The sequence below is a fragment of the Phalangium opilio genome, unplaced genomic scaffold (genome assembly GCF_054372755.1).
Source record: "Phalangium opilio isolate 3A_F unplaced genomic scaffold, DU_Popi_V2 ptg000209l_1, whole genome shotgun sequence".
Taxonomy (NCBI): Eukaryota; Metazoa; Arthropoda; class Arachnida; order Opiliones; family Phalangiidae; genus Phalangium; species Phalangium opilio.
In genome coordinates this window covers 7,892,697-7,953,644 of record NW_028324217.1, presented here as the reverse complement: position 1 = coordinate 7,953,644, position 60,948 = coordinate 7,892,697, and the positions used below count along the sequence as shown (strand labels likewise).

General features: G+C 36.2%; 4 protein-coding genes across 9 annotated transcripts; 3 read left to right on the top strand and 1 right to left on the bottom strand.

The window, feature by feature from the left end:
* The first annotated feature begins 11,907 nt into the window (after positions 1 to 11,907).
* On the top strand, positions 11,908 to 16,608 carry LOC149618825 (uncharacterized). Of its 2 annotated transcripts, none has more exons than XM_089855572.1 (2): positions 11,908 to 13,933; positions 13,995 to 14,185. In XM_089855572.1, exons 1-2 carry the CDS (start codon positions 12,238 to 12,240, stop codon positions 14,036 to 14,038), a joined length of 1,740 nt encoding a protein of 579 aa, XP_089711698.1. In that variant the 5' UTR covers positions 11,908 to 12,237; the 3' UTR covers positions 14,039 to 14,185. The 2 variants fall into 2 exon arrangements, with proteins under 2 accessions (XP_089711698.1, XP_089711699.1); XM_089855573.1 differs by having other exon boundaries at positions 12,384 to 12,523; positions 12,588 to 16,608.
* Positions 16,609 to 20,773: 4,165 nt separating this feature from the next.
* On the top strand, positions 20,774 to 32,862 carry LOC149618822 (uncharacterized). Of its 3 annotated transcripts, none has more exons than XM_089855589.1 (3): positions 21,060 to 21,236; positions 21,311 to 21,628; positions 29,212 to 32,862. In XM_089855589.1, exons 2-3 carry the CDS (start codon positions 21,555 to 21,557, stop codon positions 29,966 to 29,968), a joined length of 831 nt encoding a protein of 276 aa, XP_089711715.1. In that variant the 5' UTR covers positions 21,060 to 21,236; positions 21,311 to 21,554; the 3' UTR covers positions 29,969 to 32,862. The 3 variants fall into 3 exon arrangements, 2 of the variants coding, with proteins under 2 accessions (XP_089711715.1, XP_089711714.1); XM_089855588.1 differs by having other exon boundaries at positions 21,296 to 21,628; XR_016375502.1 differs by having other exon boundaries at positions 20,774 to 21,628; positions 29,216 to 32,862.
* Positions 22,433 to 25,516, top strand: LOC149618824 (uncharacterized). Of its 3 annotated transcripts, XM_089855574.1 has the most exons (6): positions 22,433 to 22,586; positions 22,653 to 22,768; positions 22,840 to 22,944; positions 23,016 to 23,094; positions 23,178 to 23,748; positions 24,251 to 25,516. In XM_089855574.1, exons 5-6 carry the CDS (start codon positions 23,258 to 23,260, stop codon positions 25,473 to 25,475), a joined length of 1,716 nt encoding a protein of 571 aa, XP_089711700.1. In that variant the 5' UTR covers positions 22,433 to 22,586; positions 22,653 to 22,768; positions 22,840 to 22,944; positions 23,016 to 23,094; positions 23,178 to 23,257; the 3' UTR covers positions 25,476 to 25,516. The 3 variants fall into 3 exon arrangements, with proteins under 3 accessions (XP_089711700.1, XP_089711702.1, XP_089711701.1); XM_089855576.1 differs by having other exon boundaries at positions 22,653 to 23,094; XM_089855575.1 differs by having other exon boundaries at positions 22,488 to 22,944.
* On the bottom strand, positions 25,518 to 27,337 carry LOC149618823 (uncharacterized). The gene has a single exon (XM_089855571.1). The coding sequence runs from the start codon at positions 27,335 to 27,337 to the stop codon at positions 25,529 to 25,531; it is 1,809 nt and encodes a 602-aa protein (XP_089711697.1). The 3' UTR covers positions 25,518 to 25,528.
* Positions 32,863 to 60,948: the final 28,086 nt, after the last annotated feature.

The window sequence follows — 60,948 nt, the reverse complement described above, 5'->3', positions numbered from 1 at the left end:
ATTCTCGAAATCATTTTAATCATAGCTATTGTTGACGTTTGAATTCAAGCGTATGCCTCTTTAACAATTTTTGGAAATTAAGGGTAAATAATGCGATTGATTCACAATTAATGATAAGAAAACTCACATTGCGTGAACCTTTGGGGGAAACCCTGCCATTGGGTGGCTAGACGTTTCTCGTAACCCTAGCCGATGCCGATCGCCGCGTACTTCTCCCAACGATGGGAGTAGTAGCCAAATATTGCTTTCTGAGAACATGTTTGCTCCGATTTGCCAACTGCGAACCCCGGCGCGTCCAGTGGGGTGGCGTAGCGGTTAGCGCTTCGCCTCGCAGCAAGAGGATCCCGGGTTCGATCCCGGACTGTGGCACCGGGTGAAAATATGGGAACAAATCCTTCTGCGTAGAGTTTGCAAGTTCTCTCCCCGCTTGTTAAAAGGAGTTTTCCTCCGCGGTCTAACCCGGTTTCTCCTTTCCATCAAAACTTGCTGAGGTTAACGGTAACAGTTAGTATACGGGGGCATACGGGATAGCCACAACCCTCTATACAATGTAACGGGACCCACCTGTAAACAAGCCACAGGCTTAGTGTGGACATCCCTTCTTAGACAAAGCCTAGATTATTATTATTATTAATACCTATCCGTGACGTCATCGTCACTCGGAGAGGTTAAAACAAGTCTTTTCTCTATCTTTAGATATTTTTATGAGTGCCATAGCATATTAAAGAGTAAAGAAAATATTTGTGAAGATCCATTCAGAAAATGTGTTTTCCGAGTTTTTGGTTATGACGTGTCCCTGCCCAACCTTATAGAAAACTAAGTTATTACCCCCCCCCCCTTTATACCTTTATATAATTATAACTTTTTTCCTTTTTATGGAGAAGGGTACGCAAGTTGGGATATTTGAAGATATCGTCAAGGTAATTTATGTTGCGATCAATTTCTACTGTCAATTTGGTCGACAGGTTAGCTTTGAAAACTTCCACCAAAAGGAAACAGCCGACTAAATAGGTGGATAATAAAACCTTCTTGACGATCTCGTATTTCTTCTCCATGATTTCAGATACAGTCCGAGAAACCCAGCGGAGTCGTGGCAGGAATCGTTTGGTAATCGTGAAAAAGAATTTCAAATTGAAAAAGATGAAGAAAAGATTGATAAAAACCCAAACCTAAAAATGTCAAAATATTGAATTAAAATTTAAAGAAGACAATGATTAACTTATGCGGTGAAGTGTGGAATTCTGGAACATAAAGTTCTAGCAGAAGGGGATAATAGATGAAGGATGACACTCTGTATCCTCTTAATACTTTAGTTATGTAACGTCATTCTTCCCAGGCTCATGCACCTTTTGGTTTGCTCTCCCGCTCTATAAACTTGAGACGGGCATCGCACCGTGCTAGGGTGAATTCTATAATTGTTTGGTACTAAATCCTCAGCAATCAACTCACAAACCTTGATTGTATTGACGTGGGACAAAAATTAATCCACAAGTGCACGCGTCTTGGAAAATAGTTAAACGTGAGACGCTCGTGGCGGTAGACGGCCGAACTAGATTCAAGCACCCGCGTCCGTGTTCCGCGGCTTTAGGTTGAGGGGAACGGGGGTAGGAAAGTTTTTGGAACTCGACCAGTGTAGGCCCGATGGAAGCGGCATAAAATCCTCAAATTTGTTCACTAGTGCCAGGATCTACTACCAATTCTAGAGATCTTACTTATTCTGATATTATTAGAAAAGAAATACCTGGGGATTAAAGATTTGAAGAATTGAGGACATTGATATTTGGTTTTCGGGTTCACGGAAATGAGAAAGCATGTTGTGCTCTAAGTACCATTTCGGGTACGTGCAAGTTTGGTTAGATTTTTCAATTATTTTGTAACAATGGGTGAAAAGTTTATAATCATGTATGTAAACATCTCCGTACTGAAAGGAAAGGCAAAATCGATTAAAAAAATTTCCACAAAGGTGTCATGTAGGAAAACAATACCTTCTTGGTGTTCTTTTTGGCGTAAGGAATGTATGTTATATTTACCCTGATATAGAAATAAATTAATTATTTTTCCTAAATTCAAATTATCTATGAAAATAGCGCCGGAAATATGAAAAATGTGTCCTGTGACCCTTCTTAGACTGAAATATTTACAGGACATTGTCCACTGGAGTGTGCAAAAATAGTGTCGCATGATCTTCGTATAGTCAAGCTATCACAACTTCGGAAAACGTTATTGGTGAAAATGTCCAGTGTCCCCATTAGTTTTATAGAAATTACCGGACATTTTAAAATTTTGTTGGACAATGTCCAGTGTCCTTTGCTTATTTCCGGCCCTGTAATGCAAACACCCGCAAAAATTTACCTTCCCTTCGGATTCAAAAGAAATTGAACCCAAAAATAGCGTCCTGGACTAAGAGTTTCGTAACTGAACCTTCTTCTTTTCTTGTTGTAGTGTTTCTAGAGATTGAGAAAAAACAATATTATTTTATACTTGCACTTCGCCGTTGCATCACTCTCCTTAATTAGCCTTATTCCTGATCAGCGCCACCTACCCATAGCGGCGACTTTGAGAACTTCTGTAATCGGCAAGCCAACCAGATGTCGCCAAAAATCTGGTGACGTCACTGAGGGCACTCTCGAGGTCTGACCAAAAATTAGCACGCTTTAAAGCTCTTTGAAGTTAATTTTAGCGTCATTATTTGAATTAAATTATGAAATAGGACTAAGTCGGGCTCCAAACTTCTTTGTCGACGATATCCAACCTTGGAAGAGAGAAGTACTGGAATGGAAAATACGATACCTCTAGCATAAGCCGTACGTACCCAGGCGCGGGACAGGAGGGGGGCGAATTTGGTTGAACGTCAGTCTGTAGCGGCACCTAGTGTTGAAATTTATTCTTATTTTGTGAAATTCGTCTGCTTTTTTCAGTTTCGAAAAAAATAAATTCAGTGACGGGCGGGAGGCACGGTTTAGGCTAACTTTTCTCTTCCAAAGTTTAGCAACGCGCAACGCGCAATTCGCAACGGTTTTTATTATTTTGACTCTGTTTAGTTATGGGGAAGTACTGCTGTTACATTAATTGTAAAAGTGACTTCCGATATCATAAAAATATAAATAAAGAGTACTTCCCTCTTCAAAGCCTGAACGTTCGCCATAAAAATAAAAGTACTTTTACTTCAAAATTACTCTTAAAGGTGGCAGCACTATATGACGTTCAACCAATTGCGCAATTCCGTGTCCCGAGCTTGGGTACCGCAAGATTTCCCTTCCAGTTACTTACCTCTTCCAAGGTAAAAGTACTTTTATTTTTATGGCGAACGTTCAGGCTTTGAAGAGGGAAGTACTCTTTATTTATATTTTTATGATATCGGAAGTCACTTTTACAATTAATGTAACAGCAGTACTTCCCCATAACTAAACAGAGTCAAAATAATAAAAACCGTTGCGAATTGCGCGTTGCGCTTTGCTAAACTTTGGAAGAGAAAAGTTAGCCTAAACCGTGCCTCCCGCCCGTCACTGAATTTATTTTTTTCGAAACTGAAAAAAGCAGACGAATTTCACAAAATAAGAATAAATTTCAACACTAGGTGCCGCTACAGACTGACGTTCAACCAAATTCGCCCCCCTCCTGTCCCGCGCCTGGGTACGTACGGCTTATGCTAGAGGTATCGTATTTTCCATTCCAGTACTTCTCTCTTCCAAGCTTTTACTTCAAAATTACTCTTAAAGGTGGCAGCACTATATGACGTTCAACCAATTGCGCAATTCCGTGTCCCGAGCTTGGGTACCGCAAGATTTCCCTTCCAGTTACTTACCTCTTCCAAGATCCAACACTTTATGGCGTTTTTGGAGCTTTTAAAGTAGCGCTACTTGCTAAGCCTTGGCGTGCTGCTTTAGATAAAATAAAGCGCGCTAATTTTTGGTCAGACTCCGAGAGTGCCCGTCAGTGACGTCACCAGAGTTTTAGCGACATCTGGTTGGCTTGCCAATTACAGTAGTTCTCAAAGTCGCCGCTATGGGTAGGTGGCGCTGATCAGGAATAAGGCTAATTCGATGCGTTTGGCACTTTCTCGAGGAATGCACTATCGCACATAAAAATCTTACGACCAATAGTATCTTTAATCTGTTTATCATCAAACTCAAATGTGAATTATTAAATCTCACGAGTTCGTTCCGATTAATTCAAGGGCGCGCGTTTTAAAGCCAAGCCAACAGTATAGATCGCAAGCTGATATAATAATTTCTATTATGGCTCATTCTCTTCAATAATACCAGAAGTAGGATGAGACTAGAAGTAAAGAGCTCTAGCATTGGTAATAGATCCTGGCACTAGTAAACAAATTTGGGGATTTTATGCCGCTTCCATCGCGCCTACACTAGAGAGAAAAAAATTGGTCGAGTTCCAAAAAATTTCCTATCCCCTTCCCCTCATCCTAAAGCCGCGGAACACGGACGAGTGTGCTTGAATCTAGTTCGGCCGTCTACCGCCGCGAGCGTCTCACGTTTTGGAGGGAAAATTCAGAAACCGCTACCAGAGGGCCAACCGTTGGTGTGTCATCAAGAATATTCACTTTCGCCAAGTCCCTTATCCTACTTCTGATAATACCCTAAACTTGAGGATAATTTGTTTCCTTTGGCTTTTAAGGTGTTTTTTATGTCTAAATATTAGAAGCCATTGAAGAAGTAATCTTTGAATTTGTTTAGTTAAAATACACGAAAAACCATTGTGGCAAGGATAGAGCTCGTCATTATCTATTCATTATCGGCATAATAGTGAAAAACCGTGGATTTATAAAACAAAGTTGTTTATACAATGCAACTACCATGGATATTTCTCGAATACGAATTAAGATAATATGTCGTGAATAGATAATGCCGAGCTCTAGGCAAGGAACTGGTTGAGAAACATTTTGGTAACAGCTTCTATTTTCAAAATTAGAGAGACCTTTGCTATCTTTTGTGACGTTCACTACCTATTTGTTGCTTTCCTCAATTCTAAGGTAATACTGTACCATTATAATCTGCCAGCTTGATTAGATGAAGATCGGTGACATTTATAATGTTCAAGAACACTCTACGCTATAATTGAAAACAAGACTATATTTTAGCAAGGTTTAATTTTATAGCTGCCATTTTTTTTCGCGAACTGAACCGAGCTCATGAACAGTCCTAAATCTGGTTCATAACTAGAAAATTATATCTTCTATCCAGAACTATCTGAACAATGATCACACAACTATTGACATGAAGCTGGATGCTCACTTTCCTGAAAAATCTAAAGGGTTGCATGGTCGCGGGTTTAATTTGGGTAAAAATTAACTAGGATTTAAACATGAAAAAACCCCACAAAACCATGAAAAAAAAAATAAAATAAATCGCTCCTATCGCTTCAATGTTCAGCAATATGCCAACGATTGGAAAATTTTCCCCCTTTTCTCTTTGGGCGCCAATCTTCTGCATTAAAAAAATTGTGATCGTGCACAGTTTGGAGGTTGCAAGAAAAAAGCGTTGTTCGGGCTCTTTGCTTTTTCAATGCGTCAGAGAAAATACCCATTCTACCAAAGTTAAAGTTCTAATCCTAAGAGCGACAATTAGAAAAATATAACACGAATCTATAAAAAATGAATTTAATATCGATTACAATTGGATTTACGACAATCATCTAGGCCTACAAGGTTGTGAAAAAAAAAATTGAGCCCAACTTTGAATATCTATACTGCAAGGGAAAAACTCGAAAAATTAAATAGCGGGTAGAATATTTACTTCTAGCAGTACGACTTTCATTACAGTACTTGTATCCATGATGAATGACAACTTCGTACCAAGAACAGGCGAACGCGCTAAATCTGCAAATGAAAGAGTGATTAAGAAACAAACACTATTTACATGATTTTGTAAACCATTGATTATTAAGTATTGCTGAAATCTTTGAGAAACAAAATGTTGTACCAAAGTTTTTCGCAATCTTAAAACCATAGGACAGGATATTTATAGGTATAGACCATTTCGGAAATTACATACAGGGAAACCAATACGAGCAGCAGAATAGTACCCGATGCTGGCCCTGGCCGACCCTGCATATTGGTTTCTCCTTATGTATTTCCAAAATGCTCTATTGGAAGTCTGTGGGGGCAATTCTCCAACTTTTTAAGCGAGTTAACGCAAGTGATAACTATCGTCTGAAGGTGCAATTCATAAACGTTGGACGCAACGCAATTTAGTACTGGCGAAGGCAGGACGTTGCGCACGACGCCCTGCCTTCGCCTGTACTAAATTGCGTTACATCCGACCATAAAGGGTTGGTGTCAACCTCTTGCGTTCTATGAGAGCGCAATATATAAATAGGTGATTAGTCATAGGTGTCATCAAACCTTGAACGAAAGTCGGCGAATACCCCTGGCCAATACAGGGTGTTTGTGAAAGGTCCATCAATAATGAAAGGGCGTATTTATTGGGCCATTTTGAGTCGAAAATGTTCTATGACATTTTTCCGTCCGGGCCACTGTTTTCAAGTTATGATTGGAGTAATTTACGGATGACCCCTTAAATTTAATTTAGAAATTGAAAGACAGCGCTAATTTAATGAAGGGGTCATCCCTAAAATATTCAAATCATAACTCGAAAACCGTGGCTCGGACGGCTAAATGTCATAGAACATTTTCGACTCAAAATGGCCCAATAAATACGCCCTTTCATTATTGATGGACTTTTCACAAACACCCTGTATAAAGGAACTTACTATATCACTTGACGAATGTTACTAGAAATGGCTTAAAACAATACGTAACTACAACAATAACGCTACTTTAGTTAAAGAAAAGGGAAAATAGGCTTAGTACTTAATAAAAGTTTTTGAATTAATCTCGCGCACTACTCACGATACTCAACCAGTTGGGAAACAAAAACTAACCTCTCCGGGTCTTAAAAAGTTAAATAAGCATAATTGGTATTAATTATTTTAATCGTGATTATAATTTACTTTAATTTTAGTTAAATAGTTTTAAGAAACTTTATTCCTAAAATCTTTTTAAACATAGCTATTGTTGACGTTTAAATTCAATTAACAATTTTTCGAAATTTAGGATATATAAGGAGATTGATTCACAATAAATGGCAAGAAAACCGGCAATTGCGCGAACCATTGGGAGGCTAGAAGTTTCTCGTAACCCTAGTTGATCGCCGCGTATTTCTTAATCCTAACGATGGGAGTAGAAGCCAAAAATTGCTTTATGCGAACACGTTTGCTTCGATTTGCCAACTGCGAACGCTGTGACAGACACACACACAGAAACGTCCTGTGTAATACCTCTCTGTGACGCCATCGTCACTCGGAGAGGTAAAAACTGCTTTCTGCAAAAACCTTTGCTCCGATTTTGATTTTCTAACTGACAACGCTATGACAGACAGACACGCACACAGAATCGTCTATTGTAATACCTCTCCGTGATGTCATCGTCACTTGGAGAGGTAAAAAGGCTTGTCCATATGCGAGAACGAGCTTGATGCGTGCTAACGCGAATACCCTAAGGGATAATGCAATGAATGCACAAAATATTTTTTTATTATTATATAATTTGTTAAAATAATGTCAAAATCATTAACATAACTTGGGAAACGTTAACCGACATAGGTTTATACATTAACAACGTCAAAACTTAAGCACCATAAGCGTTACTCTCTTTTCAACTTACAATTTCAAAATTTTGCATATGTTCATCATTACAGTATCACTTGACGAAAATATAGGTGTTTCACGAGATTTGAATTGATAACAGCAGTTAACCAACTTATCTTGTTAGCACGTAAAAGGCGAAGTCCCCTCCTCCATCAACAAGCACGAAAATTGGGCAAAATTGCTTTGAATGTGCTAGTATTTCAAACTGACTTAGTACCACACTCTAAGAAATGGAAGTGTTAAAAAGGTGTTAAAACGGTGTGAACACCGTAAAAACACCCAAAAGAGAGTTTTATTACCTTGAGTTTTTAGAGGCCAATTTAAAGTGTAAATTCGGTGTAAAATAACACTATTAAAACACCGTTCGAAATTAAACATGAACAAGTTGGGAAAGCCAAAATATTACCTCTCCGAGTGGAGATGACTATCACTACCCCTTAAACTACCTAAATATATGCATCTATCGCTTTTTTTAATTCTTTGCAAGTGCTGGAATTTAATTTTAAAATAGTCAATTATTCAAGCCTTTTCAATATCTCTCAATTGCTGTGGAAACTCTACTCTCTCGCTATACCTCAACCGTATTCTTAGTCTACCAGTATGATTTGTAACATTTGTCCATATCAAAGCTGAATCATACCTCACCACACAAAAAGCAAATGCCCCAAAACATGGAAGCCACAACCCAATCACACATAAGCTAGGCTCCCACTTAACCAAAATAATTATTAAACAGTTAAATACTCACAAAGATTGGCAAAATCAATCTCCTTCAGTAATACATAGCGCTTAAATATATTATTTTCCGAACAAAATTAATCGAGCAAATTTAACGCTTAACTTCTTCTCTTGAAATTCTATCAAAGAGTGATTCAACTTGTTTAAAAAAAGGTTTTTTTCGCAAATAGGGCGCTATCATATCAACCGCAATTCCGTCATATTTAAAAAATATACATTGCCAACACTTTTTTAGACACAATAGTGGAAGTTTTAGTCTCATTTAAAACATGTAAAACAATTATCTCATCTACAAATAGCTTACACATTTCTTTTTTAACAATATCTAGCCGTTTGGATTTTTCTAAAGCAATCTTACCACCAAAATATTTTTTATATAGAATAAATGTTCTATGTTCTTCATTTTTGAAAATATATTTTTTAGCGTTTGTAATGATTACTCTCTACACCTACACTAATCTAACAAGGAGTATAAATCCACTAGTGGAAGCAGTGTTTTTATTGAAAATATATTTTTTAAGCGTTAAATCTAACTGGGAGTAATATGAAAGGAGTAGAAGCTTATCTGTCTTAGGAAATATGAAATTTTATCTTAACAGTTCGTTAAATCATAAGTTTATAACGAAAAAACGCGGAAGGGGAAAACGAGCAGACAACAACGATTTTTGGGGGTAGAAGTTTAAGAGCGCCATCTGTCGTCCGTGCCAAAGTTGAACTTCCACTCGAAAGGCAATGGGAAAGTGGATAAAATAATGCCATCAGCTATTTAACTGCGTCGATATATTTAACGACTTGACCCATGACATGCCCTTAACACTGGCTTCTATGAATCCTATTTATTCTTGGATGCTAGGAAACTTGGTAGACGTAACAGTCTGTACCAAGTACCCAAGCATCCTTCAATAAACGCCTGGCAACATTGTGGTACGCATGGTACAAATAAAAAATAGGATGTGTATTTATCTTTCGACTCACTCCAAGCCTTTAAGCCCTCAATACAGACGATTTGAAACACTATCGTAATTCCTAGTGTCTCGAATCTCTACGTTCCTGTCCATTATGAACAGTGCTGAGAGAATGATACATCAGAAAGAGCCATTCAAATCGAATTGCCGAAAATATTATCCATATTTTCATTTCATATAACTGAGAAAACAAATTATTATGGTTCTGAGAGGAGCTTCCCATTTTGGTTGTTGTTCTCAAAAATATATCGCAATACACGGGCCTCGATAGATATTGGAGGCAATGAAGGAAATATATCACAATGCGTGGGCCTTGATAGATACAGGAGGCAATGTAGGAAATATAACGCAATGCACGGGCCTAAAAAGATATAAGAGACAATGTACGAAATATAACGCAATGCACGGGCCTTGATTGATATAGGAGGCAATGATTTAACGACTTCGGTACTTGGGTTTATCTTTAATATTTAAATAAATATAATTATTTTTAATTATTTTAATCGCCAGTAAATAACTTTAAAAATAGTTAAATCGTTTAAAATAAAGTTGTTCCTATTATCTTTCGAAACTTTGCTAATATTGATGTTTAAAGTGAAGGGTACCCCTCTTGCCCGCTTTTTTCAAATTTTGGGGTATACAGGGTGTTTGTGAAAAGTCCATCAATAATGAAAGGGCGTATTTATTGGGCCATTTTGAGTCGAAAATGTTCTATGACATTTTGCCGTCCGAGCCACCGTTTTCGAGTTATGATTTGAATATTTTAGGGATGACCCCTTCATTAAATTAGCGCTGTCTTTCAATTTCTTAATTAAATTTAAGGGGTCATCCGTAAATTACTCCAATCATAACTTGAAAACAGTGGCCCGAACGGAAAAATGTCATAGAACATTTTCGACTCAAAATGGCCCAATAAATACGCCCTTTCATTATTGATGGACCTTTCACAAACACCCTGTATACACGTTTCGTTTCCATTATAATAATAGATAAAAACGCATTCGCGTGAACCTTTGGTGGAAGCCCTGCCATTGGGAGGCTAGACGTTTCTCGTAACCCTAGCCGATCGCCGCGTATATCTTAAAACCAAATAATAGATAAAAACGCATTTGCGTGAACCGATGGTGGAAGCCCTGCCATTGGGAGGCTAGACGTTTCTCGTAACCCTAGCCGATCGCCGCGTATATCTTGGAACCAAACGATGACGGAGGAAAAGAAGCCAGAATGTACTGACTGGCGTCCATGTGGAATGGACAAAAGACCTGAAGATGGTGGTGCATTGAAGCTGGTGTCAATGTGGAATTGACGAAGAACAGAAGATGGTGGTGCATAGAACCTGGTGTCAATGTGGAATTGACGAAGAACAGAAGATGGTGGTGCATAGAAGCTGTAGTCAAAGTGAAATTGACGAAGAACAGAAGTTGGTGGTGCTTGGAAGCAAGCACGTACAGACTAGTGTCCATGTGGGATGGACAAAGACTAGCAGATTGTGGTCCTTAGAAGCCAGTTAGTAAAGACTGGTGTTGGTAGATGAATGACCAAATTTCCGTGAACCGCGAACGCGTTCCGGAAATCGGGTATTTGTTTGCTCCGATTTGTAAACTGCGAACGCGGTCACGTGGGGTCTGACAGACAGACAGACACACAGACACACAGACAGACAGACAGACACGGCCGGTGTAATACCTCTCCGTGACATACGTCACTCGGAGAGGTAAAAATTATATTACTGCTGGTTTCTTAAATAAGGTCTTTTATTTTTCATTAATGTTTTAATATTAAAGTCAATACAAACAGTAAAAAAATATTGAAAAAAGTACTTGTTAAACCATTTTTTAAAGATGATATTCATGAAAGAAAACAGTTTTATCCTTTAAATAAAATTAACAAAGAAATTGGTAATCTGGCGGTGTTGTACCTTCATAAAACTATGCTAAACGTGTTAGGCGACACCCTTACAGGTGTTAAGCGATACTCTTAAAAAACGAGAATAGGTTAGATACTGGCCTCACAGTAGGGCCAGCTTGAGAAGCCAAAGTGGGGCACTTGCTTTTGTGACATGTTTTATCATTATTTTGAGAAAAATTAGAGTACTAAATGGATTTTTTTTGTAAAATCTGTAGTGCAAATTAGATTAAACGCGTTTCTGGTGCTCGAAAAACTCTTAGTGAAAAGAGATTATTAAATTTAACAAGAACGTCTATATCTACTGCTTGAATATTATAGACTCCAAAACTAATTTAATACCCTATGCATTTGTACGAAGTGAAAACTTTCTGCCTTTTTCAGAAGTTTTTAAACCCGTAAAAATGACTTTATACGCAACAACCCTCGCTTAAAGAGGTATAGTTCTGCATGTGAGAACTTTCCTCCCTATAGGTGATGAAGTTCTCTCAAGGAAGAACCCTGCTATGAATATAGCATTGATTGCTAATAATACTGCGGAATGGCGGATAATCAAAGTATAATTAAACAGGAAAACCATACTCGATATTTGAGTTATGCCTCATGAGTGGTCAAAATGTAGCTACTATAGGATATCTATGATAATTTTGAGCAAATTTTAGCATGACATTTTGATTATTTCCATATATAATAGGAAATGATTAAGTGATATTTGCATTAAACAATGGCTTTCTAAGATCAGAGGAATTTTCTTCCTACGTTTTGGTGTTGTTAAGTGACGAAATAATTAAAGACCTCGAAGATTGCAACTCCCTCTAAAACTTCATCTTTCTTGAGTTTTTGTTGCAAATGTTTCTAGTCTATGAAAGCTCAATTTTAGCACCATCGCTTTTAATGTTTTCCAGCAAAACGCTAAAACACATTTAATTACAGCAATTAACGAGAAATCTTCATTGAAATAACGATGGCATCCAACGAGGAAACTCCGCAATCGGAAGAAGAACACGCAACTGAAGAAAGCTCGAATGTATATCTCGAGAATATTTCCCACGTAGTGATTAACTACCTTAATTCGTTATCAAGCTCATTTTCCGGCGCAACGTTCATCAACGTGGGCTCTGACGACAGCAAATTAATTTCTCATAGGAGTGTATATAACAACAACAACAATTATTCATTAACTTTCAAAAAATGCAATAAGACCAAAGTGGATATTCCTACTTTCTTTAATCTGCATTCATTGTTGCGAAGTAATGAACTTCAAGAATCTATTAATTTACACCAAACTAACAGCTATCGCATTAAATTCCAAAGCACCGATGCCAACTTGAGTATAAATAACTTCTTCAACATGGGACCAGAACACTTAAAACACTTGGAGTTTCAAAATCCAAGTCCTTCGAAAACCCTCATTTATATACACCAAGTTAACACTTATAACGTGAAAACAACAAAGAAGGGCAACACTGATATCCACATCAATACGTTTTTCGATAACCCGAATTACGATATTTCTCGTGTACGTCAAATATCAACATTCAATTTTTCTCTCAACGAGCAAACTACAGGTGTTATAACCTCTAATGCATTCCGAAAACATTGCAACCATGCTGAAGAAATACAGTTACTACAAAACAAGTTGATCGCAATGTCCGACAATGAATCAAAGATACAAGAAGAATTGACCAAATATCGATCTGAAAACGAAGTTTTACGTGAAACGTTATCGGCAACTGAAAACATGCGCTCGATGCTGGATGAAATATTATCGAATCAAATTTCCCAAGAGGTTATTGCAAATAACAATGGCGTATCTGTCATTGTGGGAAGCTACATTTCGCAGTTGATATCAGAATCCGAAAGCTTACGCTCAAAGTTACTAACAGCTGAAAAACGAAGTTCAGAATTGGAGTCCGAATGCTCGATACTGTGCTTGAAATTAGAAAAAGCTGGGAAACGAATTTCCCAATGCTTGGAACTGTCTACCAAATTGGAAGAAACTGGAAAACGAAGATCAGAAGTGGAGTCCCAATGCTTGAAACTGTGTATAAAACTAGCAAAGGTTGAAGAACTTAATTTGAAAGTAACTAAGCTAATGCATGGAAAAAATAGAGACGGATCTGTCAACAAGAGTAAATACATTACGATGTTGGAGTCAGAATGCGAAAACTTACGCACTAAATTAACAGAGGCTGACAAACGAAGTTCAGAATTAGAGTCCGAATGCTTGAAACTGAGCAACAAATTAGCAGAAGTCAAAAAACGTAATTTGGAACTGAACGAGAGTAAAGTAGAAACTGAGCGGAAAAACCACAAATCAAATTCGGGTTGGCGGGACGTTCCTATTGCAGACTTAACTAATTTGGACGAAATTTATGAAGCTATGGCAGATATTGCCTCTGAAAAAGAAATGATAGTATTTTCATTGGATAGTAAATCTAGCCTACTTAAAAAAAGAGCTCTTGAAATTGCTGAAGAGACCAGCAAAAAAGTCTCCAAAATTTATCATCGTGATAATCCCAGCAATGATGTTTTAACAAAATTTCTTGCGTACAATCAGAGGCAACAGAGCGAATTGAATTTTCTTAGAAACCAACAAAGACATATGGATTATTTAAGGGTTCATCACAGTAGTGCACAATTTGGACAACCGAATATTGGTGAATATCTATATTCCGGAATTGACGGAGCTTTTAGACCCGACATTAATGTTAATTGTAGGCCCAACTCGGAAATTCCTGTGCCTACTGGTAGGCCAGTTTTAGCAGAAAATTTTACGGACTATAGTCGTGAGGAATGGAGGGGACAATATGCCCAGAGATTAGTCGAGGAAATTGCAAGTACAACTAGACTTGCGCCAATGAATTTTTATATTAATCCGCAAAATTCAACTAACACAAACACCGTTAACACAACTAGCACAAACTGTGGAAATAATACGGAGAATGTTAATAGCAATGTCAGGAATCAAGAATTGAATTGTAATGTTCAAAGAGATGACTCGAAAGAAAAGTCGAAAGAATAGCTGAAGTTTTAAGGCTAACAAGTATTAAATAAAACTAAGGAACAGATGAAGCAAAATTAACATAAAGTAACCTTAACGAAAAAATTGAGATAGGCTTAAGTTAAAGAATCATCTGAGGAAAATATAAGTTAAAGACTCAATTAAGGAAAATATAAGTTAAAGAGTCAATTAAGGAAAATATAAGTTAAAGAGTCAATTAAGGAAAATATAAGTTACAGAGTCAATTAAGGAAAATATAAGTTAAAGAGTCAATTAAGGAAAATATAAGTTAAAGAGTCAATTAAGGAAAATATAAGTTAAAGAATCATCTGACGAAAATATAAGTTAAAGAGACAACTAAGGAAAATATTTAAGCCAGTCGACAGACTGACTGATATATACGGGTCGTTCGAGTTTCCTGCCTTTCTACGGGCAAATTTTTGGAACGGGAGAGTAGATAAGAAATGGCAGGCCTATGGCTTCAAGCGAATAAACGCCAATTAATTTTTAACCGTTGTGTTGCAAACAGGACCCCTCAGCGTAAGTATTTTTGAGGTGCAGAAATGGCAACCCTACGACTTCACGCGAATAAACGACCCTTGTGCTGCCACGAGCGTATAGGTCGCGTAAGTCGCGTAGGTTTTTCTCGAGGGTGGGCTCTATCTCTACACTCTAAGAAATGGAAGTGTTAAAAAGGTGTTAAAACGGTGTAAACACCGTAAAAACACCCAAAAGAGTGTTTTATTACCTTGAGTTTTTAGAGGCCAATTTAAAGTGTAAATTCGGTGTAAAATAACACTATTAAAACCCCGTTCGAAATTAAACATGAAAAATTATATTACTGCGGGTTTCTTAAATAAGGTCTTTCATTTATTTTTCATTAATGTTTTAATATTAAAGTCAATACAAACAGTAAAACATTATTGAAAAACGTACTTGTTAAACCTTTTTTTAAAGATGATATTCATGAAAGAAAACAGTTTTATCCTTTAAATAAAATTAACAAAGAAATTGGTAATCTGGCGGTGTTGTACCTTCATAATACTATGCTAAACGTGTTAGGCGACACTCTTACAGGTGTTAAGCGATACTCTTAAAAAACGAGACTAGGTTAGATACTGGCCTCACAGTAGGGCCGGCTTGAGAAGCCAAAGTGGGGCACTTGCTTTTGTGACATGTTTTATCATTATTTTGAGAAAAATTAGAGTACTAAATGGATTTTTTTTGTAAAATCTGTAGTGCAAATTAGATTAAACGCGTTTCTGGTGCTCGAAAAACTCTTAGTGAAAAGAGATTATTAAATTTAACAAGAACGTCTATATCTACTGCTTGAATAGTATAGCCTCCAAAACTAATTTAATACCCTATGCATTTGTACGAAGTGAAAACTTTCTGCCTTTTTCGGAAGTTTATAAACCCGTAACGCAACAACCCTCGCTTAAAGAGGTATAGTTCTGCATGTGAGAACTTTCCTCCCTATAGGTGATGAAGTTCTCTCAAGGAAGAACCCTGCTATGAATATAGCACTGATTGCTAATAATACTGCGGAATGGCGGATAATCAAAATTTAATTAAACAGGAAAACCATACTCGATATTTGAGTTATGCCTCATGAGTGGTCAAAATGTAGCTACTATAGTTTTTTTACGTCATCGGTTTTGCGCTTAAGTCTAGGAAAAGTACTAGAATTTCTACCAAAAAATATCCCACTCTTAAAGGTGTGAAGCGACACTCTGAAAGGTGCTATGCCGCACCCTTTAAGGAGTTGCACAACACTAATATGAGAGTAAAAATTCACTTTCAGTGCGATATAAGAGTTAAAAAGGTGTTAAACTGCACCTCTGTTGCACAATTTTATACTTATCTTTGCCACCAATTGCTCAAATAAGTGTTATTAAACCCTTTCAGGGGTGTAAATGAACACCTGTAACGGTGTCAAATTTGGACCCATATAAACTACTTTTAAAGGTGTTAAAGCACACCCCATTTTTTTGAGTGTAAGTGTGATTAAATCCCTTCAGGGGTGTAAATGTACACCTGTAACGGTGTCAAATTTGGACCCATATAAAGTACTTATAAAGGTGTTAAATCACACTCCAATTTCTTAGAGTGTAGACTCTTATCATGGTGGGGGATCTTTTAACGACGTACTCGAGTTCAAAATTCTCGTAACTCCAAGGCATTGAGGTTAAAATGCACGTATCTCCGATTCGTTTATTGAGACTTGGACTCTCTTTGAGTTACAATGCACGTATCTCTGTCGTTCTCCGATTCGTTTCATTATCAGTAAGTCCAAGCCTTTCAAGGAAGGGACACATATTATAAAAAAAAACGTTTTTACAAACGGAAAAAACCTGATATATACTACATCGTTGATTTTGGGTCGCCACTCACTGTTCTTGTCACGGCTTCTAAGGGACAGATATTATTTATTCTAACCGTTTCATATAACACCACCATTTATTAAAGCGGTAACATTGCGTCATGACAATTAATATCACATGTCATGACAGCACCAACTATTAAAGCGGTAATCTTAACACATTTTCTTTACTTTTTATTTCGGCTGACATTTTTTGAAGCTAAAAATAAATAATTTTTACCATAACAACGAAGTTATGGTAAAAATGTCAGCCGAAATAAAAAGTAAAGAAAATGTGTTAAGATTACCGCTTTAATAGTTGGTGCTGTCATGACATGTGATATTAATTGTCATGACGCAATGTTACCGCTTTAATAAATGGTGGTGTTATACAGGGTGTTTTTGAAAGGTCCATCACAAATTAAGGAGCGTGATTATTGGACCAAACTGAGTGAAACGTATCAAAGAACATGGGGTCTACAACATTTAGTTTCGGAGATATGGCCCCCCAAACATTTGCCCCAAAAACGAAAAAATATCCCAAAATGTAGAGTAAGGGTTATTGCCATTACCCAACTTGTTTCGAAGTCATAGAGAATTTCAATAGCCTTGAATTTGAGAAACACTAATGTAACTTTAGATAGCAGAAGGGTATAAATGGGTCGAAGTACGCGTACGGCGGTAATGTTAAACTAATACCAAGTGTCATAGTGTTTTAACATTTCTCAGCACCCAGTAAAATGGTTGCGATTGAAGGTTGAGTTTGTTCATTACGTTATTGTTTGATGTGTCACAGAGAAAACGCCATGATACGATCCCAATGTAAATGTATTTTTTATTAGTTCTTCATTCTTAATCTGTAACAAATAACTACTACAAGAATTGTTCAAAGTGTTCACCACCCGCGTTAAGGCAAACTTGAACACGCCTTACAAACGATTCCCAACACGTTGCAAAATGCCTGGAGTATCGCGAATAGTTTGACAGGCATTAACGATTCGTCGACGAAGCTCTTCCACATCAGGTACTTCACTCTGATAAACTATGTCCTTCAAGTGGCCCCAAAGGTAGAAATCGCACGGGTTAAGGTCGGGTGATCGAGCAGGCCATTTCACGGGTCCACCTCGACCTATCCACCGAAAAGAGAACGTCGCGTTAAGGTGAGCTCGGACAGCGAGACTGAAATGTGGTGGTGCACCGTCATGCATGAACTACATTCTGCGCACCAAACCTAAGGGCACGTCGTCAAGTAATTCCGGTAAAACGTCTTGTAAGAATTGTAGGTACGCCTCACCGTTTAACCTGGGCTGTAGAAAATAAGATCCAATTAAATTGTCACCTACAATACCGCACCACACGTTTAAACTAAATTGTACTTGGTGAGATTTAACGAGCGTTGCGTGAGGGTTTCTTTGGGACCATTGATGCTTATTATGCAGGTTAATAATACCATCTTGCGAAAAATTAGCTTCGTCTGTGACTAACAGACTACGCGGGAAATCAATGGCGTTTATCAATGCGTCGTGGGTAGTCCGCGGAATTCAAACCTTGAACCTTTTGAAAATGGTAAGAATGAAACTGGTGACTTTTGAGGATTTTCCACACGAGCACGTGACCAACGCCTAATCGCTTACTCACCTGGCGGGTACTTGCTTCTGGTTCGTCCTCGAAAATAGTAAGGACTTCGTCTTCTACGGCCTCTGGGACTTCTTGCCCTCTAGGTTGAGGTCCACCATTTTACTGGGTGCTGAGAAATCTTAAAACACTATGACACTTGGCATTAGCTTTACATTACCGCCGTACGCGTACTTCTACCCATTTATACCCTTCTGCTATCTAAAGTTACAGTAGTGTTTCTCAAATTCAAGGCTATTGAAATTGTCTATGACTTCGAAACAAGTTGGGTAATGGCAATAACCCTTACTCCACATTTTGGGATATTTTCTCGTTTTTGGGGCAAATGTTTGGGGGGCCATATCTCCGAAACTAAATGTTGTAGACCCCATGTTCTTTGGTACTTTCCGCTCAGTTTGGTCCCATAAACACGCCCCTTAATTTGTGATGGACTTTTCAGAAACACCCTGTATGAAACGGTTAGAATAAATAATATCTGTCCCTTAGAAGCCGTGACAAGAACAGTGAGTGGCGACCCAAAATCAACGATGTAGTATATATCAGGTTTTTTCCGTTTGTAAAAACGGTTTTTTTATAATAAGTTAAAGAGACAACTAAGAAAATATAAGTTAAAGAATCAACTAAGGAAAGCGATTAAGATAAAAGTATGATTAAAGAATCAACTAAGGAAAGCGATTAAGATAAAAGTATGATTAAAGATACAGTTCAAGAAAAGTAAAATTGAAGAAAAAATTAAGGAAAAGTATAGAGTTAAAGAAACTATTAAGGAAAAGTAAAACTAGAGAAACTATTAAGGAAAAGTAAAACTAGAGAAACAATTAAAGTTTAAGTTAGAGAACTATTAAGGAAAAGTAAATATAAAGAAACAATTAAGCTAAGTTAAAAAACCACCAAGTTTAAAAAACTAAGCAAAGTTAAACAAATGATTAAATAAAGCTAAAGAAAACAATTAAGTAAAGGTAATGAAACATACAAAATTACTTCACTTATATTTTAATTTATTTTAATTACATAATATTAGAAAATTTCCAATCAAATTAATTTAAATAATACTCGTAGAAATCACGTAAATAACAGTGACTAATAACAGAAATATGTCAAAATATTTTTACCTTGGAATAATAAACCTCTTTATTAATAATAAAATTGTGTCGAAATAAAAAAGGCTATACTATCAATCGATATGAAAAAAATAGATTATGAAACATCTACATCAACAAATCCACTTCATATTTTATGAGTAACAAAAGCATTTTCTGTAACAACGATCGTAGTTCAGTTTTTGAATCATATAATTAACCTTGAATAAATGATATTTATTGAAAAAACTGCATTTTGAATGCGCGAGCTAAAGTAAAGTTTAGCCAAAACGACAAATAGGCGAATATTTTTCTTGCTCTATTGTACAATTTTAGCGCGGAAATGGCCGAGAACTTAGGAGGCTTATGCAGTTTTAGAAACAGTAATTTCTCTAACTTTCAAACAAGTCGATAAAATAGCAGTTCGAATTTCTCGTAATTCAGTATTAAAAACCAACGTTGTAATAATTTTGAGAAAAGACGACTTTTTCCAGCCCTCAGCCTTTGAGTACGATTTTGACGTTGAGATAACCCTGGTGATGTTGACATTCCGGTTTGGCGCGCACAGAGCCCGTTTACCCACACTCCGCTACCTTCTTTGGAGTCACTTTAAAATATAAGTGTTGTCGTAGAGTTATTTGCAAGTGACATTGCAGTAATTTTTCGCATGCATAGATCGAGTTAGAAATTCGAGCAAGATTTTTTGCACATTCCTGCCACTATTTTACAAACTTCTTAAAGATATTTGAAATATGTTTTTCTTTTCTAAGAAAATCGGCATAACACACTATATGGAAATCTGCAAACATTTTTATTTAGATTATTTTAAAAACAGTAATATATTTAAAAATACGATTCTTGTAATAGCCTTTTTAAACTATTTAAGATCTCAATTAAAAACCTTCTATTTTAATGCGGACGGCGACTTTTGGGTACTGCGTGAGATATTCAATGAAAAAGATGGAAAGAGTGACGAAAAAGTGGGGTTGTTTGCTTGCTGTGTAATAAATAATGTTATATTAATACATATATTTTCGATTTTTTACGGTAAAAATAGGTCTGTCATCTAGCGAATTGATAATAAGTTCTCAATTTACATGATATCGCTGATTTCATAGCTTTCCCGTAGGTGTAAAAGAATTAGGGTTTTTTTTACACTGGACGTGTCTGCCACCGCATTCGCAGTTGGCAAATCGGAGCAAACGTGTTGCTAGAAAGAAATTTTTCACTTCTACTCCCATCGTTAGGATGGTGGGGATCAGATAGGGTTAAGATAGACGTTTAGCCTTCCAATGGCAGGGCTCCCACCGGAGGTTCACGCAATTTTGGGTTTTTTAATCATTTATTGTGAATCAATCGCCTTATATACCATAAATTTCCAAAAACTGTTAAAGAGGCATACGCTTGAATTCAAACGCCAACAAGAGCTATGTTTAAAATGATTTTAGGAATAAAGTTTCTTAAATCGATTCAACTAGAATTAAGGTAAATTAATGACGATTAAATAATTTATATCAATTATATTTATATAATAATTTAGGGAAAAAATCTTAATTGTTTCTCGACTCGGAGAGGTTTATTTTGGTCCTAACTTATTTAATTCACAATTTTAAATGCCGCTAAATGAAATTAATTTTCATGATACATGTAGCCAGGAGTCCTTGAAGGGTTATGGACTTCTGATGTAGCTAAGACCCTCTTGAAAATGTTCATTCAAACATCGACCCACATTTCGAAAGTATCTGATAAAAATATGCCTTATCTGTTTTTATCAGGAATTTTACACTTGGAGCGTCTTGAGGTAAATGTAAAATATTGTCGAAAAAGCTTAGTTGAAGCAAGACGCGTGCTTAAAAATTAAGAAATTAAAAATAATATAACAGGTTCGATTTAATTGATTACTTAAAAGTTTGTAAAATTAATCGAAAATTTAACGTTCTAGTGTTCTATATTAAAGGTCCGCAGTGCTTCGTTGTAAGAGGCTGTACCTTGCATATAGCAAAAAAAAAGGGCGTTGGCTAGCTCTTGCTTAGGCCTAACCCTTGGCATGACTAATAAGATAAGTTATACTTAAACTTCGAAATCAGTTTAAACATGCAGCGTCACTACTAAGTAACGTAGTGAACTGAAATACTCTAAATACGAAGGAACAATTTTATGACCTGTCGATAGATCGTGGAGGCGAAACTCAGCCAGCAAAAATGGTTCAAGGTTGTAGCTCTTTAAAGGGATTCTCTCAGCTGAAACTTTTAGTACCGTGTTTAATTTATTCCAGGTTCGTTTCAATTACATATGAAGTCTCTAATTTTTTCTGATTTTTCAAACAATTTTTTCAATGAAAATAAAATTTTTTAAAATTTGTTAGGCTTAGCCATGGGTCTTGACTTTAGCGCACTTGCCTACCGGCCAATGAAAACCTCTATAGAGCCAAATCAGCCAATCCCGTGAGGTTTAAAAAATATTAAGTCGTATACTGCCCAGTCTGGGAAATAAGAATATTCTTTAAACTGGTCCTTGGGACCAGTGACCCCTAGTGTCCGAAATAATAAACTGCTCTCCGGACTGGTGTCAGCCTTTGTTTTTCTTTTGCAATTAATAAAGAAGTCCCGAGGACCAGTATCTCCCAATTCTTGAATTTAAAAACTAGTCCAAGCAATTAAAAAACTGGTTTTGGACCAGAGGAAGTGTGTTATTTCCCAGACTGACTGCCTGCTTTAAATAGGAAAAGCTAGGATGGGAAATAAGGAGTTTTTTAGGGTGGCCTTGAGAGTCGAGACCAGTGACTCCTCGGGGCCCCCGTCGTCTACTAAAGTTTGAGGACGACAGTAATTGTGTTGCAGCTTGACTCTGCTGAGTTGTAAAAGATGGGTTGTTAATTTTTTAAATCTCGAAGGTCACAAGGAACACAGATTTTCCCATTCCAAAGGCTAAGACATTAAAATATACAACAAAATACGACATGCCACATTTCAATATTATAAGATTACGAGAGTAATTTGAGTTTTAATGAAACGTAAAAGCGTAAACCTGCTAATCCACCTTATTCCCTATCGCCGGAAGTTAGGCCTATCTCGGGATTCGTGGGGAGCGAGTATCGGGAAAAAGCTCAAAAAAGTCGTCCGTCGTCTGCTACAAAGGCGTTTATTCGGGAAAGGCGTTTTTAAGCGGGTAAACGGTTTAAATATCAACTTTAATAGGTTTCTAACTAGTAATAATGACTAGATATAACTCAGGTAAGTAAAAATTATTAATAAACCTTAAGAATAAGTTATATTTTATAACTGACATACCGATTTTAGTCCGATTTGGATGTTTCAAATGTTTGAGCATGGTTTGAGGGTGATTAACTGATGTCAGCCTCAGGTTGTTGAAGCTTGTATTGTATAGAATAGTTCGAAAACGTAAACAGTAAAAGGTATATAATGATTTTAAAAATATTCAAAGGTATAGTAAATGAAAGTATCGTATGAATATTTCTGCTTTTAGTTTCGGAACGTTGAATCGCTTTCGGTGGGTGAAATATTTTGTTGTTATTTAGTTGCGGCATAGAATATGCGTCCTTGTTCAGTTTGAAAACGTAAACAGTAAAAGGTATATAATGATTTTAAAAATATTCAAAGGTATAGTGAATGAAAGTATCGTATGAATATTTCTGCTTTTAGGTTCGGAACGTTGAATCGCTTTCAGTGGGTGAAATATTTTGTTTAGTTTCGGCATAGTATATGCGTCCTTTTTTCAGAAGTATGTAAAATATATTAAGTTATATTTTGAAAATGTGTAAGCAAACATTGTATATTAACAAACTGTTGTTTTTGCTAATACAGGCAGTTTGTAGTCCATGTTATATATTCAAACGGTGCTCTTCGATATAGATAGTGTAGAAACTTATAAAGTTGTATAAAAGATGGTTCACATGTGTGCTGTTGCTGGTTGCAAAAGTAAAAGCTCAAAACCTACAGACAATATATCATTTCACGAGTTCCCTAAAAATGAACTGAGGAAAATTGAATGGGCGAATGTTGCTCAGATTGATATTGCACGCATTAAGAAGGGAACCGTTATATGTTCGTTGCATTTCAAGGAGGAGCAGTATAAAGAAAGAAAAGGCAAAAAGCGGTATTTGAAAAGCGATGCATTGCCTTCTGAATTTCCTTGGTCTCAAGATCCGCAATATGTTTTTGCTGTTCCTATCTTGAATGCAAATGAAGAATCTGATGCAGCTATTGAACCAAAAAGTTTGATCTCGTTAGTCACCGAGGGATTAACCATAGAAGAACTGAGCGCACGAAGCAACAGTGAGGCTGGAAACCACACTTTGGCTGAAAAAATGTCAGATCAGGAAGCAATATTGCAAACGCTGCATTACTTGAAAGAATATCATAGCTATCACACCAAGTGAGTTAAATCTGGAAAATGTTTCTGCTAACAAGGAATCTTTCGCTACAAACGTTGCGCACACCCGCACACATTGAACAAGCCAATTATACAACTAAGAACAACGTCACTGTTTGGAAACCTTTAAGTCTGGCTCGCCAGAACTTTTTGGGTTTAAGTCCTCTTTTATAGTCAAACCAGCGAGAGAATAGCGTTGAAATACATGTTAGCCTATGGGGCTCAGCGCTATTCTCTCGCTGGTTTGACTATAGTTCCCAGGGGAAAACACCCAGCTCTTTGGCCTTGAGGAATGGTGCTGCTGTCGCGGCGGGCGGGTAGGCATTCTGCTTAACAGTAGTTAGACCAGGGCTGGAAGCCTATGGTGGATCCCTTTAAAGTCAGTGAGAAATTACTATGGGGTAAATGATATATAAAAAATTCCAAGTAGCAGAAACTTAGTAATTGCTGGTTAGAACGATATTCGCCCCTAATATCGTATCATTTAATTTTTATTTGCTTCTAGCGAAACCATCCAACAACCTGAAACGGATGATCAAGACCAAACGGCGGTGAAAACTATACTTAAACAACGCCAAACAACACAAGCATTGGATAGTCCTGGGTCTTCGTTACCTAGCCAGTCACAAAATTCTGAAAATTTTGCAACAGCATCAGAGAGTGCAGGAACCTCTATTACACCACTATCATTATCATCTGTGTGCAGTCCAAGCAAAGAAGAATTGAAAGTTAAAAATTTAGACCTGCTTAAACAATTAGGACAAGAAAAATTCTCAATACTAAGATTTCTTAGCGCTGCCGACATCAAATATTATACAGGGTTTCCGTCCTATACCCATTTGTGGAGTTTTTATCAATTTTTGCTACCCGAAGCCAATGGACTAAAGTATGTTGGTAAACACCCAAATAATCCAGAAATTGGTGATGACGACGTAAACCTTTATGAGTCAGCGTTGCGAAAACCTGGTCGCCCCAGAAAACTAAGTCCACTCGAAGAATTTTTTATAGTACTTGTTCGTCTGAGGAAAAATTTACCCGAAAAAGTATTGGGGGACTTATATAATGTTTCTCAAGGTTATATATCCAAAATACTGAACACCTGGATTTTATTTTTGCCCAAGAAATTGCAATGTTTGCCCATTTGGCCCACAGCAAAGGAAGTAAACTTAAGAACTCCAGATGTTATAAAGAGACATTTTCCAAATTTGAGGGTTATTCTAGATTGTAGCGAATTTTACATCAACATGCCATCAGCGACTAACGCTCAACGCGAAACTTTTAGTTCGTACAAACATAGCAACACTGCTAAAGGTTTATTTGCCATTTCACCAGGCCCAAATGGACATATAACTTATTTTTCAAATATCTACGCTGGGCGAACCTCTGATAAGAAACTGGTCAACCATTGTCATTTAATTGACCAACTCGAAGAAGGGGATCTAGTAATGGCCGATAGGGGTTTTGATATCAGAAAGGAATTGGAAGCTAGAAAAATTAATCTAAGCATTCCAGACTATCTAGGTCATCGTGATCAGTTTACGGAAAAAGAGGTGAACAAAAGCAGGGATATTGCTAAGAATAGGATACATATTGAACGGGCTATAAGGAAGGTGAAAGAGTTTCAAATACTACAGGGTGTCATTCCTATTACATTGTCTCCTGTTCTTGATAAAATCTACATGATTTGTTGTCATTTATCAAATTTCTGCGGACCTTTAATCCGAGAATGAAGCCTATTTTTTTCAAATAAATTAATATTACGCAGTAGTGACTAGGTTTTTCCTTATTTATTCATCCCCCCTTTGTTACCAGATGCCAACTCTTCTGCAAAATATGGTAACAAATAATCATAATACGTGGTACAAAGTTTTGGGTACATCACAGAATTAATAAAGTTGTCGTTTCTCTTAACTATAGCATACTCTAGATCAGATGGTGGGACGTGTACAACAAAAAAACATTCTTCGACATTAGCAACTAGCAGTTGCCCCTGTATTTGGTAATAATAGTCGTGGGTTTCTTGTATTTCGTATAGATTTCGTTCTGCATTGAAAGTCAAGTAGAAATCTTTTTCTTGAGCTCTTTGAGCGATTGTCTTCTTCTTTTGGTACAGAGAGAATGGGCATTTTACCTCAACAAGGTAGATTTTGTCATCTTTTACAATAATTCGATCTGGGCTAGCACCTAGGAAGGGAATTTTGGGGTTAACAAGCAGCCCAACAGTTGAATGATCTTGAAGTTTAATTTTGGAGACGAACAGAGCGAAAGCAGCTTCTTCATATCTGATTCCGTGTCGAACTGAGGGGGTGGTGAAAAATTTCCTTTTTTGCACGAAAGTATTTACTCGATCCGTATTGTCTTTCATTTTTGAGAAACATCCAAAATTTGAGGCCGTTAGTCTGAGTGCGCGTTGTTTAAACCAGAATGGGTTATGACTTTGCAATCTCGTTTTTTCCTCTATCACTTTCGATTCTTTTAAATTTACGCTTATTATCTTTAAAACGTTAATTTCTTCATCGGTTAAGTTTAAATGTTCCGAGGGCAAACAATATTCCAAAGTATTCTCAATGGACTGCCAAAGTTTCGAGTATAAATCTGAAGTAACAGGGCATGTTACTCGCGGAAGAACTGGCACACAACCGTTACTTTCAATTGTATTGATAACAGGCAAGTTATCAATTTTTTTGAATAAATGAACAAGCTGCTGAATCTTCTCTTTGGTGACTGGTTGCGCCCAATCAGGCATTGGGTCATGTGTTTTAACGACACAACCGAGATCAGATTTCTGGGGCTTTTCTGGGTCATGTTTGACAAAGCGTATATCGCTAAATAGCAATGGTTCGTCAGTTTCAGGGCGTTTTACATGCCACATTTGTAGCTTGCTTGTGCAAGAGCCTTTAAGTATTGTATCGACTCCTAACCGCACCATATCTAGGACTTCGTAAAGAACTGCAGCTGTGTGTTTACACTGACCATTAATTCCCGCAGGACACGAGCATGTGGCCCATTTAATTTTGCAACTATCAGTCGTAAAACATAAATGTAATATGTAGTTAATTTTTCTCATAGATGGTTCACACACCGCTCTAATGAAAGATAAACTGTCTTGTTCATTTGTTTCTACACGAATGATGGCTCCCTCGCGAAAGAGACCCCATCCTTGATTTTGGTGTGATTTTGACTTAATGAAGTCATTTATTGAATTATCTGTCATATTTTTGAGAATGACTTTGTCGCACCAGCCTTCCTTGGGAGAAACCCTTCCTTGAAGGCGGATCAGTCCTTGTTCAGATAACGAAGGATTTATTCGAAGAACTTCCGTACAAGCCTCACACACGAAATCATCCATTCTCTCAGCATTCTCTTCGTCCAATCCAATGCACATAGGATGATACCATTCAGAGCACACGTCACATTGTATCATCATTTTCATTGGGTCATTTGCCGTTCGGCAAATGCAATACAAACGTTTATCGGAATCTGTATCTTTTGACTTTGACGTTGAAGGTCTTGGATTATCAAAGGCATCCTCTTCATTTTTTCTGGGAACTTTTTTTTTCCCTGTAGCCGTTTTATCTTTAGCTTTAGGCATTTTCAATATTGTGTCTAGGCCTAGAACCTAAAAGCAGAAATATTCATACGATACTTTCATTCACTATACCTTTGAATATTTTTAAAATCATTACATACCTTTTACTGTTTACGTTTTCAAACTAAACAAGGACGCATATACTATGCCGAAACTAAACAAAATATTTCACCCACTGAAAGCGATTCAACGTTCCGAACCTAAAAGCAGAAATATTCATACGATACTTTCATTCACTATACCTTTGAATATTTTTAAAATCATTATATACCTTTTACTGTTTACGTTTTCAAACTGAACAAGGACGCATATTCTATGCCGCAACTAAATAACAACAAAATATTTCACCCACCGAAAGCGATTCAACGTTCCGAAACTAAAAGCAGAAATATTCATACGATACTTTCATTTACTATACCTTTGAATATTTTTAAAATCATTATATACCTTTTACTGTTTACGTTTTCGAACTATTCTATACAATACAAGCTTCAACAACCTGAGGCTGACATCAGTTAATCACCCTCAAACCATGCTCAAACATTTGAAACATCCAAATCGGACTAAAATCGGTATGTCAGTTATAAAATATAACTTATTCTTAAGGTTTATTAATAATTTTTACTTACCTGAGTTATATCTAGTCATTATTACTAGTTAGAAACCTATTAAAGTTGATATTTAAACCGTTTACCCGCTTAAAAACGCCTTTCCCGAATAAACGCCTTTGTAGCAGACGACGGACGACTTTTTTGAGCTTTTTCCCGATACTCGCTCCCCACGAATCCCGAGATAGGCCTAACTTCCGGCGATAGGGAATAAGGTGGATTATTAAAGTTCCTAATCCGCTAATCTTTAATCGATCGAACCTGCGTCTTTCTTTCGAGTTCTAAAAAGTAGAATATAGATTTCCGAACCTAATGCAGACGATGTAAATGAAACTCGACTGCAGGGATGCCAGATTGAAAACGTTCAACCCGCCAAAATCAAATTGGAAACAAGCCCAAAAAACCGCCAATCTATATTTCGAAAAGAAACCCTAAAACTGACTAAGATCTAAACAATCCAGCCTGAAAACAAGCCAAAAATTTATCGTGAAAATTTGGAATTTGTTTTTCTTTTAGAAATTTCGATGCATATTACATACTTACACCGTTTTTAAAACCCAAAACAAAATGAAACCACTTTATTTCACCATAAATTGACGAATTATAAGCTACACAAATGGTTTGACAGTACCATTTGTCAGTTTTTTGGGCAATTTAATGATCTTCGCCTATTTTAAGTACAGAAAGCCAAAGAAAAACCCCGACAAGCCCAATTTCCAGCCAACAGCCAACCCGTTTATTTCCAGCCAATATTTTTTAGAAGAAGCCCAATTGGCGGCTTTCCAGCCCAATATGGCATCCCTGCTCGACTGAGAAAACCTTTGGGAACCAGGGCCGGAAATAAGCACAGGACATTGTGCAATAAAAATTTAAAATGTCCCATATTTTTTTTAAAACTAAGGGGGTCACTGGAAGGTTGACCAGTAAATTTTTCCGACGTTTTAATAGCTTGACTATGAAGACGCGACCCAATTTTTGTGCACTCCAGTGGACAATGTCCTATAAATTTTCCAGTCAAAGGGGGTACCACTGGACACATGTCCTTTAAACATTTTTCTTATTTCCGGCCCTGTTATAAATCGTGCGGCCGCTGATTGGCCGGTAGGTCGCTTTACCAAAATTCAAATGCATGTTTGGATACAAAACTTTAATTATTGTTTAATACTATAAATAGCTCTTCAAAAAATCAGAAAAAAATCGAGGCGACATATTTCAACATTAGGAATCAGAATAAAAATACTTAATTTCTGTCAATAATGTCCCATTAAGAAAGAAAAAAAATACTGAAAATGAACAAGATTCAAACGGCTTCAAAGCGTTTCAGACCAGTATCCCTTCAGCGAACATGGAAAAAACCGAGATTGAAAATGATGTTTCAAGCGACGACGTAAGAATGAGTCGAAAATGTAGTTCTTTGCCCAACCTGAACATGAACTATGTACCGCAAATGTATCACAATGTGAACGTCAACTATGAAAAGGTTAATATTTTTGGACCTGTCGTTATTACCAATGGAGATGTGAGCTCTGGAAGAAGTATCTCTTCCCAAAATGAAATGGATCAAAACACTGCAAAAAATATCTCTTCCCAAAATGAAATGAATCGAAACATTGCAAATGTTATCAAAATTATAAACACTAATATAGGTCAGACCTCTGCAAAACCATATTTTGATGTCGGTAAAGATGAAAAGAATTTTGAACAACCGGAATTGAAAATCGAAACTTTACACGAATCAGAATATGAAAGGTTGCATAATATGTATTCTAATAAACTAAGTGATTCGAAGTTTAAGTTGGGGTTAGAAAAGCTAAAGCGCCATTATATGTGTTATGAAAATAGTCATTCGAAGCTAAAGTTAGAGTTGAGAAACCAAAAGCTGGAGTTAGAAAAACAAAAGTTGCAGTTAAAAAACGAAAAGTTGCAGTTAAAAAACGAAAAGTTGGAGATAGAAAACCAAAAGTTTAGAAAAGTGTTCTCAGAAAAATCATTAGTGCGTAAAATTAAGAACCTTTTCACCTTTTAGCGCATCTTATTGCAATATAATTTCCGTAAAATCGTCAACAGTTCATTCGACGTCGTATTTATTTTCAGTTATTAAATCTTTGCTGATACACTCTAAGAAAAGGGAGTGTTAATAGGGTGTAATTTAAGAAAACACTTTTTTTACACCGTAAAATCACCCAAAAGAGAGTTTCATTACCTTGAGTTTTTGAAGCCAATTTAAGGTGTAAATTCGGTGTAAAATTAAACTTTTAAAACACCGTTTGAAATTAAACGTGGAAAATTATAATACTGCGGGTTTCTTAAATAAGGGCTCATATTTTTATTAATGATTTAATATAAAAGTCAATCCACAGAAATCAATGAAAAGACTTAATTGTTCGAATTAAATGAAAGCTAACAACATATATTTAAAGGTGATATTCGTGAAAGAATATATTTTCACCCCTTATATAAAATTAACAAAGAAATTGGTGATCAGGTGACCTTTATAAAACACTGCTTAACGTGTTATGCAACACTCTTAAAGGTGTTAGGCAATTTACTATTGTTATTTAAACTTGGAAAGGTGCTATGCCACTCCCTTTAAGGAATTTCACAACACTCATAAAAGAGTTTAAATTAATTTATAGCGCGATATAGTTAAAAATGTGTTAAACTGAACCTAACTTACTCAATTTTTATTCTTATATTTGACAACCGTTGTTCAAATAAGTGTGATTAAATACTTACAATGGTGTAAATGAACACCTGAAACGGTGTCAAATTTGGACCCGTATAAACTGATTTTAAAGATGTTGAAGCACATCCCATTTTCTTAGAGTGTATAAGGTGATATTTTTATCCCACTTTCGGAAATGTTATTATTAAATTTGTGATATGACCATGGTCAGCCCTTAAGGCGTATTACCAGGCTGTAGCCAGATAAGTTTCGTTGAGGGGTCATGACAAATGCCATTTTTTATAGAATAACATGCATTGAAAAACTTAATCTGACCCAATCCCAATAAAACTGAAATATTGTCAAACTGAATGGCAAACCTTAAAAACAAAACCAAACCGAACGAAACCTAACCCAACCCAATCTAACCTTACCCAACCCTATCTAACCGAACCTTTCCCAACCCTACCTAACCTAACCTTACCGAACCCAGCTTAACCTTACCCAACCCAGCTTAACCTTACCCAACCCAGCTTAACCTTACCCAATCCTACCTAACCCTACCCAAACCTACCTAACCTTACCCAACCCTACCTAAATTACCCAACCCTACCTAAATTACCCAACCCTACCTAACGTTACCCAACCCTACCTAACCTTACCCAACCCTACCTAACCTAACCTTACCCAACCCTACCTAACCTTACCCAACCCTACCTAACCTTACCCAACCCTACCTAACCTAACCTTACCCAACCTAACATAACCCAACCCAAACTAACCTAACCCAACCCAACCCTACCTAACCTAACCCAACCCAACGCTACCTTACCCAACCTAACCTAACCTTACCCAACCAAATCGAACCTAACCTAGCCTTACCCAACCCAACCTAACCTAACCAAAACCAAATCAAACCTAACCTGACCCAATCCCAATAAAACTGAAATATTGTCAAACTGAATGGCAATATTCAATGTCAGTGACACCACCAATTAACAATTCCAAAGCAAAACTCATTCGTCTTTGCAAATTTTCTTTCAACAATGGGGGAATTATGACCCAGGGTCTTTCGTCTTGGGGGTATTAAGTCCGTAAACCTAAAAATAACATTCTAAGAAAATGGAGTGTGTTTTAATACCTTTAAAAGTAGTTTTTAAGGGGCGAAATTTAACACCGTTTCAAGTGTTTATTCACACCCCCTGAAAAGATTTATTCACACAATTTGAGTAATGGGTGTCAAAGATAAGAATAAAAATTGAGCAACACCTTTTGAAATCTTATATCGTACTAAAAGTAAATTTTTACTCTTTTATAAGTGTTGTGTAATTCCTTAAAGGGTGCAGCATAGCACATTTCTGAGTTTGAGTAACACGTTTAATGGTTAGCAATGTTTATAAAGATACCAAACCACCTGATGACCAATTTCTTTGTTAATTATATATAAGGGATAAAAATATTTTCTTCCATGAATATCATCTTTTAATAAATATTATTATATTTAATTTAATACTAACAATGAAGTTTTTTCAATGATTTTTTATTGTGTGGATGGATTTTATTATTAAAACATTAATACAAATGGAAGACCTAAGGAAACCAGCAGTATTATAATTTTCCATGTTTAATTTCAAACGGTGTTTTAAAAGTTTCATTTTACACCGAATATACACCAAAACCCAAGGCAATAAAACTCTCTTTTGGGTGAAAAAAAGGTTTTCATAAATTACACCCTTTTAACACATTTTAAACACTTCATTTTCAAATTATTTTAACACCTTTTATTATGGTATTCGAATGTGTCATTTTATTAAATTTTGGTATCATTTACGTACCTTTTAATGAATGTAGTTTTTAAGCCCTTTTACACACCTTGTATGTAAGCAAATAGTTTATAAAATATTTTCTTCATTTTCATATTATTTTAACACATTTTATTTTGGTGTAATTGATTGTGTTATTTTACTCCATTTAGGTATAATTTGTGCACTTTTTATCAAATTATATTTTTTAGGCATTTTTTACAACATTCATTAAAGCTAATGGCGTTAATAAAATATCACACTATTATCATACCATTTCAACACCATGTCAAGGTGTAGAAAAAGTGCAAAATAAATTTTACACCATGCACTACAACACTATTTAAGTACCATAGTTTTTAAGAGTGTAAAGTCATACAATCAATATTTCTGCAGGTATTTATTACTGGCACTCATTTAACATTTGAAAATAAAATAATGACAGCCGATGAGGTTTTTCTGGTTTAAATTTCTTAATAAACCTAAGCCTACTATTCTAAATCTAGATTTCTACATCTTTTTCGCAGGCTAGCAAAGTTAGGTTGCTCTCTGTTTTATGTGACATCAGAAGAAAATAGGGGAAGTGGGTAGCCGTAGCCTTGAGCCATACAAGTCGTCCAGTGATTCTCACTTACAATCGTCGATTCCCCTACCACCCTTAAAATTTGAATCTGGCCAATCGGCGCGAAGCATAAAATAGTACCAGATTTCATTGCGAACGCCACCATGTAGCGAACTGTGGAACTAACTTGTGTAGTCTGCTTATATTTCTGCTGTGCTTCAGTTTGAGTTAGGGTTACGTCAGGCAACGGGTTAATGCGGATATTGGTTTAATTAAGGACGAAAATTCGGTTATTTAATAAAATTAATGTCGTTAAGAGTACGCAGTGTGATTTAACGTACAAGGAAACTATCGATAAGAAAACTCAGGCTGTGTTGAAAGGAAAAGTAAGATCTACCCAAACCAATCCCAATGTTAAAAATCAAACTACAACAACTTGGATACAACTTTATTACTTTGAACTCTTCCCTATCACAGTTTAAAACTTCGGACAAGTTAATTTTTTCCCTGGAACTTAGAAATACCATTGTATTTAAAAATAAAGACATATTTTAAAATAAGTTATGAATTTTGTACTTACCACTCGATTCCGGCCTCTGCCATTCTGCCTGAGTGCCTCACTGCCTCTAGCAGACGCCTCTAGTCAGTTGGAAGGCGTAGGACCGTACTGTCCACAGAATTACGTCACTCGTGTGTTAATGCGCGTAAAAATCCTATCTCTCTTCACCCCCACGGGGAGGGAAATGGCGCGAAAAATCCGTAAACGGGACGCCTCGCGAAGTTGCCCAAGCTACCCACTTCCCCTATTTTCTTCTGGTGACATACTGTATATGCTCGTCGTTGAAGTGAAACACGTTGAGGTAAAACTCTTCCATGACCTTGATCATTTGAAATAGCGACTCTAGAGATTGAAGTTCCTAAAACACCAATTTTCCTTATCTTTTATAATCTTGATTGTTGATTCCAATGGATTTTACATTACCTCGCAAACAACGACGGGAACACTCACGCTCTTTGATTCCCTGAAAAAATATATTAATTTCCAATAGCATCAGACATAAACTACACTATTTAAATTATTTAATAATATAACCAAGTCACTTTTAATACCTGTATTTGTAGGAGCGATTTTCGCTGTTATAAACTTTGGTCAAATTCATCCCGAACAAATTTTCGCAATTCTTAGTAGTCAAAAGAGGGTATTTTTTTAGGAATTCTTACAAGTGATATAAATTTCGTGTTTTGTTGGAGTTAAGAGTAACCGGAGTCTCCGAAATGAACTAGGCCCATGCATGTCAAATTTTATGTGGGGAAATATCCAGTTTGTTAAGGAAAATATTTTGACCATATATGTGTACGAGATGGCGCTTATACTACCGTTGTGACAGGGGTCTTCCTTAAATTATCGTTGATATTTTAGGGGTCAGTCATGAAATTTTTATGATAGAGAAAGTTTCATCCTAAAATTAACGTAAATGTTTTGGGGGCTATTCACTTTTTATTGAATCTTTCAGTTAGATTGTATTGATGACAACAAAATAAATGATTTCAATTAAAATAATTCAATAAGAGTAATATAAACGTATACTTTCAATCCGCGACCTTGGCCCAAATACTAAAGCAGACGATAGGGTGACGGGGTTGAACTTTGTTTATTTTACGGTAATATAAGCGCCCCCAAGCGTAAAACCACGGCGAACTAAATTGGTTAAAAAAATATTCACGCTTCGCGACACGCATGGGCCTAGTTCATTTCGGAGGCTCCGGAGTAACTTAATTCCAATCTCGAATATTACTTCAAAAGTTCAAAATGACGGCAACCTACTTAAAACAAATTTTTCCGTTTGTGAATTTCCTTTGAAATTTGAGCTGCGATTTTGTAACTCGGGGAATAAATAGTGAGAATATATCCACATGTTTCTGTATTGATTGGAGCACGGCTGTAAATATTTGGCCTAATTTTCCTCTGACATGTTTTATGTAAAGTATAATTTAAATTTCACGTCTACTAATGCTATGTTCACACTTATTCGGGAATTGGTGGTAATTAAAAAATATAGGTTACAATATAATATATAAGTTACAATCTATTAGCACCTTGAGTAAGTTATTATCGGTGTGGACAAAGAGCGAGCTTAACTTACCCAAAATTAATCACGAGTTTAACTGATATAAGTTGGCCTAGTGACGTAATTAATGCTTTTCACTAATTAATTCCGTCCTTTTTAATTTTTGTACTTGAAAAAAGAATACAGTTATCACAAGTATAACACACGGGTTCTTGTATTGTTATGGCGGGTGGAAAATTATGAAAAGTCTAAATCTAGGTTGTTTTCGTGATCGAGTTACCCATAAACAGTAAAAGCGATACAGAAAATCTTACTTTCCCACATCTTATCGTAGCACCACGAGAATTCTCTTGAGTCGCTTCCATGTTTTCATGTTAAGCGTTAAAGCAAATGTGGTGCCCTTAACATGCTGGCTAGATATAAGAGTCCGTATTTTACCGTCCGTAAATTCAATTATGTAACATCAGGTAGAACCTTCTTGTTTTCCCTTTCAACTAAGTCCGACTGAACTTGAGTATAGCTTAATTTTTACGTTAATGTTAATTACTTTTAATCGTCTACAAAGAGTGAAACTAATAATGCGCCTTTGCTTTCGTTTGTTTGCGGACTGTTTTTGAAAATTGATTTAAATTAAATAAAATATCAAAAAAAATCATGAAACAGCAAGTAAAATCTCAAAAGCCGACGTATTCACGGGAAAAATCACTTGAAAAATTTTCAATAAATGACAAAATCGGTTCGATTTTCGTTAGGTTTTGAAATTAAACAAAATCATAAGAAATTAATTTTTACCTGTAGTTAGTTGAGTACAGTTCGAATGAATCTTCCATATAAATGAAGGGTGGAACATAATTTGAATTTATCTTTTTGAATTGAATTTATCTTTTGTAATTGAAATTATCTTTTGAAATTAAATATATATTTAGGAATTTAAATTATTTTCTAGTATTTCTGTTATCTTTTGGAAATTATGAAATTTGGAAAATATCCACAAGAGAAAGTCAATCGTCACAAAAATAAGTTCTTGCGTTTGGTAATAGTTTTAGTAATTAAATAAGTGCCGGGCGGTGGCGACACATGATTCTCGTTGCCAAGCAGCCATCGAAAAATTATTCCCTAGAAGTATATTTATAAATTTCACTAGAAGTGTATTTATTGTAGTTGGGATAGCGAGAGTACGTAAACGATTTGACTTAATTATGGGCAAGACCATCTTGTTTTAAAACGTATCGCACCAAAATTTCACAAGACTAACACACGGCAGTTCAAATAGTCTTCTTTATATTTTGCCACTCCGACCCAATTATTCATACAATAAGTAAGACCTTCAAAAATCAGCGTATCAAAGGTAGAATTTGATATATTTTCTTCTTGTCGAAGGAATTCGGCATAACACACTATAGGAAAATCCGCAACATTTCTATTTACATTATTTTAAACAACGGTAATATATTTAAAATTGCGATTCTTCTAATAGCCTTTTTAAACTATTTAAGCACACTGCCGACGCGCCTCAACATTCGTCTCCCTAACGGTGAACCTATTGACTCCGATGTGGCAATGGCGAACAGTTAGAATATCACACTATCCAAAAACTTTAATTCGAAACCCCCTGATCTAACGGACCTAACTGATAATGTCACAACTCAGATGCCAGACTTCCTCCCCAATTTAATTGACCTTAAGCTTATCCTAACTCACCTTGACATTAAGAGTGCCTCAGGCCCTGATGGTATACCCAACCGGCTCCTCAAAAATTGCGCTGCTTCACTTGCCCCGCCCCTTCTCACCCTCTTTTCAGCTTCCCTAACCTGCGGAACCATACCCTCGGAATGGCGTGTTGCGTCTGTCACTCTGATCTACAAAGGCAAGGGTAGTAGAAGTGACGCAGCAAACTATCGTCCAATTAGTTTAACATCCACTGTATGTAAGGTTCTCAAGAAATGCATCCGCGCCCCTTTAATGCAGTTTGTTACCCCCCTACTTAGTACTTTTCAACATGGCTTCCTCAATGGGCGCTCTGTGGATTCAAATCTCCTTTTTGCCTTTTCTACTTGGTTAAAAGCGTTCGACGAGGCGAGGGTCACCAGGTAGATGTCATTTATCTTGACATCGCGAAGGAGTTTGATTCGGTTACTCACCAGCGCCTTTTGGCTAAGTTACAAACTCTAGGCATATCTAACAATATTTACCGGTGGGTCCAATCCTACCTCCTCCAACGAATCCAAGCGGTACGCGTTGGTGAATCCTTAAGTGACCTCCTACCTGTGCCCAGTGACGTTCCCCAGGGCAGCGTCCTCGGTCCCTTATTATTCTTCATTTATATTAATGATCTACCCTCCCATCTAACTTCTCCGCTATGTCTGTTTGCTGACGATCTCAAAATCTTCCGTGTTATCCAATCGCATGCTGATGTTCGAAGTTTACAATCAGACCTACACCAACTAGAAGCTTGGTCGGCGCGCAATGGCCTCCAATTCAACAGTCAAAAATCCTTGCTCCTTACAGTTCACCATTCTCACTTTGACCTGGCATTACCCACCCCTTACTATCATGGAGGTTCTAACATCCGACGTGTTGATGAGTGTCGGGATTTGGGAGTTCGTGTCTCTCATAATCTGAAATTCCACACTCATGTTAAGCAAGCATACAGTCGTGCTAACGGCCTCCTTGCAACAGTAAAGGCCAATTTCCCTAACCTCTCTCCCCGGCTTCTCACACGTATCTTCCTTAGCTATGTGCGGCCGTTACTGGAGTTTGGAAGCCAGTTATGGAACCCCTCTTTCCAAAGAGATACATGCTCTCCTTGATAGTGTCCAAGGTCGCGCTTCCAAGCTCTGTACGTCCCTGCGTCATCTTCCTCGCGCCACCAGATTATCTGATTTGGAATGGACCCCCCTATCGCTGCGACGCACCTATCTCGACCTCGTCAGTCTCTATAGGGTATTAAGTCAATCAGACCAGCGTTATTTCACCTCGGTTCCCCACTTCCATCAAACGCGCGGCAATAATAGAAAGCTATTCCTTCCCCCTTCCCGCAAAGGCCCCCTGATGCATTCTTTCTTCCGTCAAACAATCTCTATTTGGAACTCCCTCCCGAATGACCTCGTCCCCCAGACATCAATAATTCATTTCAAATCTGGAGTGTAAAAATTTTTGGGGATTTGAGTTCTAACATTCTCTAACATATATTTGGAGCTGTAAGGCTTTACAAGCCCTAGCTCGGCAACCTCGTTGGAGCAAAAAAAAAAAAAAGAAAAATTTAAAAACCTTCTATTTTAATGCGGACGTCGACATTTTGGGTACTGCATGAAATATTCAATGAAAGAGATGGAAAGAGTGACGAAAAAGTGGGGTTTTCTTGCTTGCTATGTGGTAAGTATTGTCAGAAGAAAATAGGGGAAGTGGGTAGCTTGGGCAACTTCGCGAGGCGTCCCGTTTACGGATTTTTCGCGCCATTTCCCTCCCCGTGGGGGTGAAGAGAGATAGGATTTTTACGCGCATTAACACACGAGTGACGTAATTCTGTGGACAGTACGGTCCTACGCCTTCCAACTGACTAGAGGCGTCTGCTAGAGGCAGTGAGGCACTCAGGCAGAATGGCAGAGGCCGGAATCGAGTGGTAAGTACAAAATTCATAACTTATTTTAAAATATGTCTTTATTTTTAAATACAATGGTATTTCTAAGTTCCAGGGAAAAAATTAACTTGTCCGAAGTTTTAAACTGTGATAGGGAAGAGTTCAAAGTAATAAAGTTGTATCCAAGTTGTTGTAGTTTGATTTTTAACATTGGGATTGGTTTGGGTAGATCTTACTTTTCCTTTCAACACAGCCTGAGTTTTCTTATCGATAGTTTCCTTGTACGTTAAATCACACTGCGTACTCTTAACGACATTAATTTTATTAAATAACCGAATTTTCGTCCTTAATTAAACCAATATCCGCATTAACCCGTTGCCTGACGTAACCCTAACTCAAACTGAAGCACAGCAGAAATATAAGCAGACTACACAAGTTAGTTCCACAGTTCGCTACATGGTGGCGTTCGCAATGAAATCTGGTACTATTTTATGCTTCGCGCCGATTGGCCAGATTCAAATTTTAAGGGTGGTAGGGGAATCGACGATTGTAAGTGAGAATCACTGGACGACTTGTATGGCTCAAGGCTACGGCTACCCACTTCCCCTATTTTCTTCTGGTATTGTTATATTTATACAGATATTTTTTATTTTTAACAGTAAAAATAGGTCTGCCATCTAGCGAATTGATATTTAGTTCACAATTGATTACGAAGTTACATGATATTGCTGATTTCATAGCTTTCCCGTAGATTAGCATTAGTTTTTATATTTGTAATTTTAATTACCCACTAAATGAAATTTATAAATTTTCACCATAGATGTAGCTAAGACCCTCTGCTTATCAACCTACATTTTTAAGCAGGCATATCTTATCAAAATATACCTTATAATTGAACTTATCTATTATTATCAGGAATTTTGCACTTTGAGTTTTATCAGGTAAATGTAAAATATTGTCGAAAAGGCTTAGCTGAAGAAAGACGCGTAATTATAATTTCCGAAATTAAAAATAAAATAACAGATTCGATTTAATTGATTACATTAAATTTTGTGAAATTAATCGAAAATTTAACTTTGTAGCGTTCTATACTAAAAATCCACAGTACTTCGTTGAAAGAGGTTGTACCTTGCATATAGCAACACACTAAGGCGTTGGCTCGCTCTTGCTTAACCCTTGGCACGACTGATAAGAGAAGTTTTTCCTTAACTTCGAAATCAGTTTAAACCTGCAGCGTCGCTACTCAGTTACGTAGTGAACACTACACTATATGCGAAGAAACAATTTCATGACCTGCCGATAGGTCGTGGAGGCCAAAATCCGCCAGCAACGATGGGTCAAAATCGTAGCTCTATAAGAAAGAAAAATCTCACGGAAAATGAAGAAGTTTTAAGCGACGTCGAAACGGTGTGTCAGACCAGTAGCCCTTCAGCGAACACGGAAACAATCGAAATAGAAAATGATGTCACAAGCGACGACGAAAGAATGAGTCAAAATTATACGAATATAAATATACCACAAATGAATCACAATAAGAACATGGAATGTGAAAATTTTAGAAATTATGGACATCTTGTTGTTAGCAATACAGTTTTGAGCTCTGAAAGAAATAACTTTTCCCAAAATGAAACGAATCAAAACACAACAAATGTTATCTCAATTGTAAGCACTAATATGATGTGTATAAATATTGGTAATGAAGAAGAGAAAATTAATGCCTACGGACAGGAGGAGACTTTTGAACAACCGGTATTGAAAATCGAAACTTTAGATGAACTAAAATCAGAAAATAAAAGGTTACATAATCTGTGTTCTGAAATTAGGGATTCGAAATTAAAAATGGAGTTAGAAAACCAAAAGTTTAGAAATACGATCTCATTAGAAATTGACGCGTTGAGAAAAATAATCTCTGAAAAATCATTAGAAAACAAAAAACTAATTTGCAGCCTTTCAAACTATGAAGAAATAAAAAACTATCAAATAAAAATGCCGCAATAATTGAAGCACACATGGAAACGTTTTGGAGGGAAGTGGAAAATTTATGTACGGAAGAAGGGATCGAATCGCGTCTTGTACGAATGTTAAAGAAAAGCTACTTACAACTTCGGTTAAATATCAACGAAACTTATAACTCATTTCCAAATACTGAACATACGCTACAAGAGTATAAGGAAAACCGGGAAAGACTGTATCAAGATTGCGAAAAGGAACTGCTTTCGATGCAAGAAAGTCAACTGCAGTTGCAAAATCTGCAACGAGAAAACATGGAAAGAGAAAGAGAAATATAAACTAAAATAAATACAAGTTGGATTCGAATTCAAGAAAATCGAATTAGTCAGTCCTCGATTCAAAATGTAGATCTAGATCGTTTCTACTTAAGTCAACATAACAACAATTTCCAAAATGTGTTACTGTTAGCCAATATGATTATGCAAACCTTACCCAATATTAATCTTCAAAACCTTTTTCAAACTACCTTCAATCAGCAAAATTTATCACAATCCAGCAGTAATTCGCCAATACTACAACTACAAAATTTTCTTGCCCAGCAAAACAATTTTGCCTCTAATGACCTGCAAAGTTCATCTCAGCCAAATAGTAACTCGCCAGTTCTACAACTACAAAATTTACTAGCTCAGCAAGTTAATAATGCCTCTATTGGTCCGCAAAATTTATCGCAGTCCATCAGTAACTCGGCAGTCCTTCAACAGTTAACTTCGCTTGCCCAGCAAATTAATAATGCTTGTATTGGTCCACAAAATTTATCGCAGCCCAGCAGTAATTCGCCAGTCCTATATCTACAAAATTTACTTGCCCAGCAAATTATTAATGCGTCTATTGGTCCACAAAATTTACTTGCCCAGCAAATTAATGAAGCCTCTATTGGCCCGCAAAATTTCCTCATCCCAGAAATAACTCGCCAGTCCTACAACAGTTAACTTCACTTTCACAGCAAATAAATAATGCCTCTATTGGTCAGCAAAATATGTCGCAGCCCAGCAGCAGTAATCTGTTAGTCCCACAAGTACAAACTTTGCTTTCCCAGCAACCTACTGGCCCTGCAGTGGTTGTACAGATACAGCAGCAAGCGCAAAGCAGCCAATTAAATGAAACCTTATCGAAGGTCATCAGCTCTGATTGCGGTAAAAATTACGAGTACACAGGCTGCAACGTGAATACCGAGACCACAACCACTAATAAATCAAGTTAACATCGTAGATGATGCTTTTACAGTTAAACGTGTTAACCGAAAAAGTACCATCAATTTCAAGAATTAATCCGTCAGTTGGTTTCCTAGCTGGTTCTGCAAAATTTTACTGCATAATTATGCGAGCAAAAACATTAATGCAAGTTTAATTCTCAAGTTTAATTTATGATATAATTAAAGTTTACCAGAGGTCAATTAAATTGGTTAATTTTAACGTTATATTGGCATTAAAATTTTGTCTATCCTACGATTTTTCATTGAAATAATAAATAATTAATCAACTGACACAAAAAGAGTAAAAGAGCTTTAATAAATATTACTATAAACCGATAATCTTCATTCTTTTTCTTGAAGTTTCTTTACCATGATTTTTTAAGCCGTACTCTATTTTTGTGGAGAAAATTACATAACGAATATCTCGCCGGCAATCGAGGAGAGGTTAGTTTTTATCGCTTCTCGCGTGTCATACTAAGAGTACAGTAAAGGGAAGCCTTTTATGGCGGTAATAACACATTATAATAACATCAAATTTTTGCGAGACGGATTATAGGTGGTTGAATTCTCACAGGCCGTGCGAGGTAAGAGGTTGGATTTAGCTGCTAGAGGCCAATAAACCAATAGCGGTGCAGTAGCCCTTGTTTTGAAGACTAATTAAAAGCTAATTATTTTGTTATAAAATATCATTAGTTTTTTTGTAATATTTTTCCTTTTATATTTAGAAAAAGGCCGTTATTTAAAGGTATAATATTATGTTATCTCACATTTTCATTTAAATAATTTCATGTTCCAATTATTCATTAATTATCTAAGAGATTTGCGTTGTCTAATTAAATTTTATACTATTTTTGTAGTAATTGAAATTCATCTAGATGAATTCTTTAACCATTTTTTAACTACCTCTGTTAGATCAAATATAAAACCTTTTTTGCGTTAAGAAAATTCGGAAACCATGGAAAGTTGTTTATGACAGTTTAAGAAATTAACTGATAAAAGGTGTCATTCTTAAAATTCAAAAGATCACTGGAGTCAAATGTAAGTAACATTAAAATTAATTAAATAATCCTTTAAATAATTATTATTTGGATATAGATTTTTATGAGACAATTCATAGAAACTTATTTCTCCAAGAATACTTCATTCGATGACTCGACCCTTGCGAAGCCTAAATGAAGCACTTTGTCGTTCTTGTTAGAAAGTTAAGAGCTAATAGCGAAGTGTAAAACTTAGTAACCTTTAATACAAGTGCTTTTTTAAAGCTTTCAGTCATTCTTATGATTGGTCCACTCTCGATTCAACTTGTAAAATCAGAAGTTTATAATACTTTATACTTGAGAGAAGTGATCCACGCGTCAAGACGTAATGAAAGCCAACAGTAAAAGCATTGCACTTTTTTTGTGACTTACTGATTTAATTAGTGTCTAAAGAACATATTACCAAAAGCTAATTATGCTTCACACATAAAATACGTAAGTCCCACTTTTCCATAGCTTTGACCATTGATTTCATGACATTCCCGAAGTAAAGACTATACCGCATTGTCGATGGTCAAGAAGGACATGGAATATTTTTCAACTTCATTTGGGGGCCCGGTCATTAAAACAAGCTCTGATATCAATTGCACAGGTGTATAGTACCAAAAAACCGAATGTATTCTGAAGTAACCGATTGAAATGATCTTACTTTTGTCCGATAGGTATAGTCGCGATCATGAAACTAAATGTATCAACTGAATGATTTTTCTTCGAATTTTTACCTGAATTTGTACAACGGCGTTTCCGTTTGTAGTCAGTTTAGCATAAGGAATAGCTAAAATATTAAATCTGGCAATTTGAAAAACAAAACGTGTTTTCAGAAATACGTAATTGGACTTTTTCAATTTTGCAAAGCGAGGGGTCGGTCATTTACTAAATCTCTTATTCTATGTAGCGGACCTCGGGTTGAAAAGGCACCGCAGTGGTTGGCTATGCCGTTGGAGTTCGCGTACAAACTTGCGTTTCAAAATCCGACAAAATCACAGGAAAAAAATCTCAAAATCCAACGAAATTAACGGGAAAAATCTCAAAAGCCGACAAAATCATGGAAAAAAATCACAAAATCCGACGAAATCACGTTAAAAATCTCAAAATCCGACGAAATCACGTTAAAAATCTCAAAATCTGAAGAAATCCGTTGGATATTCTTAAATTTCGAAATCAAACTAAATCCGACGAAATCCGAAGAAGCCAAATTAGATTTTGAAATGCCATTCGCTTTTTCGAAAACGTCCAACCCCTCGATTCAAAGTCAGTATGAACCCCTTACTTTAGTAAACGTTAAACACTTTGAGATAAAACTCTTCCATGACCTTAATCATTTGAAATAGCGACTCTAGAGATAGAAGTTCCTAAAAGACCAATTTTGCATACCTTTTATAATCTCGATTGCAGATTTTACTGGATTTTACATTACCTTGCATACAACGACGGGAACACTCACGCTCTTTGACGCCCTGAGAAAAAAGTATTAAATTTCTAATAGCTTCAGACATAAACTACACTATTTCAATTATTTAATAATATAACCAAGTCACCTGTATTTGAAGAAGAGATTTTCGCTGTTATAAACTTTGGTCAAATTCATCCCGAACAAATTTTCGCAATTCATGACTTCTCAGTTGTCAAAAAACGATATTTTCCAGTAATTCTTACAAGAGTTATAAATTTCGTGTTTTTTTCTTTGGATTTAAGACTAACTTGATTTCAAAGTCTTAAGTCCTTCTAAAGAATCTCACCTATTACTTTAAAATACAGGCAACCTACTTGAAACAAATTTTTCCGTTTGTGAATTTCGTTTGAAATTTGAACTTACGATTTTGTAACGCGGGGAATAAATTGTGAGAATATGTCCACATGTTTCTGTATTGATTAAAATACGTCTGCAAATATTTGATCCAATTCTCCTTTGACATGTTTTCTGTCAAAGCATTATTTCAATTTCAAGTCCTTTAAAGCTATGTTCACACTAATTCGAGAATTGGTAGTAATGTAGGTTTTCAATTAAGTGTTTTTGTCTAGCTGAATAATTTACATCATTAATTTTAATTTGTGTTTAATTTTTAAGAGTACAAGCATTGAAATTTTTTTACTGAGACATGTTCTTATGGTAAAACTCGTGGATGAAAGATAACCTTAAGAGATTTAGCAATATTAACGATTGTTTTTACAAAAACGTGTACACCGGTAACTAGGAGCTAATTTGATAATAACTTCAGTGATGAAGATGCTTGTGGCAATTCCAAAACCTTAGAGAAACAATATTTTTTCTACAATGGCGGTTCCATTTGTAGTCAGTTTAGCAAAGGGAATAGTTTTTGAAAATAGTTTGAAAGAAAAACGTGTGTACTTTTAAAAATATAAGCGTCATATTTTTTTTCAACTATTTCAACACTAACCACGATATTGAACTAAAGGAATCTGGGCTGAAATCAAATGAAGTATCGAAATCACAGAATAAGTAACGAAATCACAGAATAAATAAGGAAATCTCAGAATCAGTAACGAAATCACAAAATCGGTAACGAAATCACAAAATCGGTAACGAAATCACAGAATCATTAATTCTTTACAGTGAATATGGTATTAGACATGATAAAAATGATTAATATTAACGGAGTTGTTATGGTAATTTTACGTGATTTGTAACGTTAACGAGGATTTTACTAAAAACTTGTACACTCGTAACTAGAGGCTAAATTGATAATTATTTCAGCAATGAAGGTGGCTGTGGCAATTCCCAAACCGTAGAAGAACAACACGAATACTCCGTATGTTTCATTGATTGACATTGCTGCAAGGCTTTTGGTCGGTTTTTTCCAAACAACTCTCGAAATGTAGAAATTGTTTTTGAAATACAAGTAATCCGTGAATTTTGTCTCGGTGGCCACCATAATTCTAAAATGAAAAAGTAACAGGAGTTGGAATTCTCGTCAAGGTATGCCGTGCGATCAAAAGCAAGTGCTATATTCCTTACCCAAGAGTAATTTGCTCAATATTCGGGGCACCTTTTCGCTTCGTTACTGATAGGAAAGACGAACAGCAAATTTTTGATTCGCTTTGCGTTGAAGTAGAAAACCAATTTTCTGAAATCTGCGTCGTTTTCAAGAAGAATTGACAAAAGATTTTCAATGTAAAACTGTGGAACCAAAATTCCAGCTTTCCCCGAATACGCATTATAATAATGCTCAACGTTTAAGGCGTCTTCTAGATAGATATATTCAACTCTCGAAGCCAGGGACAATTGGGGTTTATTTTCCACGATGGACGTTTCCTAGTATAACACCGCCATTAACAAATATGGCTATTTTTGCCAATGACAACTTGGCTTACCCATTCTTTGAAAAACCCGGCGGCGATATCTGTAGGGCCAAATTTAATTTTCGCTTTTGTGTATTTGCTGAAGCTTTCCAGACTATCGATGAAAATGTGTTCGGTTGAATACAGTTCGGTTTTCAAGAAGGACCCCATGAATATTGAAATGATTATGATAGCAATCAGCCACTAACCGATTGTGATCCTCCATGAAATACATTAAGGAACTCGAATAAAGGCTGGAAAATAATTTGAAATTAGCTTTCGGAAATTATACTTTTAAAAAACATAAACACATTCGTCACTAAAGTTAAGTACTTACGCTCGAAGAAAAATATAGAAACGAAATCCCATGATAAAATGAAATAGTTTTGAACTTTCCGACAAATGGATGTTTGTTCTTGACGTTTTCTTTGACCCCTGTTCGTAACAAATTCGGAAAGCTTCGCCAGCACCGGTAGAACGACGACGCACGAAAGAAGGAGATATAGGAAACCTGAAAAATTAAGTTTATCCATCGAAGTATTCGCTACACCTTTGGTTGAAAATTGTTAGAAAAATCATATTTAACCGTAGAGTCGATGGTCAAGAATGACATGGAATATTTTTCAACTTCAGTCGGTGGCCCAGTAATTAAAAGGAGCTCTGATGTCCAAACCACTGGTGTGTAGTACCAGAAATTTTCCTTCGCAATGTCCGAAAGCTCCACGGGATATAGTACACCCAACATATTCTGATGTAACCAATTTAAAACTTATTACCCATGAGCGTGCAATAATTACGAATTTCATTGCGTCAATTTTCATTGAAGTTTTTACGATGGATGTTCCATTTGTTGTTAATTCCCCATAAGGAATAGGATTGTATTCTAATCTGAATGTTTGAAACGTAAACAAATATGTTATCTTCACAATTAAAGGGATACAATCAATCTTGGTTTTGGACAGTAACAGTTTCAACAAATCGCTATCATTCCTTACTCTCCAACGTAACCAAGAGTTAAGAGAACATGAATTATAATTAATAAACATGACTTTTTCGCATGTAGCTAAAAACTAACTACACACGTCTAGAGTTCCATACATTCTCCTATTTCTAAACAACCAATAAAACAATGACCCGTTTCTTACATCTCAACGGGGGGAAACATGTTAGTCTGTATTTCGCGGTTGGTTTGAAGTTTAAAATATCTAACGTTCTTTCCTTAATTTTAAAGGTTTTATGTCGATTTTTTTGTAATCTACATAATGTCAGGCGCCATTTTCTACCTAAAACTGCCGCCATCGAATTTAAGTCTTAAAAGATTGAAAGTATTCCTTTAAGCAAATCATTTGTAGTTTTTTCAGTATATCAACTCTTTACTTTACGTTAAAGAATTTGAGGTAAAACTCATCCATTAACTTGTACAATTTGACAGCTGACTCTATAGATAGAAGCTCCTAAAAGACAGTTTTTATATTTCAATATCTCGATGAGTAAATTTGAGTGTTCTTAAATTACCTCGCATACTACAATTGGAACACTTACGCAGTTTGCCGCCCTGAAAATAATAAAGAGTTAGTTTTTACCTCTCCGTGTGACGTAGTCCAGGAGAGGTTCTGTAACGGGCGTGTCTGTCTGTCTGTCTGTGTGTGTGTGTCTGTCTGTCCGTTGTTACACCCACGTGACCGCGTTCGCAGTTTGCGTATCGGAGCAAACGTGTTCGCCATTTCCGAACTGCTTTCACAGTCACGGAAATGGCTCCTCTACTTGAGTTCTCACACCACCATCTTCTGATCTTTGTCCATCCCACATGAACACCAGTCTGGTACTTTTCTGGCTTCCAACACCATCATCTGCTGTTCTTTGTCAATCCCACATTGACACCAGTCTGCACTTACACTGGCTTCTAACACCACCATCCACTGGTCTGCCGTCTATTCCACATAGACACCAATCTGTATCGTTGGCTTCTACTCCATTATCATCGTTTGGTTTTAGGATATACGCGGTGATCAGCTAGGGTTACGAGAAACGTCTAGCCTCCCTAAGGTGGGATCGCCACCAAATGTTTTCGCAATTGCGCTTTTTCCTTACTATTATAATGGAATCGAATCGTATATATACCCCAAAATTTGAAGAAAGCGGGCAAGAGGGGTACCCTTCACTTTAAACGTCAATAGTAGCAAAGTTTGAGATGATAATAGGTATAACTTTATTTTAAACGATTTAACTATTATTAATGTTAATTATTGAAGATTAAAATAATTAAAAATATTTATATTTATTTAAATATTAAAGATAAACCTCTCGTACAAAGAGAGATTATCACTGCCTCCTGTATCAACCAAGGCCCGTGCATGCGATATATTTCCTTCATTGCCTCCTATATCTACCAAGGCCCGTGCATGCGATATATTTCCTTCATTGCCTCCTATATCTATCAAGGCCCGTGAATTGTGATATATTTCATTCATTGCCTCCTATATATATAAAGGATGAGGGCAAAAGTGTTATCATTGGATAATTTTGTTTATATAATCTTCTCGACACGGAGAGGTAATATTTTGGTTTTCCCAACTTGTTAATAGATACAGGGATTATTTATGTGCTGAGAACTTTAACAAATAACTTCTATTACTTGTATTTAAAGAAGCGATCTTCGCTGTTATAAACTTTGGTCAAATTCATCCTAAAAACATTTTCACAATTCATGGCTTCTCAGTCGTGAAAAAAAAAACCGATTCTTTGGAAGAATAATTAAATTTTTTGATTCGCGTTATAGGTCCTTTTTTTTGATAATCTTTAAGCTTAAAGTCCGATCGGAAAGTGCCGGCAATGTCGAAGGAATGAGTTGACGATTGAGTATTACGAGCAAACTGTTGAGAATGCGTCCAGATGTTTGCTTATTATAAATATTGATTTTCCTTTGTTACATGTTAGGCAATCGTTCATGATAATTTCAGTTTAGTTTCGATTCAGTGGTTTAATTTTGCTAGTCGCATTATTCCCCCTCATAGCGTCCCCTTCTAATTGATTTAATATAGGTGGAAAAGTGTCGTTCGCGCCCTCGGCGCCCTCTCTCACGTATATGGTTTCACGCATTTATTTACCTTGACTTCTCTGAGTCAAAACTAGTAACCAATTTTTTATCTACTTCTACCGAAACGATTTCCCCTAATTATAGTGTGCGTGGTTTCAAAGGTTATGACAAAATAAATGTGTTTGTGGTAATTCTTACAATGTAAGCCTTTCCGAAAGAGACTGACCTCAATATCATATTGCGGTAACGGTACTTGTGGAGTTAAAATTGATGCCAGAATATATCCAAATGCTTGTGTATTGATTGAACAACGCCAGTTTGACTTCTTTTCCGTAAAATAGGTGATTTAAAAATTGACGTTTTACCGTATTTTGTGAAGAGGACTTTTTAAAAAGGCTCATTTAACGATAAAATTAACTGCCTTAGTTCCGTGTTACTGTTTCTAATAATATAAGCTCTGATGTCAAGAACCATAAGTTTTCGTTAGCAATGTCAGAAATTTCCACGGGAAATAATACGGCAAACATGTCCTCAAGTATCGATTACAAATTAAATTCTATAACCAATGAATTTCATCGTAACAATTTAGTGTTAATTTTTGGAAAATTTAACTGTATTTACACGATGAAACTTCCATTTGTTGTCATCTACTCATAAGGAATTCGCAAAAAATTGAGTCTGGGTTTTGTAAAGGTAAGCAATGATTTATATCAAATATTGTATTTTCAGAACTATACACGCATCAAGCATTTCAATAATTCAAATTCGGTATTAACCCAACTTTAAAGCCTAATCCAATAACTTGAACATTATGATAATGAATCTTGAGATAGAAGTTCCAATTTGATATTTCCTATTTGCTCAATAAACTCTTCCGTTAGGTTTATCAGTTGCGATAACGACTCTAGATATTGAAGTTCCTTATAAACAATTTTCCACACCTTATAATCTCGATTGTTGATTTTAAAGAATTTTACATTACCTCGCTTAATACGATAGGAACACTCACGATCTTCGACGCCCTGAAAAAATAATTAAAATTTCTAATAGCGTCAGCCATAAACTAAACTTTAAATTATTTAGTAATTTAACCATGTTTTTGTTATTACTTGTATTTGTAGAAGCGATTTTCGCTGCTACAGACTTTGGTAAAATTCATCCCAAATAAATTATCGCAATTCATGGCTTCTCATTTGTCACAAAAAAAATTTGGAGGAATTCTTTCATGTGATATAAATTTCGTGTTTTGTTGCTAACTAATTGATAAATTCAAAAATTAAGCACTTCGAAAGAATTTCACCCAATACTTCAAATTGCCGGAAAGTAATTGAAACGAATTTTTCTCTTTGTAAATTTCCTTAGAAATATGAGCATATGGAGAGATTTAGCAACATTAAAAAACAAAAACGTGTATACCCGTAACTAGAAGCTAATTTGATAATAACTTAAGTGATGAAGATGCTTGTGGCAACTATTTGAAAAGAGGGATCGGACATTCACGGAAACCCGTACACTAACCGCGATATTGAACTAAAGGAATCTGGGCTGAACCCAAATGGTATGCTATCGATTGAGCGTGTTATCAAAACAGCATTGTCCAAAACGGCTTTTTAATAAACGCGTTTGCCATTATAGCCATTTCTCGTTTTAGCGCATTTTGATTACAGCATTTATATCTTGAGTGTTGTTTCGTATTGTTGAAGGTATAAGTATTAGAGCTCGGCATTATCTATCGATTATCCACGTTATTTTATCATTATCCATAATCCAGAAATATCAACAGAAGTTGTATGTTAAAAATTAGTATTGATTTCAGCTTTTAATGGTTGTCCAACAAACAGTTTCGTGGTCTAGTGTGTTAATGCGTTTTAATGTTTGGTTGGGATGGGTTTTTTGAACTCCAATAGTATTCGGTTGGATTGGGTGATTTGAGCCCAAATGTATAATGTCAGGTTTAATTGTTTTAAGCCCAATAGTATAGGCCAGGTTAGGTTAGGTTAGGTTCGGTTAGGTTAGGTTGGGTTAGGTTAGGTTTGCTTTGAATAGGTTAGGTTAAGTTAGAGTTAGGTTAGTAATATTTTATAAATAACTTATTGTTGTTTATCTTCATTGACTTCCGAAAATAATATGCCTTTTCCAAAAAATTATATTTTATATTTACTTCCGATATAACATTACACTGTTAAAAATAAAGGTATTTTGAAGGTACTATAAAACACCTCCGCGACCTTTTTAGTACCCATGAACGTATTCTATTAGTTGTCCCACAGTGCGGGTATTAAATGATTCCGAAAGAGGTACTTTGGAAATATAAGGTATATAATGAAACCTTTTAGAGTTTCAGCGCTTCTGATGATATGTTATCGTACCCTGGAAGTAGAAAAGGACTTAACATTCTCCTTTAGAGGGATTTTTTAGCTCCGGCGTGCTGATTATAACTAACACGACTAAAGTAAAATACATGATATAATACTTTTAGCCCAAATTCTCTAACACTAACTGTTTACTTCGCCAGTAGCACTAGTAATGGCAGCGTAGAAGAAATCTCTATTGGAATATTATTAATAAAGATAAAGAATAGGTTCGGTAGGGTTCAATAGGGTAGTGGTTTTCTACCCGAGATTGCAATTTCAATCTCAAGTTTCCTAGCTAGTGGTTTTTCTTAAATACTTAATTACATATAATTAATATTAAGTATTTTCTTTGACAGCTATGTACACTTGCATACGTTACATCATTTAAAGGCAATACAATTATGATATAAGGCATACATAATTAATATAAAGGTTTGAATCCGAGCTTACGCCTTCAGTCGCCATTCAGAAAATATCCACGTATATGTGACCCTGAATTTCCTTTACACTATAGCAGTATCACACCTTCCTTAACAAGGGAAGCAAAGTTTAGTGTCGGGAAATCTAGAGTGGTTGATCCCTTGCTTACTATGCGAACTCTCACGATCCCGCAAGCCCACAACACAGACACTAAAAGTTGAGATGGAAGGAAAATTTTACTCTCGTGTCTTTCCGTCTCTTATACTTCGAAGTGGTGTATTGCTTACCTTGTCTGAAATATGATTCAAGCTCGGGGTAATTAAGGAAAAGTTTACCAGTTTCAAATGTGCCGCAAATATTTTAGACGGCGCGAAAGTAAAAATTTAGACCTTTTTGTGGGTTTTATTTGACACCTAATTCGGTAGCACAAAATACCTTTAAAAGTATATTTTCGAACCTTTTTGGGTGTTAACAGGTACCCCTTTCGGTACTAAGGAGTACCTTTCACAATTTTAAAGTTTTATTCCGACCTTTGTTGAGGTTTAAATGATACCCATTACGGGTTCACAAAATACCTTGTAGTCCTCAAAAGTACCTTCTTCAAGAGGTATTTCAGAGTACCTTTACACAACGGTATTTTGTAGTACCTTTATAGGTACGTCTGGGGATGCATCGAAAAATACCTTTAAAGGTACTAGACAGTACGGTTATTTTTTACAGTGTACACCTTCTTGCACAATATTGTTCTTTGTTCTATATATTTAATATAATAGAGATTTCCCTCCCTATCAATCACAGTTTGGGCGGAAACAGCAACCGCTGTTTTGGGAATAGCGCTGTATTGAGAAACACGGAAACAGCAACCGCGGTTTTGCTTCCACGCGGTTTTGCAAACCGCTGTTTTGGGAACCGCTTTATTCCAAAACGCTCTTTTGAAAACCGCTCAACTACCCGTGAACCAAATCACAGAATAAGTAACGAAATCACAGAATAAGTAACGAAATCACAGAATAAGTAACGAAATCACAGAATAAGTAACGAAATCACAGAATAAGTAAGGAAGTCAGAAAATCAGTAAACAAACCTCAGAATCAGTAACGAAATCACAAAATCGGTAAAGAAATCACAAAACCAGTAACGAAATGGAGAAATCCATTGCAAAATTCACGAAATTCAAATCAAAGTAAAAGTAAATAAATTCTAAAATAATGCAATCTAAAATTAGACAAATTTATGTCCTTGGTATATATAAGAGGCTAGGTTTTAAAAGAGTTTCAGAGAGAAAGCCTCGCTGGCTATGTTGAAAAGAAGTAGGTACGTTTCCTTCAGAGAATAGACCAAAATCAAACGGTTCCGGAAATGTTTGAAAAATTGCGTTGACCACCTTCAACCCTATAATATTGATATTGGTCTATTTTGCCTTATAAGGTATGGTAATCAGAGGAACATTTTCCACCCGCTTCTCTACTCATACCGTCTTGAAAAAACTTGGGAAAAAATAAGCAAAGCATGCTTCCAGATATTTCTGTATTGTTTAGAACGCGGCAGTAAATATTTGGTATGACTTATTTCCAGTATTATTAACGATGAAGTTAACTTAGTTTGCTGTTCGTGATATTTTCGATTCGGTAGTTCCACGTTTTAAGTCGCATTATCCCCACTCATTGCGTTCCCTTTGTTGACAAAAAACAACTGCAAAAACATTCCTTGCTCCTCCCCCTTCATGTACTTGTTGTTTTTCACGTCTACTAACTTAGCTATGTTCACACTTATATGGAAATCGGCAGTAACTAATAAATTAAGGTCTTCAATCAATGATTTTTTGCCTAGCTATTTCTTTAATAATTTGCACCATTACTGTCAAATTTTAAAGATCACCTCGAAGGCAACAAAAACTCAGTTTCTGAATGGGTCAACTTGCTGTTTGAGGTTGCTGAGGGTGCTGCCATTGGAGGGGAGGGTAAAATGGTCGAGATAGATGAGAGCAAATTTGGCAAGAGGAAGATCAATAGAGGCCGCAGGATAAACAAAACGAATTTTTCAGGTACAAATAAATGCATTTGGTTTCGATTTGCACCCTTAAAACATGAAATGATATTTTTTCACGCTCCCAAACAGAATTTTTGAGGTCCAGTAAAATCCCTGTAAGCGTTTTATTTGGCACCTAAGGGTATTAGAAACACAAGGGGATTTATGAATACCCTATTTATTGGTTGCGAATTTGTACCTAAAAGCGCTTGTCTCCAGTTGGAGTCGGCAACACCTTTAAAGGTTGATTAAGACAGTGTTTATTATTAACAAATTTAATTGTTTTTACGTCTAATGAAACAATTCTGTCGAATATATGCAAATTATTTTATCACATTATGTTTCAATGCTCTCATAGTCTAACGTTAGTTCAACTTTTCTAGCTAAACTAATTAATATGCAGTACTGAGTAAGCTACGCAATAATAAAGCAAAAACAAATGAATTTAGATAAATAATGGTTTTCTTATCATGCAAAGCTACTTTTGTCATTATTTGTAGAATTCTTAATCCAAGTTGAGAGATTTTTATTCAGCAGTATATACTGGGACAGCTCGACTACAACAATGTAGGCCTTGTGTGAGAGATATTACATTATCTCGAAATTGTATACTTACGACGGCAGAATCTTTATAATAATCTGCAGGCCTAGGTCTTCTGATTTTTTTGTGTGCGTCTAAATCTAATGTTAGATTGCTGTAGCCTAGTATATTGAGTAACTCGATTCTGTTTTCGTTTTCACCTCTCCGAGTGACGATACCGTCACGGAGAGGTATTACACTGGACGTGTTTATGTGTGTCTGTCACTGCGTTCGCAGTTCACAGATATTGGCTTCAACTCTATTATCATCGTTAGGATTAAGAAGTACGCGGCGATCGGCTAGGGTTACGGAAAAGCGTCTAGCCTCTCAAAAGCAGGGCTTACACCAAAGGTTCACGCAATTGCGGGTTTTCTTATCACTTAATATGAAATGATCGCCTTATTTCCAATAATTGTTAAAGAGGCATACGATTGAATTCAAACGTCATCAATAGCTGTTTAAAATTATTTTAGGAATAAAATTTCTTAAACGATTTAACTAGAATTATGGTAAATTAATGACGATTAAAATAATTAATATCAATTATATTTATTTAATTATTTAAGAAATAAATCTCTTAGTTGCGTCTCGTCTCGGAGAGGTTTATTTTGTTTTCCCAACTGTTTTTTTTTTTTTCATTATAAATGGATGGTCTGATCCTTTCTATACTGTATTACGCGGAAATATATTTTTCGAACGTGCGTAATACTGCTAACAATCCTTCTGTAATTAAAGGAAAGCTTTGAAACTCGGTTCATTTACTTAATGGAACAATCAAATAGAAAATATAACGAATTCACAGTGTCTCTTGGGACGACTGGGAAATAGAAAACCACACGCAAAGCTAGTGATGTGTCGCTGCATTATTACAAGAATAATACAATTTTAATACAATGCTCCAGGATTTCCGTACTGCTCACACATTTGCTCTTTTTCTTATCATTTGTTGTGAATCCATCTCCTTTCACACCCTAAATTTCCAAAAATTGTTAAAGAGGCATACGCTAGAAATCAAACGTCGACAACAGCTATGTTTAAAATTATTTTTGGAAAAACGTTTCTTAAAACGATTTAACTAGAATTAAGTTAAATTAATGATGATTAAAATAATTAATATCAATTATATTTATGTATTTAACAAAAACCCCTTAGTTGGGTCTCGACTCGGAGAGGTATATTTTGGTTTCCCAACTTGTTTTTTTATTTCAGATTAAAAAAAAATTACATTAACAATTATAATTCGAGAAAGGTTTCGCTCATACAGAACTATCGTACTTCTCGGTTCCATGCGCCGTCATTTGGTTGACATACTATTTTTCCGATTAAATCTATATGGCTATTTTAGAGCCTTTATTAGACAACCTTAAGCTGACCGAACACGTATCAACCATTTTGGCCAATGTCAATCACATTGGTAGTTGACGTTGATAAGAAGCGCGAAAACACAGTCCTCAACCTTATCAATATTGATGCTGTTTGTTGAGATGGCCATACGATAATATTAGGCTTTATATGTCATGCACACTATAAAGATAAGTTAAATCATTTGTGGTACCTGTATACGCCTGGTCCTAGCCATCTTGCCCTAGCAATTGAACTAAGTTTCCTAAAGTAGTCTGTTTTAAAACTATTAAAATGACCTTCATACCTTCGATTCCAAAGTGGCATATGATCTAAATATTGTGATATTATTTACAAGCATTTGGATATGTACTGAAAAAGGATAGCTTATAATATTTATATAGAGCACAAGATCTAACTATCCAATAGCCAAGTCTTGCTGGCATCCAACACGCGCTATATTTTTTATCTACAATATTTATGAACTCATATAAAAATCTACAACTATCTTCTCGTGCTCCTTCCACTCATTCTTGGACTTCTTGGTTATACCTTTTTCATTTTCCCCCATATTTTTATACTAATATCAAACAAAACTACGAGTTATTGCGCATAAAGAGTTCGCCATATTGCTGCCTCAGCATCTAAGCACGTGATTAGACGTTTCCTAATTGGCTAGTTGCCTCATCAATCGAAGTTGATGTCGACCGCAGTAGACTTGAGTCTACTGCGGTCAACCATCAATATTGATCCTCAATTTAGTTGATATCAACTAAAATGAACGAAAAAACCGTCAATTTTAGCGAAAATTGATACGTGTTCGGTCAGTTAGACAACCTAGCTTTGGCACCCATGATTTTTAGCCATATCGTAGTATACGATAGGCTCTTAGTTTGACCCGAGCCGTCGTCCGTAGTAGTAGTAGTAGTATTAGTAGTGGCCGGGGTTGTCGCTTCGTTATCGTCAGATTTTAGCTTAAAAGGAACTTTATATTACCACAACCCACCCATAGGGGTTACTGGGCTCGGTTAGAGATTTAATTTTAATTAAAATTTTTTCGGGTCAGACCTGGGAATCGAACCCGGGTCGCCGGCGCTCTAGACGGACATACCATTGAGCTATAGAGACTTGAAAGAAACTTCGAGTTTTTTATTATTTATTTTTATCTCTAAAATGTCGCGGTGATGTGGGGTGGGGTACCTCTTAATCTGTGGGGTCGGATACTTTTGAATTTTTATCTGTGGGGTCGGATACTTATGAATTTGTATGTTTGGGGTTTTTATATTTATTTTCTTTTTATTATAACTAAACTTTCTCTTTCAAAAGTTTCTGGGCATAAGTCCTTGTTAGAAATTTATAAGATGCGATAAGTGTGCATCGGCATAAGTCTATGTTGTAAACTCATCGAGGGGATTATCACTAAAAACTATCTGTTCTTCGATTCGCCGGAATATTAGAATTACAGCATAAGAAAATTTATACGGTTATAATTTAATCACTGTTTAGAGTAGGGAATCGAGGGGCTATTCACTCTGATTTCACGGTAAATCATTTAAGCATTGAAAAAGATAGCGCTATTCACTCATTAGGGTAAGGTATAGAGGGGTTATCCACTCATTAGGGTAGGGTATAGAGGGGCTATTCACTCGTACGATATGGCTACTATTACGAGCCCTTGGGCCGTCTTGTTATATTATTACACACACGAAACTAACATTCCCTCCCAATCACCAACTACATCCAGATAATACGAAAATCGTGATCTGCGTGAATTCTCAATCTCGAAAGAGCTATAAAATCGTAGTTTTTGTATTAATGTTGACCTCGTGATACTTAAATCATACTTAATGATGCGGTCCTTTTTAAATTTGTCCAAATATCCTCACTGTCAAAAAGGGGCTGTCATAATCCTGCGCGCGACGGTCAGGATGTAAGAAGTCGTGACGTTTTAGATGATGAAGATAGTGTAGGCGGGAAATACAGTTAAATCTTTTCTGACATCGAAGGCAATAGTACAATGGTCCTTATTCATGGGCATATCTGTATTAATTCATTACAATAAGAATAAATAGTTTAGCTCTCGCGTTTCTACTTATAACAAACAAAAGCTATGTTCACACTTGTACTATGCATATTTATTAACAGGAATGTATATATATATGGAGGGGCTGGAATGGCTAAGGGGGCTCTCGTTGTACCCTTGATGGTGGAAACATAAGGCGAGTCTTTTTTTTTAGAAGTGTAGCTCCTCCACCTACGTCTGTTTAGCTGTCTACCGAAGGTGAAAAATGTCATGACTCGTTAAAAAAGGCATAGCAGAAGTGACCTTTTAGATTTTTAAAGTTAAATGCGCTGATTCGCCGCCGTTGCCGTTCGTATTCGATTCTCTCAGCCTAGGCAGAGGACCTAGGGTAGAGGGTGGAGAATTATAGCAAACAAGTTTTTTTTGGCAGCCAATGAATGAATTAAAATAATTTAAGTGGTAAATACGATTTTTACGTCAGGCTATGACGTCACTAGCGTAAATTAAGCCACGCCAGTTGTTTCCAAGATCAATTCACGCCGATTAGGATTTGACCCTAGCCATTCCAACCCCTCCATTCATTCCTGGTATTAATAATATCGTATTAAGGATTCCCAACTATTTGAACAAATACGCGCTACATCCGCGGATATGAGATGGCTTAAAGGGTCTCTAAAGAAGTCGGCGGACCGTTGGAATTTTTTTTGAAAACGTCGTTATTGACGTCACAATCCCCGGGGGGTGAGCAAAACGAAAGTCTTTCCTTCTAGCAAACGCAGCGGGGGTCTCGGACTCTCACGGGTCAGAACTGGGGAAACGCCGAAGCAGAGCGGCACTCAACCAATCACAAGAGAGGGGAGGATGGGTTAGGAGAGTTTTTTTAAAAAAAAATTCAACGGTCCGCCGACCTCTTTACAATCCCTTTAAGTCTAAGTCGAAAGTAGCTTGGTCACGTGGAGTAAAGGAACTATAGCTCTCCGGAGGATCCTGAATGGTGGATTTGAAATTTCGCTCATGCGCTGAGAGGTAATATTCGAATTTCCTCTCACTCTCACTAGAACTGTCTGCTGCAGCTTCCATAGCTGGAAATATCATTAAGACTAGACTCATCCCAGTTGAAAATAGGGACCGTCCATAAACTACGTCACGCCAAAAATGGCATTTTCTGACCCCCCCGTCCCCCCAGATCACGCTTTGTCACGTTTTCTAAGACCCCTCCCCTGAAAACCACGTCACATTTCTTTACGGACTATGATTTTTCTTAATTTACCAATTTAATTTCATTAATTTTAAAAGAGATTTTTTCTTCTTTTCCACTCAGAAATTTTTTGCTCGACTTGAAAGTCAAAGTTCATTTCCGTTTTAAGCTTTTACAAAAATCGTTTGCCTCTGATTGAGCTTTATAACTTTACTGTCTGGATGTGCTTTTTTATAACCTTCCAAAATATTTCCATAAAGCTTATAGTTAAAGGGAACACTTAATAGGTTTCGACATTGTCACTTGAAAACCTTAGGCTACTCAAGCTTGGGATTCAGATTTTAAAAATGTGCGAAAAAAACGAAACCATTTAAATCGGATGGAGGATCCGATTTTTCCTTGCTAATGCAAGTGGCGAATAAACAGTGACATTTGAGAGTTTAAGCTGACACTACATTTAGCAGTCCTTATGCGTACGTGTAGTTAGTTCTGCAGTGAACGGGTCTCTTTATTTTAAATGCACTGTTTAAATTGGCTACACTTTCGAGTTAAGTATGTGATCATAGCTTACAATTTCTACTATTTAAACGATGATGGAATGTGAAATTATTGTAGAGGTCGTTCTAACGGTGAACTTTGAAACGCAGTGTTTCTTCTTCTATAACCAAAGGGTCAATCGACCTCTTACTGACTTCGTAATAAAATTAATTTTAAATGTGACGTCACGCATCGAATGACCCCTCCCTCCCCCCTAGTCACGGACCGTCACAAACTTACAAACCCCCTCCCCCCATAAGAGTGTGACGTAGTTTATGGACGGTCCCATACCCTTAAAACAAGTAACTATAGCCTTCAACCCAGCGTAAAGTTGATAGGCGAAGCAATCAAGCAACTACATGCGGAAAACCGCGTTTGTAATTAGTTTCTCGATTATTATTTTACTTATAACATTGGAAGCGGTTTAAATCCGTTTGAACCGGTTTCCTACGTACGTGTGAACATGGCTTAAATGTTTTTGTGGGCTGTACTGTTCTTATTTGGATATAGAATAATTATGTTATTATAAGGGGCCGTGGCTACTCAGCGTTCAATACTTCAAATATAACATAACGCGGTCTCATTATCCTCCACCACTACAATACGCAAAGCTTTTTCAGGAACGCGTAGTTCAGAGAGTTCTTTTGCCAATCTATCCTTGAGGGTTAAGTTTTTGGGCAGAATTGATCGAATCTCAGGTAAAACAGAGTTTTGCTACAATAAAGAAACGGTTATTTGATCATCTTAATATTTAATTGCTAACGTTTATATTTTTCGAACAGTAAAACATTGCATTTCTGAAGAAAAGAACATAAAAAATAAATTTTGGAAATAACAATTGGATCGTTATACATTAGTAATAATGCCGGCCTCAACTTACTTAAATCATAGTCAATGTTCGGGGCATTTTTCAATCGGCGTCGTTGATGTGATTTTATTTTTTATATTCAATAATTTTTGATAACGGTTGCAATCAATTTAAAAATAAATTTTTCCATTTTATTTACATTGTATCAATTTCTTAGAATCCATATTTTATTGCAAAGAAGCTCAGCGACAACAGCTTTCTTCTAGGAGGATATGAATATGAAATACTGAAAGTGCTCTCAACGTATTTCAATTTTAGGTAAAAAGCGAGGGTGATAATAACCTCTGAAGTCTTTGTTCAAATAAATAGAATCTCAAGTTTCACCAGAATTGTCGTGAACGGTAGATTATTTGGAAGGTCGACTTAATAGTGAAACGAAAGAGAAATAAGATTATAGTTTTGT

Bases quoted from the DNA above. Each gene is read 5' to 3' on its own strand.
- LOC149618825 (XM_089855572.1), top strand. From the start codon at position 12,238: ATGGCATCCAACGAGGAAACTCCGCAATCGGAAGAAGAACACGCAACT. The intron at 13,934-13,994 runs GTGAATATCTAT...TGTTAATTGTAG, and splicing joins ATTTGGACAACCGAATATTG to GCCCAACTCGGAAATTCCTG.
- LOC149618822 (XM_089855589.1), top strand. From the start codon at position 21,555: ATGGTTCAAGGTTGTAGCTCTTTAAAGGGATTCTCTCAGCTGAAACTT. The intron at 21,629-29,211 runs GTTCGTTTCAAT...TGTCCCATTAAG, and splicing joins CCGTGTTTAATTTATTCCAG to AAAGAAAAAAAATACTGAAA.
- LOC149618824 (XM_089855574.1), top strand. From the start codon at position 23,258: ATGGTTCACATGTGTGCTGTTGCTGGTTGCAAAAGTAAAAGCTCAAAA. The intron at 23,749-24,250 runs GTGAGTTAAATC...ATTTGCTTCTAG, and splicing joins TATCATAGCTATCACACCAA to CGAAACCATCCAACAACCTG.
- LOC149618823 (XM_089855571.1), bottom strand. From the start codon at position 27,337: ATGCCTAAAGCTAAAGATAAAACGGCTACAGGGAAAAAAAAAGTTCCC.